The 72089-nt window shown below is 39.5% G+C and overlaps 1 protein-coding gene across 3 annotated transcripts; it reads left to right on the forward strand.

Annotated features, from left to right (window-relative positions):
* The first annotated feature begins 3165 nt into the window (after nt 1–3165).
* Nucleotides 3166–52623, forward strand: LRIG3 (leucine rich repeats and immunoglobulin like domains 3). 3 transcript variants are annotated; one of them, XM_032288930.1, is made up of 19 exons: nt 3166–3718; nt 9362–9433; nt 9631–9705; nt 31266–31397; nt 31918–32061; nt 33083–33226; nt 33589–33732; nt 34121–34264; nt 35171–35251; nt 36154–36225; nt 38442–38513; nt 38999–39162; nt 41117–41437; nt 42873–43154; nt 44402–44854; nt 45622–45780; nt 47682–47828; nt 47928–48203; nt 49455–52623. In XM_032288930.1, exons 1-19 carry the CDS (start codon nt 3483–3485, stop codon nt 49697–49699), a joined length of 3363 nt encoding a protein of 1120 aa, XP_032144821.1. In that variant the 5' UTR covers nt 3166–3482; the 3' UTR covers nt 49700–52623. The 3 variants fall into 3 exon arrangements, with proteins under 3 accessions (XP_032144821.1, XP_032144831.1, XP_032144839.1); XM_032288940.1 differs by having other exon boundaries at nt 45622–45744; XM_032288948.1 differs by lacking the exon at nt 3166–3718 and adding an exon at nt 3788–3956.
* The last annotated feature ends 19466 nt before the right edge of the window (nt 52624–72089 follow it).

Raw genomic sequence — 72089 nt, forward strand, 5'->3', positions numbered from 1 at the left:
ATAAACAAGTCTGGAACTACTGTGGATCAGCACCTGACAGGTCGTAGCAGACATGTAAAGGCTGTTCTAGGGAGAGGCTGTTAGTTTCTAGATTTCAGCTGGTCACAGGATCAGTCAGTAGGTTGTACAGAGAGAACAGAGTGACTGCTAATCCAGTGAGCTGATAAAATGGAAGCTAGCCAAACAAGATAGTTTTTTTAATTGCATTCCCAATTTACAGACTGAGAAACTGGGATACTGAAAACTTAAATAATTTAACTTCACAATAGCTGGTAAAAACCTTAAAGGCGATAAGGGATTTGTGGTTATGGGAAAATTCTAAGTATTATCTAGGGATTGGAGTGAAAATGGTCTATTATATTCCAGCCAATATTGATGTGCTGGGAGTACACTGGAGAGTTAGATAGTTAAACAGGACTCAGGAAAGTGTTTGCCAAAGGAGGAACGCCTAAATTAAAGGGCAGATCAACCAGGCAGAAGAGCAGAGAATGATTTGGACAGAAGAAACATTTGCAAGAGGGTTGAAGGCAAGAGCACAGCTGGGAAGAGAAATGCAAGTAGCTCCCAGAGTAGGAGGAAAATGATGAAAGACAATGAATTCAAGAGGTAAGTAGAGGCTCAACACCAAAAACAAATAAAAAAAAATGCTGTAAAGAATTTGAACTTTAAAGACTTTGAACTGTATTCTCAAGACAGTAGGAACCCATGAAGAGAATTGGTCAGTTGAGTCACAGGCTCAGATCTGACCTTCAGAGATGTCACTTGACTGTATTGCGGAGAAAGGAGTAGAATGCTGGGTAGGTGGCAAGAGCTGCTGGTGGTCTGGATCTGCCTAATTTCTATGGAGAGAAGATAAATTTAGGAGCTAGTTTCAACAGGACTTGCTAATTAACTGAATTCGTGGGGTGGGGTTGGGGAGAATGAAGTAACGTTAAGATGACTTTCAGGTTTCTGGGGCAGTCATCTGGATGGAGGGAGGTATTCATTCTTTAAGACAGTGAATTCAGGAGGAAATGAGTCAGTTTCAAGGGTGGTGAAATTTAATTCTAGGCATGTTACATTTGAACCTCCAATTTTTAATGACCTGTGGTTAATCACACACATGGATTTCAAATTTAGGAAAAAGACCTGGGCTGGAAATACGGATGTTGTATATGTCAGCATGTAAATGTAAAAGGAATTCATGGAAAAAGATGAAGTGATACAAGGAGACTAAAGGATGAGAAAAGGAAATAAGCCCAAACTCCCCAAAATGGTAGCACATTTATATCCCTGTCATGTGCCTCATGTCTCAAGAGCAAGTGCCATACTGATGCCACCATGCTTATGCATGACAGCATGTATATAATGGAATCTTTCTTCTTTTTAAAAACTTCAATGAACTATACCTGATTTTCCTTGTATGAAATAGATGGGAGGGCCGGGCACAGTGGTTCATGCCTGTAATCCCAACATTTTGGGAGGCCAAGGCAGGTGGATCGCCTGAGGTCAGGAGTTTGAGACCAGCTGGCCAACATGGTGAAACACTGTCTCTACTAAAAATACAAAAAAAAAAAATTAGCAGGCGTGGTTGTGGGCACCTGTAATCCTGGCTACTTGGGAGGTTGAGGCAGCATAATCGCTACAATCCAGAAGGTGGAGGTTGCAGTGAGCCGAGATCTCGTCACTGCACTCCATCCCAGCCTAGGCAACACAGGGAAACTCCTTCTCAAAAAAAAAAAAAAAAAAAAAATGGATTGGGGATACTGAGCTGGGAAATCCTTACCATGACTGTAGTGTTTCTCGTCCACTCCCAAGCAGGCAAAATCATAAATTCAGAATCAAGGTGCCATCATTATAGATATTTTCTAATTAGACATCATCCAAAAAGGTAATGGGGTTGATGCTAATGTTAGCTGGAAATAAAATGGGGTACCATATCTAAAATAGGGCGTGTCAACTTCAAAGTGAGTCTTTTTCCTACCCCACAAATGGGAGTGATTAGCTACAGTGAAAATCAATGGGGATTAGAGTCAGGCTTAAAGTCTCAACTCCACAAGCTATCTCCACTCCCCAGTCATAAGCAGTTTATGTAACTCCAAGGACAGATATGCTTGGGCAGATAGCATGCAATAAACAACGTACAGAAGTGAAAACTTACTTTAAGCTTCCAGGGTTTGTTTTTTGGTTGGTTTGTTTTTTTCGTTTTGCTTTGTTTTTCCTTTTTATATTACTTTATTTTTTGCAACACACACATTAGTTACCTTCTCTAGGACTATTTCCCTACCCAGAAGAGGAAGGTCCCTTAGTACATAATCTCTGGGGTCTCCATCAGTTTCAACATCCTGTGGCCCTGATCACCTGTAAGTTAAGGAACAAACTTCACTGCGAAGTCCTGTATCCTGAATCCAGCCCCAAACATCCACTCCCCCAGTTGAGGAGGCAGGGAAGTACTTTTACCCTGGTAGCATTCTCAATCAAGATGTATCATTATTCAAAGCGCAAGTAGACCAAGGTGCATATACTAATTTTTTCCTCCAAGGTCTTAGTTTTCATTTTACTTTGAAATGTCACTGTGACTACTTTTATTATTCCCATTACCTGGAATCTTTGACTGCCAGCGCGGTCTATTAGAAGGTCATTCCCCATCCCCCACCGCGCCCAGCTTTATCCAGTGCACGAAGCCTGGCTATTTGTAACTCAATATACACTTTCCAAAACTACGAGTTTTACGTTTTATTATTGTTTTACTTTGGAAGCCAGCATTAACGTTAAAAGAACTGTTTTCATTTAAACCACCGTTTCAACTGTGGATGGTAGGATAATTTATCAGTTTCTTTAATTTGGAATTGAAAGGCTTCCTGAAAACACTGCTAATTAAACTTTACTTCCCTGAAGTTCTCCTAAATATCTCCAACTACAAGAGCTAGCCTAGTATTTGCTCACTCCCCTTTGCCTTACAACTCCATTTGATATATGTTTCCCACGACGTAGTGGAGACTTCTGACTGGAGAGAGTGGAAAATAAAACTCCAAATTTCCTACAATCTCAGCTCCACTTTCTCCCGCGCGCCGGCCCGGGGTTGGAGCCGTGTTATTGTCACGTGGCCACGGGGCCGCCCGCAGCCGGCTGGCCAATGGGCGCGCGCCGGCCTCTCCCAGCCCCGCCTCGGTACTCCGCCGCGCAGGGACTTCGCGCTGCCCTGCGGCGTGGAGGCGAAAAAGTTTCTTTTGCTGGCTAGAAGGGGCTTCGGCGAGCCGACGCTGCTCAGGCTGCAACTCTGTCGCAGTTGGCAGTTCTTTTCAGTTTCCCTCCTGCTTCCTGGAGGCATGAAAGGGCTTCGCCGCCGGGAGTAAAAGGAATTGACCCGCCAGCGCGAGGGCGGAGCGCGCACGCGGCCGGGAGGGCGGGCGTGCACCCGCGGCTGGAAGTTTGTGCGGGGCCCCGAGCGTGCGCGGCTGGGAGCAGCGGGCCGAGACCGAGACCAAGGCCGCTGAACCGCGATGAGCGCGCCGAACCTTGTTGCGCGCGCGGCGGCGTTGGGGCTGCTGTTCTGCGCGGTACTGGGGCGCGCGGGCCGGGCGGACAGCGGCGGCCGCGGGGCACTCGGGCACCCCTCCGGGATAGCCACCGAGCGCCAGTGCCCCGCTCCCTGCCGCTGCCTTGGGGACCTGCTGGACTGCAGTCGCCAGCGGCTGGCGCGTCTTCCTGAGCCGCTCCCGCCCTGGGTAGCTCGACTGTAAGTATTCGTTCCGCGGGCGGAGGGGGCCGGGCCGCTGGAGATTCTGGAAAACTGGATCTGGAGAGGGCCTGGTTGCTCGGGGTTCGGCGTGCATAGCCCTTTTTTTTTTTTTCCGGGTAGCTCCTTCTGGCCCAGACTGTGATCGGCGCCCGTGGGAGTGGTAAAACAACTGTCCGGGCCTCAGTTTCCCTCCCACGTGCTTTGCGTGCTCTTGGCGCGTCCTAACTGGCTGCAGGTAGGCTAGGGGAGGGGGTAACTGACTACGCCAGAGGCCGGGGATGAAGTCCTGCGCCCTAAGCTAGCCAGGTGGTTCAAATGCGCGCTCCTGTTAGGCCTGGGCGAGGTAAGTGGCAACCTGCGCACAACAGGAGTTTGCAGTTCTCCCAAAGTTCAGCTTTAGTTTCTAGCTCTGTGGTTCAGTTTTAGTTTCTAGCTGCGTCAGACTCCTTTTTCTGTTTCCATCCTGTAACTAAAGTCAGGTTTTTCATTTGGGAAGCCCCCTCAACAGAATTCGGTCACTATTCAAGTTACGGTGGAGGTACTTTTGTTGCTCTCCCTCTGCTTGCTTTCACCTTAGGAGTTCGTAAGTTCCCACTCCTCAACCAGATTGTAAAGAATGGTCGGTAGCTCTGTAAAGGGAGGAACCCGATTATCCAAATCAAGGGCATGATTTCTGTAGCTCCTCAGCACGCCCAGACGGTTTAGGGGAGAGCGCAGAGTGCTGTTATGCAAGTTTTTGGATTGTAGCTGAAGTCTGAAAACCTGAAATCACTGCCAACTGCGTGGAATAACAAGGAAGAAAATGTAATTTAGTTGGAAATGCTGATCTTTTCCAATGTCATCTGTCTATTCTTCCTCAGTCCCCAGCTTTAAAATTGGTGTAGTGCTGTATAAACAATCAAAACTTGTATTTTTTTTTAAAGTAGTTCTGTTGAAAATAAAGTGCAGTTCACACGTAATCTTAGTTTTGCAATGAAAGTTCTAAGTTCTTAAAACAATTCTAGTGAACTGTACTAGTGCCCTAATCGTGGTTGGCGGTTTGGTCAGGTGCTTAAGTTATATTTTAAAATTATTGTGCTAATCTAAATAACTTTTGTGAATGTAGAATTGTTGGCCATCAGAAAGTGTATTCTTTGTGTTTTTAATGTCTTAGTTTAATAGAGTATCAGATTGATATTTAATTTCTTATGATGGGACGTTTTATTTAGTAGTTTTTATTACAATTGGAGGAGGAGATAAGGGCTTTAACCGAAAGCAGGAAGACTTTCAATTAGTTGTGGCTAATTCTGTTCAATTGCCTCTTCTTGAGGCCATGCTGCCTTATTCATGAAATGTGAATGGCTCTATTGACAACATATGGAACTGAACATTGAATGACTGGAGGTGAACACTTAGGAATAATAGAGGGATGAGAAAGAGAAAATGAATACAGTGCTTCCTGTAGTGTGTTTAGAAATGCTTAGCTTATTCACGGAATCGAACTGGTATTCAATAGTTTTTCCATGTCAAGTTGTCTATTGTGGTCATGCTAGTGTGCAATACTGTTTTTTTTTTTTTCCGTGGATTTAGATGTCTAGAAAAAAAATCCGTTGTCCTTGATTAGAAGTTGGGTTGAACCAAAAGGGGTTCGATACCTACTTAAACATTGTCTTAAAAGTAGCTGACCTAATTAGGATTTTGTTTTGCAGATAATTTGGTGGCACACTAAAAACAAATTAGAGTTTATTTGGTTAGCACAGTCTTTAATTACATTTCCACCAGCAGTAAATTGTCTCAATACTAGTCCACATTCCTTATTTATGTATGTGAAAATAAGTTCCACTTGTGTAAATAAGCACTCAGTCTGTTGTCAGGAACCCCGCTGTGGTCACTCATTGGACAGCTCTGTCATTCTTGTACTTCTGTGACTTTTAACCATCTTTGTAGGTGTCACCAAACCATGTGGTCTGAATTCTTTATTGTAAATATTTCTTTTGTTTGTACCTAAAGCTCTAGGGGTCTCCTCTCTCCACTTTTGAAAGGAGGAGAAAAACATGTGGAATTGAGTTTTACTTACTCTTTTATTTGGTATTTTAAAATGGGAAGCCGAAAAGTTTTTCATAATTAGAAAACCATCTTAAGGAGATGATTTCCGAGTTCAGATATAAGTAGAAAAATGCATGTTTTTCTTCCCCATATCTTACCTTCCCTTTCCTTAGGTAATCAAAATAGTGAAAGTTTGTCTTTGGACTAGTTTATGAAAGAGCTTTTCAGACAAAGTTCAGTGTCTTTTTTTCATTTGTTGAATTTGCAAGTTTAAGAAAAATCTCTACGTGTGTATTTTCCCACTTTATTTGGTTGTGATTTATTGCTATAGAGTCCCATGTGTGAAAAGTTGAATAGTTTGAGCTGTAAAATAATCTGTATCAGTACTCCTTTTAGAAAATAACCTCTAATACTTTAATGAAAGTGGCTCTTAAAAAAGTATGTGGGCGAGACTCTGTCTTTAAAAAAAAAAAACTAAGCAAAACCGTAACTATGCGAAGCCCTGCTCACAACTACCATTAAAGGCAAGCTAGAGTTTATGTCTAGAGTTTGTGCTTATAACCGTTCTCAACCTAAAGAGGAATGCTTGTTAGAATGTTATTTAGCTCAGAGACGGAAAAGTTGCTAAATTGCCAATGAGAACTTCCAGTATTATTCAATTCTCACTGGCATTTCAGAATTATTTGTCTTTTGTAGAAATGTTTGGGTTCTCAACAGGACTCAGGCGAAAGTCCCAAAGGTAGTTTCTGCTGGTGTGACTTCTTTAGTGTTGACCTCCTATAAATCTTCTGGTCTGTACCAGAATTGGGGGTGGGGTGGGGGTAATAGTCCTTATGGTTTTCACAGCTGTTTTTCTATATTTTCCAGACTAAAACTTGAATATAGCAGAGTGATTTATGAGTCACTTTGGATCAGTGTCTTAAAACAACTACAGCCTGGCTTTTTGTTTTTCAGCTTTCCAGATTTCTGCTGAATTAGCAACTCTGTAGGCCCCAGTGGGATTGATTAAGAAGCTGTGCTGGATTTGCATTTAAAATTTGACTTGGAAGTCAGATTTCCAAATGCCAAAAGGAAGAAAATGATAGCATGAACCAAATGTTGCAAATTGATTATTTTCGTATATATTTATTCATTTGCTAATATGTGGGAAGAGAGATGTCTGTCTAACCACGTAGAAAGAGATTGATTTTCAAGTTTTGGCCAACTGAGTTCTGGGTACATGGTTAACACTTCTGTACCTTACTACCTTTCCCATTCATTAACCCCACTGCAAAAAGTTTTTGTAAAGGTTTTGTGGGGAAGATGTTCATTAATGGAACTCTAAACATGAAGAATCTGCCTTTCATATTGAATGTTTTATGTTCTGGGTTTAAGAAAACATCGACATTGTACAACTTGAGTCTGTTTTTAATGGTGTAGCAATGAAAACAATATAAGGAAGATTTAGGAAAATGTGACATCCCTTAACTGGAAAGTAATCATTTCTCAAATGTAAACTATATAAAATCTAAATTTAGGTATCCTAAAAGTTTCATAGCTGTAAGTATTTAGCAGTAAAAGTAATTTAAGGGGTATTTTTTTTCCTCCTACATATAGTGTAGTTTTAACAGTACACAAAGCTCAGGAGTGGAAGTGTGTTGCAATAACTGAAATATTTAGAGTTGCCAGCTCTTGCTTCTGGATCAGAAATGAGGGGTCTCCAACACGTGCAGTGGTCTCTGAAGACAGTTTCTTATTTTTTGCAGGTCTTTTGTAGGGGGAATCTTATCCAATTACTAGTTGAAAAAAATTTAAGCATTGCATCTCCTTTTTCCACAGTATTGCCCTGTGAAATAATCCTTAAAATGAGTGGAGAGCTGAGTTTTAGTTTTTTTTTTAATTCTTAATTAAAAAGAAAATCACCTGTGTTAGATATTAATGCCAGATTGCTTCCCCCTTTCTTTTTAAGACCTGAAACAATAGGGGATGCAGTTTTATGCTGGTTCAATGCTCTTTAGTTAAGTGGGTCCAAATGAGACTTTCTGTTGACTCAGGCTCCCTCCCAGGTGAAAGACTCTTTTCCTTGGTTGTTTTTTGAACCGTGTGGGAAATCTGACTGTCTGGGGTGCTAAAAGCACACAGGTTTTGTTTGAATCCTAACGTGAGTTGTTGGGCTCACGGCTTCCTTGATGAACTCCAGATGGACTTGAGCTGGGCTGTGAGGGAAAGTGTCTGGCTCCAGCGTGCATGGTGAGCAGGCACAGCAGTGGTTGTAATTGCAGGATTTTTATAGTTTAAAGACTGTGCCAGATTTTTTTCATGTTATAACTCTACCAGAACAAATCTACTCATGTCTGTCACTGTCTGGTAGGTCTTTGGGCAAACATATTTCAAATAAAACCTTGCAGATTGTTTTTTTTAGGTGAGAAAGAGAATCCAGGTTTATACTCAAAACACAAACTGAAAGACTGAAAGGATCTCTGATTTCTAATTGTTAACTAAGCAACCCTGTGCTTCTCTGGAGGTGATTTCTCTTGATTTTTTAGGAGGGGTATACTTATGCATATAACAATTTATGCTTTTCTTTAATCAACTTTAGTTATTTAAAACTTTAGTTATTTACAAAACTCCATTTTAACACTGAAAAAATTAGTAAGCGTTGAGTAACCTCTTTCAGTGGCAAGCTTTAAGCCACTATTCGTTAGCCTGGTTTTTCATCACTCTTGAGCCATTTCATTTTTATTACACTGTTTTGAAGGCACATAGTCAATATGTTAACACATATTGGGAGTATAACCAAGAATATTTGCTAGAATTTATTCCATATTTTGAATCTTAAATGAGATGACTTTCTAGTGTCGAGTATTGTGTATGTATGAGTTTATTGTTTTTAACAGTGATGATGCTCTATGGAAATTGTTACTAAGTTAAATTGAGTTATTGAGTAAGAAGCACATTTATCTTAATGACTGAAATCTGTTCAGAAGTTTCCAGTGCAATCTGCTGAACTTTGTTAGATGTCGATGTGGTTTAAATGATATGTTATATTACCAGCTACTGAGATTTGGGGAATTTAAGAAAGCAGAGAGTTCAGATTGTTTTCTATTCTCTCAACACTCACACACAAAATAATAATTTAAATTATTTGGTGCTTTAAGGCAGAGAAATAAATATGTATGCAAAGCAATTTCTGTTTTTCTTGACTGCAATAAGGACATCGATGCTTACATTTAGGACAATAAAAGGATTTCTATAGAGGCTTTAGTTTCAGCAACCTGCCTAATTAGCTCCTTTTCATAAACAATGATGTCATCGTATCAAGTTGGGAGTGGGGAGATGGGAGGGCGAAGCAGACCTGCCCGTTCACAAAAGATCTGTTCACCATGTGCCAAAAAACATCTCTTAAAACGTTTGTGGGCTTCAAGTATTTGAATCTGCCAGTCTCCTTAAACTAATTTTGTCCTTGGAGTTTGTATTTTTGCGTTTGGCATTTTGGTTACCATCTAGTTTGTGGACAGAATAGACCAGTTATTTTTCCTCCTCTCCCTAGAGTTTATAGAGATAGCTCATAAGCCCATTTAGCACTATTTGTGATTTTTAGAAATGACTAATAATTTTCTTTTTGTTTTCTCATAGGGACTTAAGTCACAACAGATTATCTGTCATCAAGGCCAGTTCCCTGAGCCGCCTTCAAAGCCTTCGAGAAGTGTGAGTCTTCATTATTTCGTTTTTTAAGGTTTGAGTAAAATACATTACCCCTTATGTTATTTAACTGTAAAGATTACTTGGATTATAGTAAGTTATTCAAAACTTTTAACTTAGGAGGTATCTTGAAATAATATATAACGTTTCACCTCTATGAATTACAGATTACTTAATCAGCTTTCCTTTTTTGGCATTTATAGGAAACTGAACAACAATGAATTGGCAGCCATTCCAAATCTGGGACCAGTCACAGCAAATATTACACTACTGTCCTTGTAAGTGAATGTTAGCAGAATTCCTCATGTATGTTTGCAGGAATCTTGAGTAGGAGTTCCATAGGGACTAGCATAGGATCTTAGAAGAAAAATTTGGATATTTTATTTAGGGTGTAATAAAGATAGGCTCTTTAAATTGGTTAACTTGTTTTCTAGCCTCTAACTCTGCCATCTCTAAATTTCGTGTGTTCTTATAACAACACACTGTACACTTTGCTGTCGGTGCCAAAATGGTCTTCAAGATTCAAAGAGACCAGCTTCACCCCATAGAAATGTGTGTCTGATCATATTCTGTAGACTAGGACTTTAATTCCGGTATTGCTCAATGGTTGGCTTGGGAATCTGTGGATTACGTATTACGTACTTCCTAGTGGAGAATGATCAGAGTTGTTTTGTGAGGAGAAATTGGAGTTGAGAATAAGCCATTGGCATAACCTGTTTAAGTGTGGTACCTGCAGTGGAAATCAGAGTTCAAAGACAGCAACTCAAAATACCAGCCTATACAGTAAAAATTAAATATGTGACTGAAGACAACTTTGCAGGTTATTTTGCAAATGCAAGTTTTCAAATGCAATTAAGGTTGTACCAAGTTCTCTGTATTTTTAGTGTAGGTAATACGTATATACATGCACTTATGTAGGCTTTGGAGTAATTTTGACTTTCATCATTTAAAGGTAGCATTTAGAATACCTGTGATTTAATAGCTAAAATTTAAGTAGCTTACCACCTTAATCTTAAATAATTAAACAACATATTTAAGCTACTAATGTTAAAAATTTTTTTTTTCTTTAAGCAACTTAAGAAAAAAAAAAATCACCATTGTTAGTTGCTTCTGGGAAAGGTGTTGGGAGGGTTGAAGTTATACAGTAAATTTCAGGAAAGCTGTTCAATTAATAGAGTGATCAGTACCCAATTGCTTGCATCTGTTGATTTATAGAGGTTTGTTTTTACTGAGGGCCCAGGTCAGCTAAGTCACGAGTGTAGCCGCTGTGTCTGCTTTCCTCTGTTTGAATAAGAGCTAAGTGACATTTGATACTGATGTGGTTTTTCCTAAGATCAGAAACAGAAAGGAATGAAAGAAAAAGCAGTTGGTATTTGACAAATAAACACTGTATTTAAAAAACATTTTTTATGCTAGCATAAATACCTTTTTTCTTTGTCTTTTACAATTGCTTAACAAATCTAAATGGCATACTTACTGGCTTTGGTATCATAAACATCTTCAGCTACTCTTGTTTGACCAAGGTGGGCTTTTTAAATTCCACTTTGCTCTTGCTGTCCTCGCACTGCCTGTTGGCAGATTCTGTCAGTATGTTTAAGAGAGCTTGAGGGTCATGGTATACTTCATGGCAGAGAGGATTTGCAGTGCAGTTTTGAAATCCAGGCGGGATGGGACAAGCAGTCTACTCTTTGGCATGGTATAGCGTTGAGAGCATTAAGAACTTGCAAGGAAGTGAGAAATTGTAAGTAACCTAGTGCTTTACACTTTAAGGTTATAACCTGTAATTAGAAAGCTTGCTAGAATGACCTCTCAAAAGTTAGACATTTGTGCTCCTTCAACATTTGTCCTTATCTCCATATTGCTTTTGTGTTTCATTTTAGCAAGTGCTGGGTGTGAAATCACCCTGAGTAATCTCACTTTGTTTCTCCTTAATGTGTTACAGTACCTCTGGCCAGTGATTGCTTTGTTCATCTCATGTAATGATACATCCAAAGTGTTACCTAGATTACATAGACTCTGGGAAGAGTAATTTATATCGTGGGTCTGATAATTCAATGTGGAGAGTAAAAACGTGTTTTTATGCCTAAGAAATATCCTGACAAATTTACCTCTCTGGTTGTTTTTATCTACATATGTTTTGGTTCTGCCTGAGGTTTCAATGGATACCGTAATACACAGTCATTGTTTCTCAAGCACTTTAAATTTCTGTGTTGTTTAGAGTAAAACATTTTCTTTTATGTAGAAGCATGTGAAAATAATCAAAGCTAAAAATCAGTTCTGAAATACTTTTTGAGATTAAAAAAAATCTGTTGAATTGTGTAACATGATACAGATTGAAAACTTGCTGTATACCACAATTAAATCTCGTATCTTTCAAAGTAGTTTTTAGAATGATTGGACTTTCTTCTCTTTCGTCTTCTTATTATTATTTTGAGATGGAGTCTCGCTTTTTCACCAGGCTGGAGTGCAGTGGCGTGGCGATCTTGGCCCACTGCCACCTCTGCCTCGTGGGTTCAGGCGATCCTCCTGCCTCAGCCTCCCAAGTAACTGGGACTACAGGCACACACCACTACGTGCAGCTAATTTTTCTATTTTTAGTAGAGACAGGGTTTCACCATGTTGGCCAGGATGGTCTCCATCTTTTGACCTCGTGATCCGCCCTCCTTAGCCTCCCAAAGTGCTGGGATTATAGGCGTGAGCCACTGTGCCTGGCTGACTTTCATATTACTAAGAGTTTTTTGTGGTTTTTTGTTTGTGTCTTTTACATTTTGCAGAGGAAAACATTTTTATGAGTTATTTGCACAGGTTAAATAGTTTGAAAACTTGTGTTTAAATAAAATGAGTAATTAGTTGAAGTGTTAACCATAGGATTTAATTTTACTGCTCCATACTGTTTCTATTCTGTGCCATGAAGACGCCTCCCAGCTGGAGGGGCTGCGTGCGGAGAAGACTGTCCTGGTGAGACCTTTGTCTTCTCATAGTTACAGGAGCCAGGAGATGATAATTAGATCAAAGGGTACCCCATGTCTAGAGATGAATTCATTTAGGGTCCTGAATTCATAATATCAGGGAATCTGGGATGATGGCAATCTGGGATAATGCTCCATTAACAAAACTCATCTCTAACCTTTTTAGGAATCTTTTAGCATGTACAAGACCTGAATAGACATGCTTTCCTTTGAATCTCACACAGACCTAGCTGAGAAGTCAACCCGTGTGCTAGGGGCAAGGCATGACTTGTGTTTTTTAAATTTTTCTCTCACAATATGCTAGCTATAGCAGGGTGACATATTTTTTCAAAAGTGGAATAATCTTTGGAATGAACATATCTTAAGAGTAAAACTCTATTGACCTAGCTTACATAAGGGAGTTGATTTTTATGAATATACAGATTCTGGCTTTGTGTGATGTGGAATGACCTGCTCAAGCATTGGACGTGATTGAAACCTGTGCTATGGGTTAGGGAAGTTTGAATCCGTGAGTTCTACAACATTGTTGAAGAAAAGAGCCTTGCTGGTTATGATGAAATAGAGCTAGTTGTGATGCTAATGGTTTATATAGTGTTTCCTAGCATGCAGGTGCTTGCCTGGTGTCGCAGAGTTGAAGAGTCTTAGGTTAGTTGTTGTCAAAGAGGCACCTACGGTACTTGTTAAAAATGTAGATTCTCAGACACTATCCCTACAGATTCTAAATTAGTAGATTTGGGTGGGACTCAAGAGTATCCCTTTTAACATATGCAATATTCTAATCAGATATTCCATAAATATTTCTAGAATTACTGATAAGGGCCAATCTCATAATCAAGTAAGCCTTTTCTCTTTATTTCTTATCTCAAAAGTAGAGCATTTTTTCTTAGTCCATCATTATCTTTCCAGAGGTGACGTTGTCGTCATTCCAGAGAAGTTATTATAAATACTGGTTACCTTTGCTGGTAGGACACCAAAACATGGACTTACCACTGGAAAGCCATTCAAGATGTGTAAAGCAGAGTGACCTGATCAGATATGCTGTTTGAAAATGTCACACTGGCTTTAGTGTGGCAAATCACCTGGGGGTAGCAGGAGGATGGTTTAGAGGGGCAGATAATTTGATCATGTGATAATTGAGAAGCCACGGTGGCCTGTTCTCCAGTGAAGTCACCTCATTAGAATAGTGATTAAAAGTAAAGCTCAGGTCAGGTGGCCTGAAGTTAACTGCTGGTTTGTAACCTTGGGCAAGTTACTGACTGACTGTGTTTCCTCGTCTTTAAAATGAGAATAATATTGGTGTCTATCTCACAGAATTACTGTGAAGATGTAGAGAATACAGGTAAAGCTGTCTTACATGTACTGAGTGGTCAGTGAATGTGAGCTATGATAAGGATGACCATTCATTCACCTGCATTTATTGAGTATCTACTATGTATCAAGCCCTCCTTTAAGTGCTAGGACACCCCAGTGAAAAAGCATACAAACTCGCTCTTATCCTGAGGCTTCCATTCTAGTGAGGACAGAAAAATAAATAGGTAAATTCACATCAAAAGAAAAGATAACATTAGTTCATGATCAATGCTATAAAGGAAAAGAAAGGAGGATGAGGGGATTAGAGAGCTCTGGCAGTTGTTCTTTAACATGGTCAAGAAAAGCTCATATTTACCAAATCCTGCTATATGCCGGATGCTGTTCTAAGGTTAGGATTCAGAAAGCAGACAGGAATCCCTGCCCTCATAGAGCTGACCTTCTCGTGGAAGGAGAAACACAAAAAATAAATAAGAGATGTGGTCAGGAGGGGATATGTGCTGGGGAGAAGCAGTAGGGAAGAGGTGTCAGGACAGTGTGGGCAAAGAGGGGTTTCACAGTTTTAAATGGGGTTGTAGGGAAAGGGCCACAGGAGGAAGATACTGGAATCAGGGACTGAAGGTGAGGGAGGGAGTTGTGTGTGTGTCTGGGGATACTGGGTCATCTTGCTAAGCCTCCCCTGCCACATTCAGGCCCATCTTACCTTATATATCCAACTTACACATTAATGAAATAATTTTGTTCATATTTTTCTCCTCTGCTGAATTTTGAGGCCTCTATAGCTAACTCTTCTTTACCCTAGTGTTTAATGCAGGTATATGGCATAAGTTAGGGTTTAATTAATGTGTGAAGTAAGGAATATTCATGGAGTAACCACATGCTGTACTAAGCATAATTCAGACAGATCTCCTTCTAACCATTTAGGTTAAACCAGTGGCTAAAGATTTACATTGGCAATAGCATACATGTGTTTTACTTAACTTGTGTTCAATTATGCACACTTGAGAAAATAATAAATTCTGACAATAGCAATAATAATTAAAAGGAAAAAAAGGACAAGAGAAGTAATTTAACACAAGGATTCAGGTCGCCACTCTAGACAGTGAGTGCATGCCCTAGAGTATGTATGAGGTGGAAAATAAAAGCCCCCTTTCCCATATGCCTTTTTTTTTTTTTTTTTTTTGAGACAGACTCTTGCACTGTCTCTAGGCTGTGATGCAATGGCATGATTTTTGCTCACTGCAACTCTGCCTCCTGGGTTCCAGCAGTTATCTGCCTCAACCTCCTGAGTAGCTGGGATTACAGGCGCCCGCCACTGCACTTGGCTCATTTTTGTATTTTTAGTAGAGATGGGGTTTCACCACTTGGCCAGGCTGGTATTGAACTCCTGACCTCATGATCCACCGCCTTGGCCTCCCAAAGTGCTGGGATTATAGGCATTAGCCACTGTGCCTGGCCTCCCATATGCCTTTCTGAGTGTGAATATCTCAGCCCACTGAGGGTGACTTTGGTGTTCAGGGATACAGTTTTTTTCATAGCCCCTGTGCCTTTGACACTTCTGAACTACTTTAACAGATCCTGAACTAAAAATTTAAAATGCAAAACAATGACAAAACCCTCCTCTTCCCAGATCGATCTATTCCCACACTGAAGGAAAACTGCCCATGGTAGGTTCATTGAGAGAGGAAGACTGTCTACATAAAGTACCTTGCAGGTGTCATAAGAGATCTTCAAGGGTGTGATCATGATACATGGTTTTCCCCCATCTGCTGGCTTGGAACCTAATGCCGTGAGATGTGGTTCCATTGCATCAGAAATCCTTCTGTATTGGAGATACTTTGGGGGTGCTGGACAGTCATGCCCATTGCTGTGCTACAGAGATGAATACTGGGTGGTAGGGAGTATTGGCAATTTGTGTGGCATGAACTGTAGTTATTGTAGAATCTCAAGGATGTTGATTTTTCTTTTCCAGTTTTGAAGCTTCTACAAGCATAGCATGTGTAGTCTCTAATGGTGTGGTCACACATCTCCTTCCAGGGTCGGACTTGTATCTTAGTGAGCTCTCAGTCCCCTCAGCCCACTGCAGTCTCAGATACATAGAAAGTGCTTATTAAGAATCAGGTAGATTGGCTGGGCACGGTGGCTCATGCCTATAATCCTAGCACATTGGGAGGCCAGGGAGTCGGATCATGAGGTCAGGAGATCGAGACCATCCTGGCTAACATGGTGAAAACCCATCTCTACTAAAAATATAAAAAATTAGCCAGATGTGGTGGCACGCCCCTGTAATCCCAGCTACTCGGGAGGCTGAGGCAGGAGAATCTCTTGAACTTGGGAGGCGGAGGTTACAGTGAGCCGCGATCACCCCACTGCACTCCAGCCTGGGCGACAGAGTAAGACTCTGTCTCAAAAAAAAAAAAAAAAAAGTTGCGTAGACAAGAGAAATCATGGGCCCTTGAGCAGCGGAAGAGGGACCTGAGCTGGGAATTGGACTCACAGATGCACGGGTTTTTGTCTCGTCTCACACTACTAACCTGTCTGACCTTAGGCAGACTTAATTAACTTTTCTTTGTTTATCTGTGAAAACAGTCTAAGATGTCTGCCCATCTCTCTCCCAGGATTCCGGTAAAGGATCAAATGGCATAATGTACATGAAAGAGTTCTGAAAGTGTGAGCGGCAGCAGCTGCTGCTTTTGCATTGCGGTGGGCTTGGCAGAGGAGCAGAGACTGGAGGCAGTGGGCCAAAGTGGATTCTTGAGTGGGAGGGTCACGGGAGGAATGCAGGATTTAGAAACATTATCCTGCCAGCACGAGGTGAGGGAAGGAAAAAGCACTTTGCTTTGGGGGTGAATTTTAGGAAAACTTCTACTCTCTTCAAATAGTTCCTAAAATTTGATGGCTACTCAATTATAAATAATAACAATATTTGTACCCTGAGGGCTTGTGTCTGTATAAGGTGAATTTCAAGCTCATCAAAATGCCTAGCAACAATGCCTACTGTGTGCTAAGTGCTAGGGAACAAAAAAAAAAAAATAGGATTTGGCCTCCACTTTCAAGGTGCTCTGAACAAGAGAGAAGACAGACACTAAAGATACAGCACAAGTGGGGTGTGTCTGGGACAGTGGAGCATGCCTGTGCCTGAACATGGGTTTCAGGATGTGTGGAGCGTGAGGGAAAGTGAGGTGGAGAAGGAAGAAAACTTGTGTGAGTTGGTAAGGACCAGCTCAGGAAGCTTCTTCCATGCTTGGGTGGTTTGCATGTTTGGTGAGTCATTGAAGACTCTCTTTTTCTTTTTTTTTAAGCAGGGGAATAAAATAACTACAGTTTAGCACAGAATCTGCTTTTCTCTTTTTCTTTGATAGTCATTAAAGAAAAAGTCATTCATTTTCATTCATTAAAGTCATTTCATTTTCAAAATCAAGTGGATAAAAACAAATACGGCTTTGATAATAAATAATTATGATTTGCCAATTGCCTCTTATCCATTGACCCCTGGAGCTGTTAGTGATCTGAGCCCTCCTGTGTGTTAGGCCCACATCTCTTTCTCATAAAGGAAAACTGGCCATGAGGCGGGAGTCATAGGAGTGTTGGCTTATGAATGATGAATAGGGTAGAGTTGGCCCTAGTGATCACAAATCAGATCTGCAATATTCTGCTGTTTATGTACTGAACCCAGCACCATGATAAGTGAGAATTCATTCATAAGTATGCATTCCTCATTACATTCCAAAAATCGGACCATTAAGTAAACAAGTTTGGGAAACACTTATTCGAGAGACTGTTGCTTGGGTGCATGGCACAGAGTTTGTTTAATCCATCAAACTCAACTTATAACTTTAAAGTAATACTGATATTTTAATATGCTCTCAATGTAGAGGTAAAGTTGCAAAGAGGGAAGGCAAGCGTTAAATGTATCGGTGAACTTCTCATGGTAGGGTGGCCACTTGTCCACATCAAGTGATGATGTCTCTTAATAATGTGCAGTAGAGCTCAAATAGTTACTTTTTATAAAAAGCAAAACTTTTTTAACTCAGTATTTGAAAAGTGGTCATCAGTTTCTCTTATTAAGCATGGAAGTTGAGGAGAAGCTTTAGCCACAATTAGAACTTAAGTTTCTGGGGAAATTGGAGAGTTTTGCTTTGATTAAGTGGACAGAAACCATATCCCATCCTTACTCACATCTGAGTGTAGAGAAACCCATGGAATTTGACCGGCTTTACTGCCAAATTTATCCAGAGCGTGTGCTGTCCTGATGCAGATGAATGGGCTGTTTTCGTCATATGTAAAGGACCATCATTGTGTTAGAGGGTGTCCTAGTCCATTTTCTGTTGCTTATAACAGAAAACCTGAAACCTATGCAGAAACCTATACAGAATACCTGTAAATGTCTTTAATTTATAAAGAAAAGAAATTTCTTATTATTGTGGAGGTTGAGAAGTCCAAGGTTGATGGGCCTCATTTGGTGAGAGCTTTTTGCTGCTGAGGACTCTGTAGAGTCCCTAAGCTGTGTAGGGCATTATGTGTCAAGGGGGCCTGAGCATGCTAGCTCAGGTGTCTCTTCCTCTTATAAAGCTACCAGTCGCATTCCTGTGATAACTCATTAATCTGTTAACCCATGAATTCGTGGATGGACTAACTCATTCATGATGCAGACACCTCTTAAAGGCCCTATCAGTAGGACCACATGGAGCATTACATTTCAACATGAGTTTTGGAGAGGACAGATGTTAAAACCACAGCAGGGAACTGCAGCCTTCACCAGTACATGCAAACCAGATATGTGTAATGGAAATAAACTCATGAAGCTCAAGTCTTACAAAATAAACACATAAACATCTTAATATGATAAGTTGTAATCTTTTATTGGATTTTAAAATGTTTATAGATGACTTACACATAAAAGAGAGTTTACTATATACAGAGCTGTATTTGTAACAAACTAAGTTTATCTTCACGCTTAGCTATAAACTGGTCCCCAGAATTCATGGTTGCTAGGTTTTTGAATTCTCAATTTAGAATGACTGTATTTAACACATAAAATTGTGATTATTGCCTGGTTCTTTAAATCCTTCGGCAGTTCCCATTGCTCTTAGGTGAGGAGACAAATCTTTCTCAAGACGTGTAATGCTCTGCATGACCTACATCCTTTTGGCCCATTGAGCCGTCTCTGGATTCACTCCTCAGTTCTCCAGATGTGCTAGGTTGTTCCAGCCCTGGGTTCTTTTGCATATGCATTTCCCTACTGCCTACACTCACCCTCCCTACGTTCTGTTTAAATCGGACTCTTAGGTTTCCCCTTACACATTTTTATATCTCCTTTATTATAATGTCTGCTTTATCATATAAGAAATTGTATTTTTTACTCATCTGTTATTCTTTAAAATGTTTCACCCACCAAAATGAAATTTTGCAGCAGCTGAGATCATGTCTGTTCGTTTTGCCATTGCAGCCCTGGCATGTAGCACAGTGCCTGGCACGTGGTGGATTCTCAGTACATGTTTGTTGGATGAATGAATGCATGGCTTAGTCTAGGTTAATATATATGGGTAACTTTGCTCTTCCTGCCTTTCCATTGTGTTCCTTAATAAGACTTGGTTTTTCCAAGATTTGACAATGACTCATTTTGGGCAACCTTTCTGTGGTGTTTCTTGAAGCCCATAAAATCCATCCCCATGTACTTGACTTGACTTTTCACCATAGCTTGCCACAAAAACTCTTGGGTTACCAATTTTTAGCCTGAACCTACACCATTCTCATGCCCTTTCTCACCTTCACTCTGTTAATAGCCATTTCAGTTGGTGCTTTAAAGTATCAGGTACAACTTCTACCAAGAGACGTCTCTGTGCCAAAAGGAGACTTGTTCAAGCTACAGCCAGTTTCTTTTCATGATTAGGATGGCAAGATTCAACATGTGTCTCATGGCCTAGTTATTTTTCCGGGCTCTCTTCCTTTTTTAGTTTCTCAGTTGTCTTCTATAGGGCAGAGGTTCAGGGCCCTAGTTTGATAGAGAGACCAAAACAATGAAACAGAGCTCTAGTAGTACCACCTACTCTCTCTTTGGCTGAAAGTTGCTTAAGTACTAAATTTAAAACATGAAGAAAAGACAATTATAAATATAAAGACCTCCTTTCTAATACTTAAAATCACCTGCCCGCTGTCTCCCTGTCTCTCATATAGCTTTCTCCAGCAGCCGGAGCAGTCTGTAGAGTGAGGTGGAAGGCAAACTGAAATACTAAGGTAATATTCATGCTGCAGGTATCATACAGCATAGGATAAACATGGCATACTTCAACTGTCAGTTTTACCATGCATGAGCAATTTTAACCATTTTTAAAATATGAAATTATAAAATAGAATCAAAATGAGCATTTTTTTTTTTTAAAGAATAAAATACTTTGTGATCCCACACGAGGTATCAACCTAGGATAGAGGACAGTTCTTCGAAGATGAATGGATGTTTACAGACTCAGGGAAGTAGTCGATTAATTGTATAAATCTCTCTTTTTCTTATTCTCCTCTGGCCTTTCTTGTCTTAATTTCCCCAGTACAGTCCCCCTGTATATTTTAAAGAAAGGGTGAAAGGAGTTAGGAACAGCTAGCTATATTATATAACTGGTTATAACCCATTTGTTGATAGTTTAGTGTGCCGTTATATAATTCTAGTAACTTGGAATCGGAAGAGACATTTTTCTCTATGGAGAAATCCCTGGAAGGGAGGTTGTCTGACCTCCCTCTCCTTCATCACTTGTAAGAACAAAAGCTCATTCCTGGTGAACAGCCTTTCCATAGTGACTAATTCTAATTGCCAGGACTTTTTATACATTAAGCAGAGCTCTTAAGTTCTTCATTAAGAAGAACTTCCGCAGCTTCTACCTGTTGTCATAACTCTGTGTGCTGGAGAGAACAACTTATCTTTTCTGCATAATTCTTAATTATGCAGAATAATTACCTTAATTATAATTAATAATAATTATTCATAATTCTCTTTTCTGTATAAGTCTTAAAATATAAGATTTTCTTAAAGCCTTCCCTTCTCGTGGCTCATAATTCTCATTCCCATTTCTTGTATAGCATGGGTGTAGACAAGTTCTGTCCAGTGGGACTTTCTGCAATGATGGAAATGTTCTGTATCTGTGCTGTACATGGTGGTAGCCACTAGACAAGTGAATATTGAACACTTGAAATGTGGCTAGTGTGACCTAGGTTTTGAATTTTTAGTGTAAATTTAAATAGCCACTCATAACTAGTGGCTGTTATACTGGAAAATGCAGGTCTAGAGGCTTAAAGTCCTCCCCACCACGTACCTTTCTGTGCTGACAGAAGAAGCACAATGCCCAGAGCAAGATATCTGAGATGTGGTCTGACTTTTACAGAATATGGTGGGGCCATCTCTCAACCAGAATACTGGACATTAATGAAGCTTAAGATTATAGTAGCATTTTAAACACCGTGTTATCTTATTGACTCATACTGAGTTTGTGGTCAGCTGATGTCACTGAGCTTGTTGTCACTTCTCATAAGAATTGCTTTCAAACCGTCCTTGTAAAAATGCTTGATTAAAAATCCAAAATACTACCTTATCTCAGCTCAATTCTCTTCTTGCTTTTTGAGCATTATTTTAGTGCGTTGAGAGGTTTGGATCACGATTCATCTAATATATGAATTACCCTTTTGGTTCTGTGGCATTTGCACTTGATCATTCACGTCTCTGTGTTCATACAAATGTCGACAGCATAGGGTCACAGTAGCTGCCACTAGCTGTTTCCCTAAAGGTTAATGTCAGTCTGAATAAAGATAAGGGATGTGAACTCACCTGCCTGTATGATAATTGTCACCACATTTTCTATGTCTTATTCACATATTTGGGTGAAGTAAAGCTACTCTGTGTCTGCATTCTAGTCCATTGGTCTGTGAACCATACCGATCAGGTAATTTAACTGGATGTGTTTATATGGAATCGGTCATCTATATGATAACTGATGCAGTGTTTTCTAGTTTGTTCTATATCTGAAGTGAAAATTCTTTATGTAGGCTAATTTTAAAAATATACATATCTAAGCTGATTTTTTTTTCCTGTAAAACAGGCTACATTTTGTAACGGTTTTATTTTGGTGTTTAGAGAAAAACTGGTTTTAGTCATTGAATATCTGTTGAAGACTTGCTATTAAGCATGATGCACTGAGTGCGTTCATTTCACTCTGCTCCTTCCTACAGTCCCTTTAAAATAAAAGTAAAGGAGTAAAAAGTGTATACCAACAGGAGCAAAGAGAAAATAGAGAACACGATTACAGGATACAGTCCAAATGAAAGATGCCATACAAATTTTGCAAGCAAATGGATAAATTGTAACTGACTTAAAAGAGAGAAAAAGTGAAGTTGATCCTTAAAAAAAAAAAAAAATGGTGCTGCAGAACCTCAAAGTGGCTCAGGAACTCAGAAGCTATAAAGATGGGAGTGCAGAGCAGGACTGCAAGCAGTTTTGGTTAAAACTTTTGAATAGGAAATAGAACTAATCAGACCTCTCCAGATTTCTTCTCCAAAACTTAAAGCCCAGTAACTACCTTTCCCATGACACTGAGATCTGGAAATTTAATTTTGGGAGAGCTTAAATAGAAAGTCTCTGGCATTCAGGACACAAGCCCAGCTGTGAAGGGGGTGATGATTGAGGGCAAAGTCTTCTGAAATCAGGAAAATTAAGTCAAATGTGAATACTGAAGGCAACACCCTCTCCCCTCAGTCTATTTCCTGTTAGCCTTCCCAGATGGTGGCAGTCAAGCTGTACTCACCAGACTGGAGGTTGGAGAATTTGCGAGAAGCTGCACAGAAACTGACATGTGGCCATTTCATCCTAAAATAGGTCCCTCATTCACCTGTGCTGGCACTCACCATTCAGCAAGCCCATACCACACACAGCCCTCAGGAGGCTTTTAGTGCTGCTTTTTATTAAGTATGAATGAGTACCCAGTGATCGTCAGACTTTTGAAGAACATTCTAACAATGAAGTCACAGTCTGAAACAAATGAGGAATGAGAATCAGAGACAAATGGAAGAAGAAAGGAAGATCGAAACAAATGTAATACCTTTGGAGAGAAAAGAGAAGGTACTGTGTCCACAAAACTAGAAAAACATGGTGAAAAAAAAACTGTTAAAGGAATATTCAGAAAAGTTAAAAATACAATACCAGACACTTTAAAAAGGTAATAAAAATGTTGGGAGAAAGTTGAAAAAAACTCTCAGAAAAAAACCAGAAAACAAAGGACTGGAAATCAGGGCAGGAAAAAATGAGAAAATAGGAAGATGAACTAGAAAATCTAACACCTGTCTAGAATTTCACAGAGACGTCATTGGAAGTGGAAAGGAGGAAATTATGAAAGATACAACAGAATTTCCTGGAACTGAGGAATATACATTTCTAGATTGAACGGACCTACTGAGTGACATCTCAATGAAAAGAAGGCAAAGATGGTCCTATGAAGACTGTGCTTCCAGCTTGACACCATCAGCTGGGAACGCAGTAGAAATACCCACACCCGGTGAAACAGAAGCCCTGAAGATGTGGGCTTAACAGTTTGGGCTTCCAGAAGCCCCTGCCCACCAGTTCTGATGTGTGCTGAAGTTTGCAGAACACTGGCACAGAGAGTCAGAATGGCCTCTGGCTCCCCAAGCTGGCAACATCCATGAGCAGTGTCTTCAAAATCCTAAGAGAAAAAGATTAATAACTTGAGGTATACACATCCAAATTGTCAGTCCTGTAAAGATATTTCCAAACATGAAGTGATAGCTTTTACACATGGTTTCTTGCAAAACTAATGGAAGATAGACCCCAGGAAAATGAAGGAGTAAAACAAGAAAGAAGAAGACTAGGCATCCAGGTAATGGGGCTCCCAGGAGGAGAGAGGTGAAAAAAGCCCCCAGGAGGGCGGGTAGGTTCTACAAGAGGCTACACTGTTTACATGATGCAGTCGTATGACTTTTCTGCAGCAAATCTGGTCATTTGCAGTGTTTGTCATCCAGATCTAGAGTCACAACTCAGTAGAGCTAGAAGATCATTTTATTTCCCTCTGTTTACAGGTGAGAAAACTAAGGTTCATAAAATGCAGTAGATCAAGACACAGAACCAGGAATAGAATCAAAATCATCTCTCTGGGGAGCTGTAGTTTGATTTACTGTGTCAGATCTGATCAGTAGGTTGATTAATGTAAAGTATCACAGTTTTGTGTTTATACTTTCTGGCTGGCAGCAGTAATGGACATTCTCTTTTCTGATGTTATATGCATTTTGAGCAATTGCTAAGATAAATCCTTAATGGTGCATTCTATAGCTGATCTAGAGTGTCTGGACTCTAGTTTGTTCACTCTGGAGTCTTGAACTCATTCATTTTGTCCTGAGCTCTGGAGACCCAGAGATAAATTGGAGTCTTCTTACTTCTTTCCACTCAGAAGTAAATCACAAGCTAGTAGGGGAGACTCAAACCACATCAGTCGTCCGACATGTGACTGCCTCAAAAAAGAAGTAGGAACCTTTTTAAAATTTACTAAACCAAAGTAGAGTCAATTGTTATTGTACATAAATTACTTCAGATTAAAATAATTTATCAATGTCTTCTTTAGCCTGTTGTCTTCAAGGATTTGCTTTTTGAGTTTCCATTTACATAAAGGACTAGATTGAATTTATACTTGAGGATCAAAGCAGGGCTGTTTTGTATGTGGTGTGAATGGGCTTTGACTCCTATTTCTTATATTTCTTTTACTGATTTTGTTGTTGTTGTTGTTGTTGCTGTTAGGAGACAAGGTCTTGCTGTGTTGCTCAGGCTGGATTTGAACTCCTGGCCTTAAGTGATCCTCCCACCCCAGCCTTCCAAGTAGCTTGAATTATGTGCATGCACCATGGAGATTGGCTTATATTTCTATTTTCATTTTTAATGTGTTATGACTGGCACATGACTAGGACACTGATTATTGCAAGACCTCTATATTAAAATATTAACGTGTGGCCATATTTATTATGCTTGTGAACCAAAGGATAATTACATTTTAGGTTGTCCTGGCTTTTTGCTGAAAGAACTGACTCTTTGCTTCTTATACGAATGCTCGTTTGCTGGTTAGTGTCCTTAATTCTTCATCAAGAATCTGTCTCCTTGCAAAAGCTTCCTCAGTTGGCTTTGCTCTTTGATGCCACAGTACCAATGGACAAGTCTAAACATGTGTTCTTTTAATGAAACTTCTTAATTATCTTTTTAGAAAAGAGATGAGCAGGAACAGTTTATTTTTTTTTATCTGTGTGAGAGGAGCTCTTTGCTTGCCAGATTTCTGCTAAAAGTAGCCTGATGTTATGGAGCGCTAGTTATTCCAGCCAAGATAGCTTTGAAGGAAGCTTTTTGGAAGGGAGTGGGGGTTATTGTTGGAAATATGAGTGACCTGTAATGTGTTTGCAAAACGTAGTGTTTTCTTTAACAGTTTATAATTCCTTTATAAATGGTGCTAAGCTGGTTGTTTGCAAGTTATATATAGAAATTAGTATTTCCTTGGGGCCAGGCTTAACTGTACCGGTCAATACATTTAATCTGCTTGCTTGATAGTTGTTTGTATGGAATGACCACAGATTCAGCAATTTGTTAGTTGCAATCACTGAATTGGACTTACGGGATATGGTTAGAGTCATGCATTCTAAGAAAAGACGGCATTGCAAACATAAAAAATGGCTTCGCATTAAATTTCAGTGCACATATCCTCTTAAAGGAAAATGCTGCATGCAGATACCTTCCCTAAATTGCCTAGATTGCATGTCCTTACACATCACAGCTGCAAGGCCTTAAGCTGCCTGTTATCTTTTGTGCTAGGTAGGTGACAGCTACAACTATTGACAGATATCTCTTATTCAACAGGAAGCTACAGTTTGATTGGTTTAGGAATTCCAGTGTGAGAAAACCTGATATTCTGGTTCCTCACTAACAAAGAATATTTCACTCTGTGGTTCTCCTTTCAGACCCTGGAATTAAACTAACACCATTTATATCCACTTAAGAGAGCATGAAGGTTCTTCTGAGACACTTATGCTTTCTGGAGATTACAGTGAATCAAGAAGTAGAACCAATCATCACACTAAGTGGTCATATCACTAACCTCATAAGTTATAGTTTGCTGTTGTTAATTTGGTACAGATTTAGATTCAAGGCAGGTGTTAACAGTAGCAGAACAAACTAGCACAGTTCTTATGTGAGAATAATGCACTCATCCATTTTCTTAGTGATTGCAGACAAATTGCCAGTATTGGACTGTTCCGGGCAGTAGCATCTCATACCCGAACAAGGGGGAACCTTAGTCTGAACCCTGTGTCTTAGAAAACCTCCCATATCAGAAACACCAAATACAATGGTAATGAACAGTGAATGAGAACTCCAGTAGAGCTGAACTGGGTCCCTGTGGCCAGAGGCTGCAGAGCTGAAAGAGCTGAGCCTGTATGTCAGCGAAGGAGAAAACACAGTGTGTGCCCTGGAAACCAGAGGAAGTGTGAGGCCACCCCCCAACTGGGCATTGAGGTCGCCCATCGTAATGCTGTCATCTGTCCTGCATGGAGTAGGAGCCTTCTGCTGGTGCCCTTGCACCTGATCTTGCCCTCCTCCTCCCAGTCTTTCCACCCACAGCCATCACAGTAGCCATTCTACAATGTGCATGTGATATTGTCACCCCATCATTCGACATCCTCTGGCCCCCTCCCCACAGTTGATCTTGAGATAAAGGCCAAATACCTGATGTGGTTTCCAGGGCCCAACTTGACTGCTCTCATCTTCCAGTGACCTTACTCTTGAGCCTCTTTTTCCAGTCTCCACCCATGGACTGTGTACTCCACCATCAGGCATTCCTTCATTTCCTCAAAGGAAGCCTTGGTCTGCTCTCACTTGCCCAAGTCTTTGCCTCTGCTTGGAGCACTAGCTGCTTCTGTCCGTTGCTGAGCTAACTCATCCCGCAGATCTCAGTGTGGCTGTTTCTTCCCTTCCTTTGGGAAGTTTTGCTGACCCCCAACACTGTCCCTACTGCTATAGAGAAGTCTGTCCACTGCCTCCACTTCCCACTCTTCTTTCCTGTCGCTGCACTTACCACACTGTGGACAGCTCCCTGTATTGCCCACTGCTCTCCCCACTAGACTTTAAGCTCTGTGAGGTTGAGGGGCATGTCCATGTAGAACTCCAGCACTCTCAGAGTTAAATAACATCAGATGAAAATGGTAAGCCATGTTTGCCTCTGCATTTTAAGGTATTTGGCAAAGATGGCTGAAAAGTGAAATTGGCAACAAAATGAAACCATTATCGTTGGACCCAAGAAGTTGAGGCCGAAATACCTGGGACTCCTGTTTTTCCAGTGGCCTCTTAGAAGCCTGAGGGAACCATCTGGCGTTCCTGACCAGCCCAAGTCCCAGGTCTGTGTGTCCACAAGGAACTAATTATACTTCACTTCAGAAATTATTTAACTGTGGAACTCTCTGTACTATCAACAAACATAGAAGACCAGAATATTCCTAGTCTCTAAGATGGATTTGTATGAGGCCGAAACACCTTCCAATATTTTCAGTTCATTTTGTGATTTTTGAACAATGGAAAAGTGGCATTTCCGCATTAAGTAATGGAAAAAGGTATTCAGAGCTTTATTTTTGTTCAAGCGTTGCACATTTCCTGCCAAAAATATTAATTAACTACAGTGCCTTTTAATGTGTTGATCAAGTTTGGCATTTATTCCTGTTTGGAGAAAAATTAAAGATGGAGTTGAGTTGAATCTTTGTCTTCTGAAAGTGGATATTTTTGACCATTTGCATGAAATATGTTTTGTTTTTTTTTTTTTGAGAGTTTTAGATGATAAAAAAGATTTTTTAATTTAGTTTTTTAAGGTAGTTGTCTCCCATTTTCAGCCCTCTTCATGATACAAAGCAAGTTTTTGTTTGTTTTTTGTTTTGTTTTAAATTGGTATGGTATATATCAGGTGGTTATTTGCCAGTTAGTCTGAGAGCTAATAAGAAATGGGTATTTGGATTTAATTCAGTTCCATTAGGACAGATTTACATTTTTGTGATACAGGGACTATTATTCTGGCAGTTGTAAGGGATTTTTGTGCTAAGAAGCAGTGCTGACAAAGACAGCACTGTACACGCTCCATCTATAACTGAGCACTTTCACACTGCAATTTAGGAGGTGTGCAATTCAGGAAATTGCTGGCTTTGGCTGGAGCATACTTTTACTGCAAGGAAAATTTTATTCGTCACTCAAGTAATTGGCAGTTTTAATACCTTGTTCATAATTACCTTATAAACAAACGAATATATAAACCAAAGATTGTATGGTCTGTTATCTAACTTGTAGCCTTATTTGACCAACATGATAGACACCTGTGGGGCTCCCTAGCCCCCAAAACTAATTTGCTTTATTTATTGCACACATCCATAACTGAGTGTTTTGTTTTTGTTGTTGGTAAATACAAATGTAGCTGTACTTACCGCAGACAGCCTGGGGACCAAATCCAGATGCAGAGTTTGAAGGGAGATAGGGCTAGGGATGGGGGAGGGGATAGAGAGAGGGGCACTTTAGAGTGACTGCAGTGTTTGTAGGAGGACATCCTGCTAATGCAAACATTTGGATTATGCATTTAATAGAAAACTTTTGTCCCCTAGAGCAGTGTGGTTTTATTTAACCCACACACCCTGACCCTAAGGCCTTGTGGCTTGTCTCTTGGATGGAATCCATCTCCGGGACCTGGGAATTGACTAATTGTCTCACTTGCATTACCCTGTACCTCACAGCTAGATCAAGGAGTTTATACACAGGCAAATCCAGATGTGGGAAATGGTCAAAAGCAGAGGTCATGGCTGACTTGACTCTAAACAAAAGTCTGTAAGGCTCTGTGGGAATCTGAAGGGCTTGAGATTCATTTGTGACTTGTACATAGGACTGCTGAATTGTCTCTTGTTTTTAAACTTTATTATTATCATAAAGTTCGACTCTTAAGATATGCATTGTCTATGCTGGTTACCTGACATTAGATTTTCTGATGACTTGGACTTTAAAGTTGGAAAAAGACAGTCCACCCACAGTCCTTAAAAATACTGTGCAGAAGGGTTTTAACAGTATTTCGAGAAGCTTTCTTAAGTTGTTTAAAGATAAAATGTATAGCCCGTTTTCTCCCTTTGTTATTCTCTTGTGAAGAAGGTGGCACCTGACAGGAAGTCGGCCACCTTAACTCTGGTGGATGCTGAACTTGTGCAGGCCCTGGGCCCCCTCTCAGCTGCAAAGCAGGCGAGCACAGACTGGGAGGGGCTCCGTTTTGGGGCATTCTTAATGTTGGCATGATGATGGCTCAGTCAGCCAGAGTAGATTCCCAGATCAGTTTAAAACCAGAAGTTCAGCATTTTTGCAAGGTGGGAAGTAGCAGCCTTTTCAAGGGAGGTACCCATCTGTATGAGAAATTGAATGCCAGAATATCTTTCATATTCTGTATTCTATGAAAGAAGCCTTAAGGGATTGCTTTAGGAACAGACCAGGCTTATTCTTTGAGTTGGCTGGGGAATGCTTGAACTTGCTAGGTGAAAAGCCCTAGTTTTAAAATGTTTTGGGATGTCTGTACCAGAGAAATTTTATTATGATTAAAGGGCATACTATATGAAAAGTGTGGAGCATAGGGCTTGGCACTTAATCGATCCTCAACATTATTGGATTTTATACACATTCTAGGAGTGATAGAGAATTCTGCCTCTAAGAATATCTCAGGATGGCAGAGAAGACCAGTGGTGTAAGTGCTATGTCAGCAGGCAGCACAGGATTTTGTGAAAATATGAGAGGTACACCTCACTTGGGAACCTCCTGAGATAGTGAGAGACTGATGAGTTATAATAATGCAGAAGAGCTTAATACACTCAGAACACCATAGAAATCCAGTTTTTGGTACAAAAAATACACAAGTTATATTTTGTAAGTTTTCTTTTTAATTGAAGATTAACTTCAGATCCTGTATAAAGACCAGTGTGTCACTTGTATAAGACACAGAATTCTGTTTAGAGCATTCAGATTGTTTCATTATTCCTTGCATTGTAAAGAGGAGACCTTTCTATGATTTGTAGGTATGCTTTCTACCTTGCCGTTATTTTCCCCCGCCAAAAGATGGTCTAAAAAAGTCCAAACTACATGATCTACTTTGACAATTAAGATGGCTTGCACATCCATTTGATTGCTGTTTTCTAACAAAATTGTCATATAATGCTGTATTTTTCTTCGGTAGTTACTGTATTGATGACTTTTTAAGAGCTTTGGAATGGCCTCTCTTTTTTTTTATTTTTCCTGTTTTTGTTTCTTTCCATTTGTTCAGTATAACACCAACAGAACTTTACACAATTGGTGGAAGCATTCTGTGTGTGTGCTGTACCATTTGATAGCTACCAGGAGTATATGACTATTGAGCACTGGAAATGTGGCTACTGTGACTAAGGAGCTAAATTAGCATTTAATTTGAATTAATATAAATGCAAGGAGCCTCTTGTGGCTAGTGGCTGCCATACTGGACATCATGGTCTGATGTTTAAGACTTTTAATGTAACACTTGGTTTTCATCCAATTATCCCAAGGGATTATTCAAACTGGAGTGCTCTTATGTGATGCTTTTGTACTGTTGAAAGCCCTGGAGCACATTTACTGCTATTGAAGACTATAGCAGTTCCTTGATACTTGCTATTTCTTAAAGAAAAGGGGATCTCTCTCGCATGATTCAAAAAAAATCCCAATCTGACGAGTATTTTAAATTCAATGGCACCTGTAATATGGGCACTTTTCAAGAGAATAATTAGAAATAGATTAGGAATCAAGAAGAAGGAATAGGGAATTAACTCATCAGCGTCGGGTATGCCACATTGGTGTTACGCATTTCCTATACCATTTAATAAGGGGAGAAGGGGGACGAGCTGTTTAGAAAAATAGGGAGGTATGTGGCTCACAACTGTAATCCTAGCACTTCGGGAGGATGAGGCTGGAGCATTGCTTGAGGCCAGGAGTTGAGACCAGCCTAGACAACATAGTGAGACCCTCACTGTACAAAAAATCAGTGAGGTGAGGTGACACTCACCTGTAGCCTTAACTACTTGGAGGCTGAGGCCGGAGTATCCCTTGAGCCCAGGGGTTTGAGCTGCTGTGAGCTGTGAGTAAGCCACTGCACTCTAGCCTGGGTGCCACAGTGAGATCCTGCCTCCAAAACATAACAATAAATAAAAATAGATTTTTTTCAAAAGTGAAAAATAGCCTAAAGAAAATCAAACTGTTGTCTTTAAGTGCATAGCATTCAGACAACCACAGCTGCTAAACAGTACCCCAGATTTACACAGAAATGTTTTTCACATATTAGAATATTATGATTTATAATTTAGTGAGTAACTTAAAATGGCCATGGTATTGCCTTTCAACTTTTAAAAGTACTGTTTAGATTAGTCAGTTTCATATTTCCGAAGTACCCCAGTCAGGAATAGAAAGTATTTTTCTTCTTTCAGATGGTTGCACCATTAACCTTGCTAACTGTGCTTTCTTTTAATTCTAGGGCTGGAAACAGAATTGTTGAAATACTACCTGAACATCTGAAAGAGTTTCAATCCCTTGAAACTTTGGACCTTAGCAGCAACAATATTTCAGAGCTCAAAACTGCATTTCCACCCCTACAGCTCAAATATCTGTAAGTGAAGTTTTCTTTAGCAAAAACTTTCACCTGTAATGAAAATATTTTAATGAAAAAATAAGATATAACAAACTCCTCTTTACTACTGATGGATCCAAAGTATAATTTATTGACTTGGAATTTGCTGTAAGCTTGAACGACCACAATCTTCCATTTATTCTTACATTTTTAGGTTACAAAAAATTACACATTTTTTATTAGAAAACATAGGTAGTATGAAAAGTGCTCATTTTTAAAACAATCAAAATCAGACCATTGCTATGTTTTATTAATAAATGAATGTCATAAAAAGTGGATATTTATAAAAAAATTTTTGCAACCATCACGTATTTTAATCACTCTTTTCCCAGCAATATGTGTGAATCTTAACATCTGTCCTTGAGGACCTAAAGAGTAAATATTTTAAGTTTCTACTGATGGTTAGGTTCCCGGGAGACTCTTTAATAATACAGAGATGGCCTCCACTTTAACTTGCAAATAAATCAGAAAGAGAAGCTCATCTTTAAACTTTCAACAGGTATCTCAACAGCAACCGAGTCACATCAGTGGAACCTGGGTATTTTGACAATTTGGCCAACACACTCCTTGTGTTAAAGCTGAACAGGAACCGAATCTCAGCTATCCCACCCAAGATGTTTAAACTGCCCCAGCTGCAACACCTGTAAGTGAAATGTCCTCTTAGATACTGTTTCTCACCTCCTCCAAACCCTTGGTGTCTACTGCTTAAAATCTACAGTGTGGCAAAAGGAGTTTAGGGACAAGGATATAGCCACCTTTCCTTTGAGAGTTGGAGCTGTAAAATCTCCAAATTGGAAAGAGCCTTAAACATCACCTAGTGCCAGCTGCTGCTTGACAAGACACGTTAGATTCTTACTGAGAGAGCGAACAGCCTAATCATTGAACAACACCAGTACAAAAGTGCCATTGTGGCACTGAAGAAATCCGGGGTCTCTCAGCAGCTGTGGTTTATGAGAATAATACCAGCAATTCCAGGAGGCTCTGATAGCTTGAGTGGCTGTAAAGATCTGTCTCGTTAATAATAGTGGAACGATCTGTGAACAGACTCCTGCAATAGTGCAACCTTGGCTGCACATTACAAACACTTGGGGAGCTTTTAAAAGTCTTGCTGCCCAGGCCACACCCTAGATCAATTATATTAGGACCTCTGGGAATAAGATCCAGGCTTCAGAAATTTTTAAAACTCCCAGGTTGGGTCCAGTGTGCAACCAAGGCTGAGAACTACTGCCTTAAGGAGAAATAATTAAACCTAAAAAGAATGGTGAACAATAGTAACCAACTTGTAAACACATTGTACAGGATAAATTTGAGGCCCTGCTCCTTGGTAGACTTCATGTTTTAGTATAACATTTAATAATCTCATTCTGGATTGTTTAAAAACAAATTTTAGTTTGTGTCTATACTGAGCGGGCAAGACTTTAGAAATTAAAGTGCAGTCTAGTTTCAGTATTTTATTATTACAAAAACACGTGACACATTTTAGTAGGAAATTCACTTTCTGCTTAACAAATTGAAATTCTTTGCAATAAAAATGTTTAGAAACTGAAAACACCCTATGTAATTGAACACCGACTGGTTTAACTATATTGTAGTAATGACACATTTTAATACTACCTCCAGAATTTAATTGTCATATAAGCTAACTCTTATGATACTCAATGCAGTGAATTGAACCGAAACAAGATTAAAAACGTAGATGGACTGACATTCCAAGGGCTTGGTGCTCTGAAGTCTCTGAAAATGCAAAGAAATGGAGTCACGAAACTTATGGATGGAGCTTTTTGGGGGCTGAGCAACATGGAAATTTTGTAAGTGCTGGTTATCACAGTCCTTAGGTAGTGTGATCATAGAGTGCTAGTGTACATTCAGTAAGTCTTATTTGAAATCCTATGTTAAAATCTCATAATCCACAATCTTATTTATAATTTAGTATTCAGTTTTGATTCAGGTAATATCAAGAATTTGTAAGTACATAAACTTGTAAGCACCTAAATTAAAAGAATATATAGTTGTTTTTTTTGTGTGTTTTTTTTTGCTGGTGTCTTCATATAACAAAAGCTGAACATCTAATAACAATAGGAATATGTAATAGGTTATAATCATATGTCCCCTTTGAAGAGACTAGATAATGAAGCTTTGATCCTGCTTTTGATTCTTATTGTAAATGTAGGCAGCTGGACCATAACAACCTAACAGAGATTACCAAAGGCTGGCTTTACGGCTTGCTGATGCTGCAGGAACTTCATCTCAGCCAAAATGCCATCAACAGGATCAGCCCTGATGCCTGGGAGTTCTGCCAGAAGCTTAGTGAGCTGTGAGTTGCCTTTTATTCTCCTCAGGTTTGAGAGCAGGGATCATGCCAGGGCATGAGCTTCTTACCACTGATCTGTGAAATTTTCATAACAAAGTTTCCAAGGTGACAGCTTTTTTCACATGCAACCTAGTCTTATTTTTGTTGTGATAAGTTGAAGCCAGTTCTGCTGTTGCAGTCCTTTGTCACATTGGCAAAAGCAATGATGGTATTTTCAAGTACGGAGAATGTATTTTTTTAAATTACTGAGATTAGTAATATTTACTTGGGTATTAATAAAGCAGAATTTAAAAGTAAGGATTAGCGTAACTCACACAGTACCTGTCTTTTGGAAGACGACATTGTGTTGAATTGAAAAATAAAAGCTCTTGTTTTTCTCTTTTCTTTACAGGGACCTAACTTTCAATCACTTATCAAGGTTAGATGATTCAAGCTTCCTTGGCCTGAGCTTACTGAATACACTGCACATTGGGAACAACAAAGTCAGCTACATTGCTGATTGTGCCTTCCGAGGGCTTTCCAGTTTAAAGACTTTGTAAGTTACACATTTTGCTGTCAGTACATGAACCTAATTGGTTCCTAAATGTGCCCACTTTTCTCCTAGCAGATTTCCTTTGTTGTCAAGGAAATGTGTGTAGCCTCAGAGGCAGTGTTTTAATCTTTTCCAGATCAGTTTGATTAAAATGGATTCATTTCATCCATATCTGTTTTGTAAAGGGGCCTGAAAAGGAAAGTGATCAGTTTGTTTTGGTCATTACAGTTAGCCTTCCCAGGGTCTCCAAGAAGTTGGTAACTGCGTAAGAGGGAAACAAGTGTAAGCCCACTAATTTTTTTCTTTATAAAATGCAGATTAAAAACTACTTAGAGCAAAAAGATCTACAAAGGGCAGTGAAGGAAGATGCCGTTTATTGTGCCAGTTATACCCTCAACCTGATCTCTGTCCTCAGAGAAAGAAAAGGGAGTTGAATTAATTGACCTTTGAAAAATTTCTCAAATGGTAATTTAAGGTTGTGCAATAGGCTTTTTGATTTTTGCTCTGTCAGAAACTTTTGCCTTGTTCACTATTTGAAGCATTACATAATTGAAAGACATGCTGTATGCTTTGGCGAACTTCTGCATGTGTGGTTGGAACAGTGGTTTTAAAGTTTAATGTATTTTTCAGACGGTTCAGATCTTTCAGAATGTAGTCATCTTGATAGAGGAATTAATAGAGCCAGTGTCAACTTTTTCTGATTTTAGGTAAAAACTTAAAATGTCGTTGAAGGAATCAGACAGGGTATAAGAAATAAGTTGAAGAAATAAGAGTTTTCTATTATTTTGAAAGAGGTGGAGATAATGGGGGGAATTATGAGAAATGTTTTACAAATGATATGCCACACGGGTGGTGTTATTAGGCTTTCTGAGCATATCACTCTAAAGGGAATGTTTCTTTTAAAACCAGAGATCTGAAGAACAATGAAATTTCCTGGACTATTGAAGACATGAATGGTGCTTTCTCTGGGCTTGACAAACTGAGGCGGCTGTGAGTATGAATTGCCTCATAATTTAGCTCACTCGTTGATTTACAATTTTTTTCTTGACTGAAGTCAGCTATACAAGTTGATATCATGAAGAGATTTGAAATCGGTGCTTAATGTGGTTACTACCCTTTATCCTCTCCCCAGATGCGTGCTGTTATGCAAGATGTATGTTATTAGCTTTTTCTTCCTTAGGTGAAAGTGTTTTATTCAACACTTTAGTGTGTGTAATTTACTTTAATATCCACTTAATAATTTTCAACTCTGCTGAGGGCCTAGACTTGTGGAATTATCTTTGTGTAAAAGTTAGTGCATGCACTTCCACGTTTTAAAATCCTCAATGTTGTACTGTCCTCGCAGGAATTTTTTTAATGAAGTAATCTAGTAGCCACTGAATGCTATGGTAGGTTACAAGCAAAACAGGATGAAAACATCTTATAATTAACCATAAAATGGTCTTGCAGATGGTCAAATTACCTGCTTTCAGCCAGCAGTTTTCAAATTGAGCTCCCTATAGTCCTAAACTCCTGTAGATGAAGGTATCCACAGAGAAGAAGGGGAAGGAGAAAGCATTCACTATTAACTTAGTGCTCTGAGACAGTTTACTTGAGATAAAGTCTCTACCTATTCCTAAAAGGACTCTGAAAAATAATGATTTAACTTAATCAGCAGAGTAACTCTTTGAATGCCTACTTTTGTTGGGCTCTTTGTTGAATGCTTTGAAAACCATGTTGAACTGTATTATTGAAATAGATGACATGGACAGGTTTTTACAGGATATATTGTTTAATTGAAGAAAATGGAATTGTTTACCCATAATTTAAAAAGCAGTTGTGTTTATGAGAGTTCTACCCCCAAAATGGCTTTTTAAATTAACTGTTTCAATGTAATTTTTTTTTTTCCCTAGGATACTCCAGGGAAATCGGATTCGATCTATTACTAAAAAAGCCTTCACTGGTTTGGATGCATTGGAGCATCTGTGAGTAGCAGAATTTACCCTAAACAAAGTCTCTAAGGTGGTTATTTGTGTCATGAAAGATAAAACAAACTAGAATGTAATTTAGTTGGCATCCTTCCAGTTTCATAAAATGCATTTAAACATCTCCGTACCTTTCTGTCTCTTTCTCTGTCTGCCTCTTACCTACCTACTTACCTCCCTACCTATATAGAAGTGTACAGGTATATGCTTTCCTTCGTATTTAAGGACAAAAGCTATATCTCCTTAATGGGTTTTTAATTGTTTTTCTCAGATGGTGATTAATTAAAAAAAAAACCTACTAGATATTGTTCATCCCCTATGTGTTGGGTATTGTGCCACGTTTTCACATATATTGTCTCATTTAATTTTTAATCAGAATACAGTTCAATAGCTATTATTATCTTTATTGTTAAGCTAAGTGGAGGTTCTAAGAGTTTATTGATTCCATTTGGCAGTTAAGGGAGATGACTTGGATATTAAAGAACAAAGATAATGTTCCACAATCCTTAAGAGTGACGTAGGGTTTTAGCACTCCTTTGAGAATTGTTGGTCTCTTATTGTTGTTTAATTATAAAACATACAACCCTCTTACCATTGTTGTCTTTGTTGTTGTTGTTGTTGTTTTCTTTTGTTTCTTCTGGACCCATCAGTTAGTAACTGCCAGGAACAGTACTCAGCTCAGAGCTGTTCCTACTTCCACAGTGTCCCTGCATCCCACTAGCTCTTGCCTGTACAATCTCTGCCACTACTCCCAGTAACTCCTGGCACACGTTTCTGAAATGTCATTTAGGGGCTCAGGAATTTTTAGCCACTAAGGAAAGCTAGCTAACTTCGGTAGGAATCAAAATGTGCGTGTTTTAACTAAGGGAACCAACCACTCCTTAAAACCCGCGGATGAATGTTTTACCCTTGTAGAGTAAAAAGTAAAAGTACAACGCAATGTATAGTATCTACTCGGACCGTTAAGGAAGGCTTATAGCCAAAAGTTTTAATATCTGTTAACCAGGACAAAAGAAGTTACAATTTAAAATACATGTTTGGTTGTCCCATGTGTGCTATATATTGAGAGTGAAGATTTAGCTGTTATTTATAAACCACTTTTCTGACTGCACCAGTTAGTCTGAGGGAGATTGGGATTATGAGCCCTCGTGACAGTGAGTGCGGCAATTCACAGTATAGTAGAATGATTCTACAGAGCTGAGCTTTGGAAGGGCAGACCAAGATTGCAGTGTTTATTGAAACCGACTATTTTGAAAAGAAAACTAGCCAAAAGGGTTTGTCATTTGGCCCATTCCATTTCTGGGAAAGGGAATTAGTGGATTAGTAGAGTATTAATATCTGCTTCAGTTTTCGTAAATCTTCCTTGATTGCCCGAGCCTCTTTGTCTAGCCCCGTCTGGTCCCTTCTTTCTTTGTCTTCTCTTGCCACTTGTCTCACTCAATATTCCCTTTGTATATTCTGATCCCTGTAGAGAAAAACAGTGTGCTAATCATTGCGGTGAATACTTGAATGCAGACTGCTTATAAGTCTCTTTAAAAAGAGAATTAGCCCAGAATGTGCATTCATTATGAATTTCCTGCCTGAAGTATTTGTTTGTTTTAACAAGTATATCTTGTCTAAACATCTCTTACTGTGTTTATGTTAGTGAGTTGTCTGTGACAGAATTAGATTAATGGTTGAAAGCATAGGTTTTGGAATTGAAAATAATTGTTTCAACTCTTACCTTCCCCTTTTGTGCGGAGTAGTAATACCATCATATTTTGGGTTGTTGTAGGAATAAATGCAGTACCATATGTAAATCACTTAACTGAGTGCCTGTCTTCAAAACTACTGTATAAATGATGCTTTTTAAAAGCATAATTATGAGAAATTTTATTTGTATATTTAGAAGTTTCTAATAGTTACTAATTTGAATAAAGAGTCATAGAATAAAATAATAGAACAGCTTGGGCCCTAGTAAGTCAAATAACCTGTAAGTGATGACAGAAAATGAATCTTTTTCACTAAAACAGAACGTATCTCTGATACAAATCCCTTCATTCTTCATCACAAGCTTCGTAGTGGATTATTCTGGGGTTGCCCCAATCGTCTATTTCAACACATAGAGAGGAGTATTTGTTTGGCAAATGGGAGTGGGCAGTGCGGGCCCAAACTTTGTCCCACAGTGCAAAATGGTGGTGGTTTGCCCTGATGCATTTGATGTGGTGATTTTTCAGAGACCTGAGTGACAACGCAATCATGTCTTTACAAGGCAATGCATTTTCACAAATGAAGAAACTGCAGCAATTGTAAGCTTTTCTTTTCCTTCTAGGGGTCTGAAAGTATAGAGGGGAAAACTGTCGTACGATGTGTCACCCTAGATTATGTATCTGTAAAAAGTGCCTGGCACATTCTTAACATTACTTAATTTTTATACTAGACAACCAAAAAGGAGTTGATTTGTTCTTTTTGTTGAAATGTTTCTTTTTCTATTTTAAATTTGCAACTTTGTGGGACCACATACAGTACAGTGACTCAATATAGTAGTAATTTTTCAGTTATAAGGTACTTTTGATAAATTTAACATTTTTGTCTCAGTAGGGCAGTAAGAACAACAGAAAATCATGCCAGATAAGGTCCTCGTATTTTAAAAAGGAATGTAGAATACTTATTCCATGGGATGTGTGTATTCAGTTTCCAAATTCATTGCTTTGTTAATATTTACTTGGGTTTAGTTTACTTGTAGAAATCTGCATTTCATACAGAACAAATTGAATGTAATTACTCTCCTCAGGCATTTAAATACATCAAGCCTTTTGTGTGATTGCCAACTAAAATGGCTTCCACAGTGGGTGGCGGAAAACAACTTTCAGAGCTTTGTAAATGCCAGTTGTGCCCATCCTCAGCTGCTAAAAGGAAGGAGCATTTTTGCTGTTAGCCCAGATGGCTTTGTGTGTGGTGAGTATAAGTATTGCCCTGGCCTTTTATTTATTCTTTTTTCCCTCCCGTTTATCCAAATAATGGTTTTGAATAGATTTATGATCTCTTTATAAAGCTTTTATTTGTGCTGAGGTAGAGGAAAATGGGTCTGTAGCTTGCTGATTATTTTAATTTCACAGATGGGAAAGAGAATTTTCTAAAATTGCTTCATCTTTATTTTGGCATCAGGATGGTTTGGTGGAAACAATGAAATTGGATCTTGGGAGAATGGAAGGATAGTCCCAGCCCTTCTACTTAACTTAAATTCCTTAAATGTTAGTCTCTGCATCCATGAAATGGGGACTCTCCTCTTTTCTTCTCTTCCCAACTCTGAGGCTTGTTGGGAGGCTCACATGAAAGAGAAAGTTATTAGTGATTTATGGGCTGCTAAATAATTGGTAGGTAAAACATTTACAAGCATTAGGAAATGTGAATTTATTATAAACAATTTTAAGGTCCATTGTTTTAGCGTCCAAGAATCTCGGCATTAGAAATCTAGTTACCCAAACTTTACATAGCTAATTCGTAGCAGATCTGGATTTAAAAGAAAAGTTTTCATCTCTGATGCAGTTTTCTGTCTATTACACGGTACTGCTATTTACTAGTAGCTGCCATGGAGACCTCTGTAAAAATAAGTATGTTTATGAAACAAGAAATCAGAGTTTGCTTATATTTAAGCATGTGTGTTAAAATATTAACCTTCTTTTGCATTGGCATTTAATAATTTACTTAAAACTGCCTTGTCCATGATATATATTTTTAGGTTGCAGCATTAAGCAGTGCCAGTATTTTCTGGAAATAAAACTTCTGATGTAGCTTTTGGATCCGAATAAGCTTTTGGCATTCATCTGTAAGGGCCCGAACTGCTCCTTTCCCATGGTCCTTATTTCATAGTTTTTTAGTCCCAAAATAGGAACTCCCTATTACTTTGAAACACATATATGGTATCCATAGTTTTTTTTTTCACTTCCTTGTGAATCTGCACGTTGACTTATTAAATGAGAATTTCAGAATAATTTAGAAAATAAACCACTTCGGTTACAGTATGCAGATATGGCATTGAAAAATAGCAGCATTGGAGTTATCAAGGCATCCCCCGTAACCCATTCAACACACTTAAAAGTTGTTTTTTCAGAGCACCCCGATAGTACACTTTGGTAGATCCCAGATGTTTCCTTCTGGGTTTAGCTCATCTCTGAGAAACTGAAGTTCAAAAAGGTAACTTTTCCAAAAAGTAACAGGGAACTAAAAATAACTGCTTAGAATGAAAGAGTTGCTTAGCTCTAATTATAATGTAGCTTTGACAGGGATTGACCACTCCAAGCTCCAGGCCGAAGGCAATGTCTTACAATTTGTTTTAGAGATGCTTTATATTTTGCTATCAGCTTTTTTTCTTCTTTTTTTCTTATTGGCTCTACCTAAATTACTGCTGTTTAATAGTGGTTGTGTTTTGGTAAATGGGGTGTTAATGGCTATCTTTGTTGATTAGTCATGATTGGTGTTCGATTTCCTAATGTTGCTATTCCTTATTTGGGGAGAACATGGGAACAGTTGCAGTTTCTGGTAGAAGTAGCATTCAAAAATGATCCACGAGGCTGGAAGTTGTTAAACTGCTTTCTTCTACTTATGCAAAGCATAAGGGATCAGGAATAAACTGTGTGTTTTCTGATAGCTCCAAAATAACAGTCTCTTCTCAGGTAATAGTGATTGATAAATAGGAATCTGTCTCTATTTGAGATGAATGAGTTACTTTATAAACACTCTTCCCATGTATCATTTCAACACAGGGCCTGCTAGTCCATCTGTAAAACATACACAAAGGCTGAAACCTAAGCTGTTGTTTGTTTCTGCATTTCTTGGTGTTCAAATTTGAGTAGTATTCAGACTCTTGAGCCTTAACGTTGTTTTGTCTCCTCCTCTCCATTTTGAACAGATGATTTTCCCAAACCCCAGATCACGGTTCAGCCAGAAACACAGTCGGCAATAAAAGGCTCCAATTTGAGTTTCATCTGCTCAGCTGCCAGCAGCAGTGATTCCCCAATGACTTTTGCTTGGAAAAAAGACAATGAACTGCTGCATGACGCCGAAATGGAAAATTATGCACACCTCCGGGCCCAAGGTGGCGAGGTGATGGAGTATACCACCATCCTTCGGCTGCGCAAGGTGGAATTTGCCAGTGAGGGGAAATATCAGTGTGTCATCTCCAATCACTTTGGTTCATCCTACTCTGTCAAAGCCAAGCTTACAGTAAATAGTATGTGATCTGACTTTTCCTTTAGCATTTAAAGATACCTTTTAGAAATAGAAAGCACCTGTTTTTCTCCCTGAATCTTAACTCTGTCCTTTCTTCTCACAGTTCCCCACCTGACTCTTCCTTTCCCTACCTTTCTTTCTACAAAATTAAGATTCTTGGTTATTTGTATCTAAACCTGCAATTATCATGTTGATGATGACACCGTACTCAGTGTGGTGAGTAACACAGAAATGAACCAGACATATTTTGCTCTTTTTTTTTTTTTTAAGACAGATTCTTGCTCTGTCATCCAGGCTGGAGTGCAGTGGTGTGATCTCAGCTCACTGCAACCTCTGCTTCCCAGATTCAAGTGATTCTCTTGCCTCAGCCTCCTGAGTAGTTGGGATTACAGGCATGCATCAGCATGCCTTTCTAATTTTTTTGTATTTTTAGTAGAGACAGGGTTTCACCATGTTAGTCGGGCTGGTCTCGAACTCCTGACCTCGTGATCCATTCACTACAGCCTTCCAAAGTGCTGGGATTACAGGCGTGAGCCACCGCACCCGGCCAGGTTTTTCTCTTTGAGAGTTTACAGTGTACTGTATGATCTGGGAAGCTGCAAAGCACTGGATGCACACTGCCTTTAATTCAGAGATCTGTGTGTGAATCCTGTCACTCCTGCGTGTGGCTGCGTGATTCTCACAGGTTACTTCACGTCACAGCCTCTAGTTCCACCTCTTTCAATTAGGGAAAAATAGGTCCTTCCCCCAGAGGCTTTATGCTTATTCAGTAAAATAATGTGTGTAGAGGATGTAGCAACATGGCTGCAAGGTAGAATGCAGTGTTAGCTACTGTTAATAGAAGTCTATTCTTGTTTGTGTGGTAGGTATACAGTTTTACAGTAGGATCCTCGCCACTTTATCATTTAACTATCTGTGTCTGCCATGGTAGAAGATTTCGAATATGATTCTTTAATGTATTCACTCAACAAATGATGGCTGTGGCCTGCCACATGGAACAGTTTTGAGTTTAAATTGTAGAACAAAACATGTATCTTAAAAGTCACAATGTTAGAGCTACCAGCAGGTACTTTAAAAAAAAAAAAAGATGAAGCGAGTGGTCAGGGTACAAAGAGATTAATTGACATGCCCAAGATCTCACAATTCATTATTGAGGAAACTAAAAAGTGGCAGAATATAGCAGAAAGACCTTCATTCTGAGAATCAGTTGACCTGTGTTTTATCCTGACTTCGTTGTTTCTGTATCTGTAACCTTGAGAAAGCCTTTTAATCTTTCCATCTCAACTTTAGTTTCCTTGACTTGAAATTGGAATTAACCCTTGCCCAATCTATGTCAGGGACAATCTGTAAGCGTCAAACAAAAAAAATAAAAAGGAATGCAAGTGAACCTCTAAGACTCCATTGTGCCAATGCCTATATTGTTTCTCTGATTTCAGTGCTTCCCTCATTCACCAAGACCCCCATGGACCTCACCATACGAGCTGGGGCCATGGCACGCTTGGAGTGTGCTGCTGTGGGGCACCCAGCCCCACAGATAGCTTGGCAGAAGGATGGGGGCACAGACTTCCCAGCTGCACGGGAGAGACGCATGCATGTGATGCCCGAGGATGACGTATTCTTTATTGTGGATGTGAAGATCGAGGACATTGGGGTGTACAGCTGCACAGCTCAGAACAGTGCAGGAAGTATTTCTGCAAATGCAACTCTAACTGTCTTAGGTGGGTGAATTTGTTAAGATTCCATAGTCTAAATCAGTCTTGAAGATACCAGCTCCTCCAGGGTCCCTAAATGCCAGAAGTTGTGAGAATAAGAGATGAAGATCTATGGGGCATTGCCTTTGCTGGGAAGTATTAATGCAAATGGCCTCTTGAACACTTTGAAGTTAGGGAGTGCATGACATCCTTAAGTCTGGCCAGTGAGGTGAATCCTTGTCCCCTCCATTCCAAAGAGAGGGGCGAAGTAAAGGTTTTGATGTTTTCCCGTTTATGGGGGATCACCCTCTAATTTACCCACTGTGCTGTCCATGTCGGTACTGTTAGCATCATAAGGAACATATAAAAAAATGTAGGAGGCCGGGTGCGGTGGTCACACCTGTAATCCAACACTTTGGGAGGCCGAGGTGGGTGAATCACAAGGTCAGAGATCCTGGCCAACATGGTGAAACTCCATCTCTACTAAAAATACGAAAGTTAGCTGGGTGTGGTGGCACACACTGGTAGTCCTGGCTACTCTGGAGGCTGAGGCAGGAGAATCACTTGAACCTGGGAGGCGGAAGTTGCAGTGAGCTGAGATTGCCACTGCATTCCAGCCTGGGCGACAGATCGAGACTCCATCTCAAAAAAAAAAAAAATTGTAGGAACAACTTAGGAAGGCCTTATTCTTTTTTCTCAGCCTACCATACCTCTCTGGAAGTCAGAGTTCTTTTTCATCTTTTACCTAAACAAATGCTTTTTAAAAATGTAAACACAATTATTTATGTATCTTCAAAAGAGCTAATTAAAGTAGCCTATTAAGATACTAAATAAAGTAAATTATTGTCTGAGTTTTAGTGTAGGCCTAGGCATCTGGCCCTAAAGTATTTCACTTAAAAAACTTAAGCATTTTGATTTTTTTATTCATCAACATACCCTTGTGCTTGAAATTATTTTTATACTTTCTATGTTTAAAAAAGGTTTTGTTTCCCATTCTCCCCCCCGCCCCCCCGACCAGCTTCCCGACTTTTGCAAAAGTGAGGGAAGTTGAAATTTTAAAAATAGTAACTATTATAATTAACTGGTGTTACGAGTAAAAGCAGAATAGTGAAATACTGAATGTTGTGTATGTTTAGGCTCTTAAAAAAGCATGTCCAGTAAGTTGTGGGAGAATAAAATTTTAGGTTGCAATTTGAATAAATTTAAATGCTACATTTTATGATATGGAAACTAACTTTTATTTGGGAAATTAAAAGCATAACTTGTTATTTCAGAAACGCCATCATTTTTGCGGCCTCTGTTGGACCGAACTGTAACCAAGGGAGAAACGGCCGTCCTACAGTGCATTGCTGGGGGAAGCCCTCCACCCAGGCTGAACTGGACCAAAGATGATAGCCCTTTGCTGGTAACTGAGAGGCACTTTTTTGCAGCAGGCAATCAGCTTCTTATTATTGTGGACTCAGATGTCAGCGATGCTGGGAAATACACGTGTGAGATGTCCAATACCCTTGGCACGGAGAGAGGAAACATGCGCCTCAGTGTGATCCCCACTCCGACCTGCGACTCCCCTCAGATGACTGCCCCGTCGTTAGACGATGACGGATGGGCCACTGTGGGTGTCGTGATCATAGCCGTGGTTTGCTGTGTGGTGGGCACGTCACTCGTGTGGGTGGTCATCATATACCACACAAGGCGGAGGAATGAAGATTGCAGCATTACCAACACAGGTGTGTAAACAGAGGCTTGGCAACAGGTCACGGGAGTGTGTATTTGTGGTTCTGCAAATACTTCTAGAAGGTGTGTCTTGCAGTCTGAGTTCATCTCAGAAGGGTGACTCATTTGTTTCAAGCTGCAGAAATATGATTCGCTAAAAATAACACTCCAGCCCCAAATAAAGTTGATGTTTGAAGATTAATACTTTTTGTTAAAATGACATCAGAATATCTTGTGGCTGTAAGATAAAATCCAAGTCACTGACTAAAGTATTTCTAACTCCTTCATAAGGTAGTGATGGAGAACCAGGAACAGCCCCTTAATGATGAGGTTTACTCTCTGCAGTGGTTGTGTGTCTTGTTGTGTATGCGTATGTGCATGTAGGTAGGTGGGATTTTAGTTATCAGTGGAAGAGGAGCTGTGACTTGATTAGTATGTGCAAAATCAAATATTGATTAATAATATTAAGCAGGGAATATGTCAATAATCAAGCTTAATTTGAAAGCTTACATACTGTCCCATGAAAATTCTTAAGCCTTCATCTTTTAAAAAAACCTTTAAAAACATTTGTTGTTTTGAAATTTGGGAGGTGCATCCAGTGGGTGATAAAATAGAAAATCAGATTATACTTTCCAGGATACTGTACAATCAAGATGGTTTTGCCAGAATTGATCTCCCCTAATTTGATGTACACAGAAGCCAAAATAGTCTATGCTTATGGGATGCCTGTGGGACAATTATGATCATTCTGGGTTAATAAAATGCTACTGTTTTTTTACAGATGAGACCAACTTGCCAGCAGATATTCCTAGTTATTTGTCATCTCAGGGAACATTAGCTGACAGGCAGGATGGGTACATCTCTTCAGAAAGTGGAAGCCACCACCAGTTTGTCACATCTTCAGGTGCTGGATTTTTCTTACCACAACATGACAGTAGTGGTATGTATTTAAAATGAATGTGGGCTGTAATTGTTTTGTAGTCTTATAATGGAAGGCTCAGATATGACACTCATTTTCACAAGGCATGGAGTACACTGACATTTAGGACCTGGCCCAAGATCACTAGCAACGCTGAAATTGTATAGTTCTAGACCCTTCTCTTAAATACTAGGAAAAAAAAAAATCTTTGTTTCTGACAATTAAAAAAAGACCAGTAGGTTTAGAGAAATTTGATTATTCCATGCAATCTAGTATTTCCGTTACGTTATAAATGTTCTTTGGCCCTGAGTGTTCTCCTTCCTTAAGTGATATTAACTGATTACATGAATGGGCTTTAAAGTCAAATGGTTTGCATTATTTTCTTTGAGAAGCCTATTTTTAAAATTTATTTTTATTTTATTTATTTATTATTATTTTTTGAGATGAAGTCTCGCTCTGTCTCCCAGGCTGGAGTGCAGTGGTGCGGTCTTAGCTCACTGCAACCTCTGCTTCCTGGGTTCAAGCCATTCTCCTGCCTCAGCCTCCCGAGCAACTGGGATTGCAGCCTCGTGCCACCATGCCTGGCTAATTTTTTTTTAATTTTTATTTTTTATTTTTAGTAGAGATGGTGTTTGGCCATGTTGGCCAGGCTCATCTTGAACCCCTGACCTCAGGTGATCTGCCCACCTTGGCCTCCCAAAGTGCTGGGATTACAGGCGTGAGCCACCGCACCCAGCCTCTTTCAGAGGTCTAATTCTGACCCTTGCTTTAAATGCTGCATGATTTTGAGAATAATAATGGAGACAGCATCATACAAGAGCACAGGTTTGGTACAAGACCAACTCCTACTACTTACTCCGTGTGCTGTGGGGCATGTACAGGACTTTCCAATGAGGCAGTTGTACAAATGAAATGAAAATGGAAACCTACATGGTGCTAGGCACATACTAAGGGCTCAGCAAGTGGAAGCTATTGATGCGATTCTAAAATATATGACCAACTTTTCCCTTAAGTATTTATTATATGCTCTGTGCCAGACATTGTAGTGGGAAGAGAAGTATATTTGTTTTCAATTTCACAGTTTAGTCAGCGGTGAGATCAACTAAAAGTGCTTGTCAAGGCAGTGATAGAGGGCGTAGAGTTAGAAGATCTGAGCATAGACGTGAGTATTCTGGTTAGAACCATTTACTGGCAAAGAGTAGAGACCCAAGCTCATTAAACTATAATGGGATTAACTGAAAAGACACTTAAGGAACACCTAAAAAGACAGAACTGGGTCATTATGGTGCCAGGCTGCCTAGATGAGGCTGCTCCCAGAGCAGCTCTGGGCCACCAGCGTTACTGCGTCACATTCTGCATATTTGCTTTTCTCTCAGACCACCACCTTTCACTGCCTAGTTCCTGCTTTCCAGGCATATGACCCGTCGTGACGTCTCTAACCCTGATGATCTCATTTATTCTTCACCTGCTGTGTCCAGAAGTAAATGGTGTATCATTTCTGTGTTGTTTGGTTCAAATACCCATGAGATGATAAGTTCAGCTGAGCTTATCCTTGAGATGGGCGTTAAGAGGTCACTGGCCAAGTGCCAATCCTGGTTCTGGTCATCTGGGACCTTTTGTAAGAAGGGGGCAGTGCTGATGGTATGTGATTCAGACCATGGCTGCTTTGGCTGGAGCATCCACACACATTCGATTCCCTTAGAAACCAAGTGAGCAATAAGGCCGGCACACCTAGCACAGTGGGTAATTGAGTCTTCTCATACATTTTTTAAAACCTTACTGTAAATTTCTGCACTTTTTTTTTTGTCTATATAATGTTCTAGTCATACTTTCATCTATACATATAAAAAATGCCAAAACTGGGGAGAATGTTGAATGGCACTTGAATACTTGGATCAGTGACTAAGATTTTTGTTTTAAAGGGACCTGCCATATTGACAATAGCAGTGAAGCTGACGTGGAAGCTGCCACCACAGATCCGTTCCTTTGTCCCTTTTTGGGATCCACAGGCCCCGTGTATTTGAAGGGAAATGTGTATGGCTCAGATCCTTTTGAAATGTATTATACAGGTAGGTGGTTTTCTTGCCTGAGTATGGTTCTCTTTCATAGAGAGACTTCTAGATGTGCCAACTGTCATCTCCTTCTGTTATTACCCCCAAATTAAAAAGGTTGCAGTCCTGACCCAAGAACAGCTTTAATGGACCACTGTGAGCCCAGTTATGTAAAGAAAAAGGAGTGCTACCCATGTTCTCATCCTTCAGAAGAGTCCTGCGAACGGAGCTTCAGTAATGTTGCATGGCCTTCACATGTGAGGAAGCTACTTAACGCTAGTTACTCACAAAACGAAGGACCCGGAATGAAAAATCTGTGTCTAAACAAGTCCTCTTTAGATTTTAGTGCAAATCCAGAGCCCGCGTCGATTGCCTTGAGTAATTCTTTCATGGGTAAGTTTATTAGGTTATCAGGTACCTCATCTGAGGATCCATACTCTATAAGTTGTATGTGAGACATCAATGAGAGCTTTGAATGTCAAACTGGTAAAAAATGGTTTCTTGCATGGTGCTGCCATGACATCCTACTAGTTAGTGTAAAGGCTTCCAAAAGCAAAGTCTAAGATGGGATTTTACTTGATGATGTGTTTAATTTATAACTAAGCCTCAGGAGCTTTCTGGGTAGCACTGTGTGTGGCATCTACTTCAAGACAAGAGTTTGGGGATGACTTAGGAGCTCAGCTTGTCAGCCATGTGGAAAAAGTGGTTTCAGACTCCCACGGCCTTTGGGGTGGAGTTGTGTGCTCTGCATGATTGTGGTTTGGTATGTCTGGTGGCTTCCAACTGAACCCGCAGCCGAAGCGTGGAAAACAGCATCCTACCTAGCAACAACTGCTAGTTTGACAAGCTAGACTACCTTTGGCAAAGAAAACCAGCCTTAAGGTCCAAGTCAGTGGTGTTAGATGCTGGCTGGCACCGAGATTAGGTTGTGGATTTTTGGTCTGATGCATGGGTACAATGGGATGGAAGAGCTGAGATCATCTTTTCACTGAGCAGAGAGAGATGGGAAGATCAGCTACGACTTGCCATGTGGACAAAAAAAAAATGGAGAATTTTCAAATATTTTATCTAGCTTCTAAGAAATGTTTTATCACAGTATAATTATTTATATTCCTTTTTTTAAAAAAAAAAAGAAAATAATATGATTTGTATGACTGAGGCAAGAATTTGATTCAATTGAGTAATATTTTGCTACAATTAATAAAGAAAGGTCAAGACATAGGTTTATTTTGAAAGAAAATTTCTATATTCAGGCCCAGTTAGCTTGGATCGTACTGTCCAGTGTACCGTACCCTTCACCAAAGTCTGTGGGCTTTCAGCTAGCATATGGGGAAGCTTATATTGGGGAACTTAGGGAACTTTATTGCATGACCACTAACATTACTACACGTCATAAGATATGGTAAAGAATAGATGCATTTATTCAGGAAATGTAAATATGAGGGAGGGCAAATGTCTTTTGCCCCATTCTGGAAGTGATCTATCTGTAACACAGATGTACATGTATGTGAGTACCATAATGTGGACTTGTAGAAAACATTTATTCATATTCATAGGGTAAGATGTTTCTTCATTTGCAGTTGGTTTTATTGATTCACATGCTAGCAAAGGGACCCATGTGCTCAGGGTGTTTCTTTCTTTCAGGTACATTTGGAAAAGCTCTTAGGAGACCTCACCTAGATGCCTATTCAAGCTTTGCACAGCCATCAGATTGTCAGCCAAGAGCCTCTTATTTGAAAGCTCATTCTTCCCCAGACTTGGACTCTGGGTCAGAGGAAGATGGGAAAGAAAGGACAGATTTTCAAGAAGAAAATCACATTTGTACCTTTAAACAGACTTTAGAAAACTACAGGACTCCAAATTTTCAGTCTTACGACTTGGACACATAGACTGAATGAGACCAAAGGAAAACCTTAACATACTACCTCAAGTGAACTTTTATTTAAAAGAGAGAGAATCTTATGTTTTTAAAATGGAGTTGTGAATTTTAAAAGGTTAAAAATGCTTTATTTATACAGATGAACCAAAATTACAAAAAGTTATGAAAATTTTTGTACTGAGAATAATGCTCATATAAGAATACCTTTTAAAACTATTTTATAACTGTTTTATGCAAAAAAGTATCTTATGTAAATTAATGATATAAATCATGATTATTTTATGTATTTTTATAATGCCAGATTTCTTTTTATTGAAAATGAGTTACTAAAGCATTTGAAATAATACCTGCCTTGTACTGTTTTTGAATAGAGGTTATTTCATTATATTTTGCACATTATATTTAATAAAATGTGTCAATTTTATGCCAAGCCCCATTTATACAAAAACAATTTTATTTTTCACACATTTTAGGCTTAATTAGTTCACACTATCATGTCTCAAATTGATGGGAATTATATTTAGCCCATTAAAGTATGAACAAAAATGACCATTCTTTCTACTTCCTAGGATTGTTATAGATTCAAATCAGATTGTGCATGTGAAAGCACAATTGTAAACAAGAAGGAGCTACAAAGATTTAAGCTACCTTAATTCATTTCTAAATCTATGAACAAAAAAAGATTTGTGGTTATGATCTGGTATAATATAGTACAACTGCCATTCCTTAAATCACTGCTCAATTCATGTTTCTTTAATTATAATAATGCCTTATGGTCTAATGCCTTACGCTTATCCAAGTAGTTTCACATTTGCCGTCTCTTTTCTTACAAGAAGCAAATGTTTTATTGTACATGTCTATAGCTAAAGTGGCTATAGCAGAGGTGGACTTTCATGCACTGTTTCAGGTTATAATGAGATGCTGCTGGAATTCCTTTCTGTTTTTATTGATTTTCTACTGAAGAGTAGTTTGTATATAAATGGTACTCAAGCTATTTTTCAACATTCTTTAACAATTACCAAAATATTTTCTTTGATCGTTAAGGTTTGGTTAAAAACTAAGTAGCAAATCTGTTACTTACGCATGTAAAACTATTTAAAACATTTGTTTTAAAACAGTACTAGTTAAACATGTAATTTATATGACAGACATATCTACATAGAAAAATGAATATAACCATATTTTCAAAACTAGATGACACAGTTCAAAGTAACTGAATGGAAAAAAAATTCAGTTTAATCAGATCATGAAACTGTTTTTTCTTCTTCAGTAAATTCTAGTTCGTATGTGTAGTTTAAAGAAAAACCCCTTGCTCAAGATAAATTGGCACAAAAGGAGTTAATATAGCACAATAAGATTTAAAAATTAACTGACCTCGAAGGTGTGAATTTATGCCATTGTCTTGTCTTTGAACTAAACTGAAAGCAGCTATTCAAAAAGCAGATTCTTCTTAGAGAATATGTTGGGGGTAAAGTCTTTCTGCTTTTAGTGAGTTTAGAGCTTTGTTGTTTGTAAGCCAGAGCCTGGAATCCAGATTGCAGTCGATTTTCCTGCTTTAATTTAGATGCCAGAGTCCAAGACAGGACGCTGATCCTTCCTTGGACCACCAGTGACTAAGTACAGAGGAGTAATTTCGTGGGCTTTGGCTTGATCATATTGCCAGACTTTCAAAATTTTATTGTTAGTTTGTCTTCATTATTGCCAGATGGGGCCTTTTCAGTGACTATGAACTAATTTTAAAAGATTTAATTTCTCCATGCTGAGCACAAAGGTTTAAATCATTAACACTTGAAATTCAAAAATTAGATTCACTCTACATCAGTATGATTTTACCCTTTTACTGTGGCATGTGCTGCACCTTGTGGATTAGGTGTAATCTTAACTATCTGGAGAAAGAGTAGGAACTTGATTTCTCTTTGACACTTGCAGGAAAAGAGTATATATGATTTTGAGACTCCATATTGAATTGACAAAATTAATCTAGTAGGTGGTAAGAGATCCTAAAATAACATAGACTCAAGGTTGAAAGCCTAATGTAGATAAATGTCACATTGCTTGAAGGAATCCTTAAAAATTCCAGCTTAATCATCCTATGCTTTTTGATATGAGTTCATGTATAACATATCTTAATAGATGTTCACAAAATTTCTGTATTATTTTAATGTTAATTCCACTATTGGCACTATTAAGATAGTTACTATGTATAATCTTACCTGTTTTGTAGGTTATTGGGAAAGAAGTACTCCTTAGTTCTGGCAAAATTTTATGAAAGTTAAATATCTGTGGAATATATATAATTTATTTTCACAGCCTTGCTACAGAAGGAAACCAAAAGTTATTTCTTACAATAGAGCCATACTACTTTTTAAAGATTGACAGAAGAAAGGAAAGTGGTTTGGTGTTTGTACACTTGGGAGGCTCTATTTATTTCAATTCAGTGTGATAGGAAGTAATTTATAATCAATATTATGACAGATGTGCTACACTGGTATTCTTCAAGAGAATGGGAACCAAATGTCATTGCAAAATGCCTGAGCTGTCCTTCTCACCCTTGCAATCTGAAATGATCAGATTTATGTAATAGGATAATTTAGAATTCATTGTTTAAGACAGCATTCTATTAACACATTGGATAACACAATACCCTGCCAAGAAAACAATTAGGCCTCAAAGAGAGGTACAGTGTCTTCATGAACTGAATAATTTTCATACTCCAGAAATATCTAGGTGCCAGAACTTACCATTTTCATGGGACATTTCTTAAACTAATGTGTAATAGGAAAGCACTGAAATAATTATCTTGCTTCATCCCAAATGTGACCTAAAATGGCACAGAAATATTTTCACTGGTATTTTATTTTAATAGAGAAGAGATTATGCCCACATATTTTCTGAATTATCCCAATATCTTGGGCCATTTGGTTTTTGTTGTTGTTGAAAAAATCTGTTAACGGGATGTCTTTTGACAAACATGTTTTATTTTATTCAAGGTACATTATTATGAAATTAAACATATGAAAGTCTATATTGTAGATTAAGCTGTGCACAATTTATCAAGTTTATTCTTACTATTGTAAAAATTGCAAGTTCATTTTTCATTTCTGTTTTTTTTTAGTGTCAGACCTGGATTCCATATCTGTCTATATGATGGTTGATACCCATGAATACCAGAAAAGTTAAACCAACATTCACAGGGAGCTTTTAATTAAAATTACATGTTTTAATTAAAGACATTTTAAGAATACATTTAAAGAATATGACAAGGGAATTAACAACTGTATAATTCTTCTATAATTTTTTATATACCTTTGTTGGGTTTCATGTTGAACTTTGGCTTCTATTTTACAGGTTTAACTTTTTTTCTTAACTCATTTTTTCTTCAGTAGTACTTTCATGAGGTTATTGTAGTTGTTTTGGTGGTTATTTTGAGATTACTTCCTGTGGCTTTATTTTGATCTAAGTACAGCGCAGAGTTGAAATTTGGAAACGATACACTTGACTTTTAAACATTTCTTATGCTCTGGTGATGTGAAAAATGAATAAAATCTTATTATCAGTGGGACAGGAAGCAGAGTCATGAATAAATCCTTATTATCAATGTGTTAAATGCTGTAGCTCAGTAGGCCCCTGTACCTGGCAGTGACTCTCTGAATGTTTGCTTTCTAACTGTACTACCTGGCAGTGGTACGTGCACCTCACCAGCATGTCCCTGGCTAAGCTAATTATCTCTTTTCTTCACCTGCATTCCACAGCCGTTCCAGTTCTGGTACTCTCTTTCTGGTTTAATCATCAGTAATCACCATTCCTGTTGGTTTTGCTCCTGGGTTTTCTCAAGGCAGATGATACCTTGCCTCTTATCCCATTGCCACAGCTGCAGTTCGGCCCCTTATCTCTCTTTTGTAGCAGTGTTTTAACCTGTCTTCTCCTCCCTTGTTTTATCCAATCCATTGTCTTTGCTGTCACCAGAATTACTTTTCTAAAGTAAATCTGAATGGGTCACCTCCCTGTTTAAAAACTTTTGATGACCGATTTTAAATCCTAGTTATGGAGTATAAGACCTTTTGTACACTTCCAAGCACACCCTTCAAGCCATGCTCTCATCACCCCCAAATGTTTTGACCATACAGTCCTCCTTATCCGCCCCTCTGCACTGTGTCCTTTTAGAAACTAAAAATCATTGTATGAATTATCTCATCTTTAGTTCTGCAAACATTTGAGTGGCTACTGTGCTAGGTGCTATCTTACTTGCTGTGGATATGATAATATTACTAAGACAAATATTCTCTCAAGAAAGTCCTAGATGACAGACTCTTTGTCCTGAAATGTTTTTTTCTTCTTTCTCACCTGGCAGAATCCAGTTCTTTTGCTTTTAGCCGAAGCATGATATCTGTTTTCCCATAGAACTCTGTGAACCATCTGAGAAAATCACAGGGAAGCAGGTAGTTACTAAGTCAGCTGTTACGTCATTGTATAAGAAATACTAAAAACAGTTAACCTCTGTGTTAATCAGTTACTTTCTATGAAGAAGTGAAGTAAAAAGTTGTATATTTTTTGCCAATCATGGTCTAGCACTTAGCAGTGTGATCACATGATGAATTAGATGATGTGTGGGCACTTAGCCGAAAATCAACTTGTGCAGTTTACTAAAGGTAAACAGATGGCCAGGTGTGTCGAGATTTTTTTTTCCCCTGTAGGAACTGAGTGGCTCCAAGTTAAAAAGTATGGGGTTTATTTGGGAACTATAGTGATGGACCTGAGTGAGAAGTTGCTGTCTCTCTGTCTTAACTTTGTCCTCAAACTATAAATATGATTGTGAGAATCCTGTAATCCAACATCCATCTTCCCTTAACCTTGCCTCTAGATTATTCACTCTCTTATTTTTCTCATCCAACTTCTCAAAATCTTAGTTCCTCTTCAACCTAGGAAGATCAAACTTTGTTCATATTCAATTGAAATTGTTTTGCCAAGATTGCCAGGTCTCCTAATTTCCAAACTCGCCCGTGTGTTTACAGTTTTCATTTTCCTGGATTAATACCTCGTCATAGCACCTTTCTGAATCTCTACATTTTTCTAGTCCTACTTGTCTTGCTGGTCATTTTTCTTGGTCTCTTTCATTAATGCATCTCCCATGGCCCACTTCTTAAAAATCAATGTTACTCAAGTTTTAACTTGCTTGGAGTGTCTGATAATGTGTCAATCCTTTACCAAGTTAATTTTTTATTTGCTTGGTATATTTTTCCCAATTCTGTCATTGCCATTCTCACTGTCCCATTTTTGAAGTCTGATTCCATTTACATGAAGTATCAGAAGCAGGCAAAGAAGCCAAGTAGAATAGTAGTTACCTGGGGCTGGCGGTGGGGGGGGAAATGGGAGTTGTTGCTTAATGCGTACAGATTTTCAGATTTGCAAGATGGAAAAGTTCTGGAAATCTGTTCCTGAACAATGTGAATAAGCTTAACATTACTGAGCCATACACTTAAATTTTAAGTAAGTTTATGTTGTGGTGTTTTAATCACAATAAAAAAAATGTGTCTGTTAAAATATAGTTAAACTTTTCCCAACCTGGTCTTTGGTTTTTAATAGGCATATGTATTAGGCTTCTCCAGAAAAACAGAACCAATAGGACATATATAGATATATGGGAGGATTTTATATGGGAATTGGTCTCTGTGAGTATGGAGGCTGTGAAGTCCCACAACATGCTGTCTGCAAGCTGGAGAGCCAGGAAAGCAGTGGTGTGATGCGGCCTGAGCCAAAGACCTGAGAACCAGAAGAGATTTTCAGTTCAACACTGAAGGCCTGGGAACCTGGAGCTCTGATGCCAAAGGGCAAGGATAAGATAGATTTCCCAGCTCTACGACAGAGTGATTTCACTTTTCTTCCAGTTTCTTGTTCTATCTGGGCCCTCAATGGATTGGATGCTGCCTGTCCATACTGGTGTGGAGGGACCTTCTTTACCCAGTCCACTGATTCAAATGCTAATTTCTAATGGAAACACCCTAAAAAACAAATTGACATGTAAAATTAACCATCACAGTGAGTTCATGCTATTATCATTTGAAAATTATGAATACATTCGGAACTGTTTCTTCTTTTTCTTTTTTCTTTTTTTTTTTTTCTTTGAGACTGAGTCTTGCTCTGTTGGCCCAGGCTGGAATGCAAAGGCACCATCTCAGCTCACGGCAACCTTTTCCTCCTGGGTTCAAGCGATTCTCCTACCTCAGCCTCCCAAGTAGCTGGGATTATAGGCGTCAGGCACTATGCCTGGCTAATACTGATATTTTTAGTAGAAACAGGGCTTCTTCATCTTGGCCAGGCTGGTCTTGAACTCCTGATTTCATAATCCACCCACCTCAGCTTTCCAAAGTGCTGGAATTATAGGCGTGAGCCACCGTGCCCAGCAGAACTATTTATGCTATTTTACTTTGTTCTGTTACTCATCATTTTTCTTCTTTTCTTGACTTGAATTTTTTCTTGTTTGTTTTGCTAGTTTGGAACTTATACGTTAGTTATATTTTTATTCTTAGGAAATTTATCACTAAAATTTTTAAATGATTTTTTCTCTCTCTCTCCTCTTGTTTTTTCTTTACAAATAATGAGTTAAGCTTCATTGTCTTCCCAGAAAAGATAGTGATTTAACAAACTTTTCCTGCTTGCCATCACTGTCTTCACGAATTTTTCTAGAAATCTTTCCACATGTTCATTAGAATGACCAACATACTTTACCATTCCTTCAATCACTTTACTTTCATTACTCTTGGTTAATTTTTCTTCTTGATAAACCACAGTTGTCCCTCAGTGTACTCCAAGGACTCATTCCAGGAGCACTTACCTATACCAAAATCCACACATGCTCATGTCCTGCAGTTGGCCCTGTGAAACCCAGGCATTTGAAGTCAACCTTCCCTATATGCAGGTTTGGCATACCTTGAATACTATACTTTTGGTCCAGGTTTAGTGGGTTTTGTTTTTCGTTTCTTTTATTGTTGTTTTGTTTTTAATCTCTGTAATTGGACCCATGCAGTGCAAATTCCGATTGTTCAGGGGCCAGCTGTGTATTCCTTTGGAATTACTTTAACCTGTTAAAAAATATGTTCTCATGGCTTTTGTGGGTCTAAAGATATCCTCATCTTGCCCTAACTTGAATTATGGTTTCGTGAATAAAAATTATTAAATTGGTAGTCGTTTTACTTGATTATCTTTCAGAATCATTTGCTGAAATCTGTTTTCACTCTATTGTCAGCCTTCTGCTACTGATAGATCTTTTCTGTCTGGTAGCTATTAAGTCTTTTCACTTTATCTATCATGCTTTTCAGTTTTATTGTGATGGTTCTAAATGTGAGTTTATTTAACATACCTGACCTGATGCATATTTAATCTGAAAATTCGTCATAATTCTGGAAAAAGTTTGACCTTTTAGAAAACTGTTTACCTGTTTTTCCATTTACTTTTAAATTCTCAAATTCCTTTAAGATATGTTTTAGAGCTTCAGAAAATCTCTTATGTTTCTCATTTACTCTCACGTGTTCTTTTTCCGTGAATAATTATCTTAATAAGATTATGTTACTCTATTTTTTAACTGCATTCTAAAAAGTCATTTTTTTAATGACAAGGACTGTTATCTTTACATATGTCAGAATTTGCAATGTTTCTGTTTTTAGTCATTTCTTATTAAGCTATATCAGCCTGCTTGTGTTACACAAAATTATGTGGGTGTTACTTTCTTGTGTCTCTGATAATCTTAAACAAAACTATTTCAAAATCACAGAAATTGTATTTTTATTTTTTAAAAACTGACACAATCTCTGTCTTGTTTACCATCTCTCTCAGTGTTAGTTTAGTTGTGTGCTTTGGAATTTTTTTTTCAGGTTTATCTTTTTCCTTTTCTTCCTTTTAGAGCTGCCTCTCTCCCTTTTTAGTGGTTTTATGATTGCCTTGTGGTACCACGGGACCCTTGGTCCAGAGCCAGCTTTTGTATCAAAAGCTACAGATTATGTAGGTACTTGTCATGGTCAGTCATAGAGCTGGCCGGCATTGGCTCAAGTGCAGTCTACCTCCTTAAAGCACTGTGAGTTCACAGGTTGACATATACCTTTGTCTTCGTCAGTGGTCACTGCTGTTTTTATGGGTTTCCATAGGTGGAGAGTCCTGCTCCTATGTCCAGTTTGAGCCTCCATTCCTTGCAACATCAAGGGAAATTTTGGCTCTTGGTGAAGCTTTTGACTCTGCCAGTTTTCTGACTTCGACCTTTATCCAGCACTGACTTTAGTCTCTGTCACTGTTGTGTGTATTGTTTTTTGTTGCTTGAGTCTGGTCCATAGAGACATTCTCTAATTCTATGTTTTCTATGTAGTCATGTGTATATACCATATACATGACACATACACCTGTATATATGTTTATATTTGCTGAGTGAAGATTAAAACATAGTGCCATTCTGGCCTTAAAGGGATTTCCTAACTGAGGAAGATACTGAGGCTCTAGCTTTTGTGATTAGGTGGATTGTAACACCACTAAGCAAGACATGGAACATGGTAAGTTTGGAGAGAGAACATAATACATTTTATTGTATACAATTTGAAGGATTTATTAGAAAATGAAAATGAAATTCCAATAGGCCGTTTGAAAGTGGGTATACTGTGAAAATGTTCGAGATTGAAGAGGTAAGAATCACTTGTACTCAGAGTCTAGGTTCTGAGAGATTACAAGATGAAGAGAGTTTGTTGAGTGTGTAGATAAGAGACAAAAGTATAGGGTACAAACAGATGAAGTGGAATGAAAAGGAAACCTGAAAAGAGTTTTCAGAAAAGTAAAAGAAAAATGAAGAGCAACAAAGAGTTTTACAATGTATTCTTGCCTACTATTCATTCAACACACATGCATTGAACACTTTTATCGTTTGTGTTCACCTGCAGAAGAGACAGTGACAAAAGATGCTAGTCTCATTGAGCTTATAGAGAAGGAGAGATGATTATACAAAATAAATGCTAGATGGCACGTTACATAGTGACAAGTGCTAGAAAGAAAAAGCAAGGAAATGAGTTTACTAGTACCTGGGGTGGGGTACATCTCAATGGAACTGTCAAGTTGGCAGCTGAATATAAATCTCGGATGAATGTATAAACTCAGGAGTCATTAACATAGAGATGATATTTAAAGTCTTTGAACTCAATTAGTTCACCTTGGGTGTGAGCATAGTCAGAAGCAGACAAGTTCCAAGACTGAGTGCTGGGCCTCTCCAACAGTAAGAGGTGTGAAAGATGAGGAGTGCTCATCTAAGCTGATTGAGAAGGAGCCACTAGTTACATAGAAGGAAATGAAACCAAGGCAGTGAAAGCCACTTGAAAAAAGTGTGTCAAGGAGAGGGGAATGACTGATGGACATGGTTTGGCTGTGTCCCCATAATATCTCATGTTGAATTGTAGTTCTCATAATCTCCACATATCATGAGGGGGACCTAATGGGAGGCAATTCTATCATGGGGGCACTTACCCCTATGCTGTTCTTATAGTAGTGAGTTCTCATGAGATCTGATGGTTTTATAAGGAGCTTTTCCCCCTTCACTTGGCACTTCTTCCTTTTGCCATGTGAAGAAAAATGTGTTTGCTTCTCTTTCTGCCATGATTGTAAATTTCCTGAGACCTCCCAGCCTTGTGGAACTATGAGTCAACTAAACCTCTTTCCTTTGTAAATTACCCAGTCTAGAATATGTCCTTGCAGCAGCATGAGAATTGACTAATACAGTAAATTGGTACTGGGAGTGGGGGCACTGCTATAACGGTACCCAAAAATGCGGAGGTGACTTTGGAACTGGGTAACAGGAAGAGGTTGGAACAGTTTGCAGGACTCAGAAAAAGACAGGAAAATGTGGGAAAGTTTGGAACTTCCTAGAGACTGCTGAATGGCTTTGCCCAAAATGCTGATAGTGATATGGACAATAAAGTCCAGGCTGAGGTGATCTCAGATGGAAATAAGGAACTTGTTGGGAACTGGAATAAAGATGATTCTTGCTGTTCTTTAGCAAGGAGACTGGCAGCATTTTGCCCCTGCCTTACAGATCTGTGAAACTTTAAACTTGAGAGAGATAATTTGGAGTGTCTGGCAGATGAAATTTCTAAGTGGCAGAGCATTCCAGAGGAAGCAGAGCATACAATTTTGGAAAATTTGCAGACTGACAATGCAGTAGAAAAGAAAAACCCATTTTCTGGGGATAAATTAAAGCCAACTGCAGAAATTTGCTTAAGTAATGAGGAGCCAAAGGCTAATTGCCAAGACAATGAGGAATTCAGAGGACATGTCAGAGACCTTCACAGCAGCCCCTCCCATCATAGGCCTCAGAGGCCTAGGAAGGAAAAATGATTTTCCAAATGGGGTCCAAGGCCCCTCTGCTGTGTGCAGCATCAGGACTTGGTGCCCTGCATTCCAGCTGCTCCAACTGTGGCTAAAATGGGCCAACTTACAGCTCAGGCTGTTCCTTCAGAGGGTGCAAGCCCCAAACATTGGCAGTTTACACACGGCATTGGGCCTGCAGGTACACAGAAGTCAAGAATTGAGGTTTGGGAACCTCCACCTAGATTTCAGAGAATGTGTAGAAATGTGTAGATTTGCAGACAGAAGTTTGCTGCCAGTGTGCAACCCTAATGGAGATCCCCTGCTAGGGTAGTGCAGAGGGAAATGTGGGGTTGGAGTCCCCACACAGAGCTCCCACTGGGTCACCACCTCGTGGAGCTGCAAGAAGAGGGCCACTGTCCTCTAGTCCCCAGAAGCGTAGATCCACTGACAACTTGCACCATGTGCCTGGAAAAGCAACAGACACTCAATGGCAGCTATGAAAGCAGCCCTGTGGGAGGTGGTACCCTGCAAAGTCACAAGGCTGGAGCTGCCCAAGGCCATGGGAATCTACCTTTTGCCTCAGTGTGACCTAGATGTAAGACACGGAGTCAAAACATCATTTTGGAGCTTTAAGATTTTAATGACTGCCCTAGTGGATTTTGGACTTGCATGAGGCCTGTAGCCCTTTGGTTTTGGCCAATTTCTTCCATTTGGAAAGGGTGAATTTACCCAATGCTTGCACTTACATTATATCTAGGAAGTAACTACCTTGCTTTCGATTTTACAGGCTCCTAGGTGGAAGGGACTTGCCTTGTCTCAGATGAGACTTTGAACTTGGACTTTTGGGTTAATGCTGAAACGAGCTAAGACTTTTGGGGAAATATTGGAAAGGCATGATTGGTTTTTAAATGTGAGGGCATGAGATTTGGGAGCGGCCAGGGGTGGAATGATATGATTTGGCTGTGTCCCTACCCAAATCTTGTCTTGAATTTTGGTTCCCATAAACCCCACGTGTTGTGGGAGGGACACACAGAATTGAATCACACATGATTCAGTTACCTACATGGGAGGCAATTGAATCATGCAGACAGTTATCCCCATGCTGTTCTTGTGATAGTGAGTGAATTCTCATGAGATCTGATGGTTTCATAAGGGGCCTTTCCACCTTTGCTTGGCACTTCTTCCTGCCCTCATGTGAAGAGGATATGTTCGCTTCCCCTTTAACCATGATTGTAAGTTTTCTGAGGCCTTCCCAGCCCTACAGAACTGTGAGTCAATTAAACCAATTTCCTTTATTAATTACCCAGTGTTGGATATGTCCTCATAGCAGCATGAGAACAGACTAATACACTGACAATATCAAGTCTGCTAACAAGAAAGATGAGGACTGAGAATTTATCAGTAAACTTAATCATGTGGGGATCATTTGTGACCATGATAGTCATTGTTTTGATGGATCATGTGTACAATACTTGATTACAATGGGTTCATGAGAGAGTGGGAGAGAAAAAGATTAGATACAAAAAGTATAAACAATCCTTTCAAGATATTCTACTGTAAGAGGAACAAGAAATAAAACAGCCACTGCAAAAGAAAAACTAGATAAAAAGAGGTTTGTTTGGTTTGTTTTGTAAGGTGATAAGTAAAAGCCCATCATATTTATATGCCAATTAGAAAGATCTGATAGATAATTACAAATTAATGATACAACAGACAGAGGGAGACAGAGAGACAGAGAATTTCAGGACCTGAGCCTAGGAATGTACCTACATGTTCTTTCTATGTCAATTCTATGGAAAGCGCCAATAGAAGGCATATCAGGAGTGGTCTTTATTTTTGAGTATTCCTATGATTCTGTCAAATAAATATCAGAAGAGCAGTGGTGGTAGAACCTCGGGGAGTTGAATAGTGGTTCTGAGATGAAGACAAGTGTAAAAAGTTACCAAGGAGTGTGTCAGTCAAAGGAGGTTGAAAGATGCGTGTGTACCTTGAAGGAAGGGCAGGCTTAAAAGGAGTTATTCTTAGGGTGAGGAAACCTTAAGTCAGTTTATAGGCTTGGAAGACTGAGCCAATAAAAATTGTTCTTAAAATATGGAGTCGTCTTGGCTAATTGAGAACCAACCACAGCTTCTCAGATAGATTTCACAAGTGAGTGAAACGAAAGGCCATTTAAGAGATTAGATCATGATAAGTATTTTGTGTGTGACTGGAAACTGTAGTTCTTAATCCTCAATTGTGTAATTGTGTTTCAGCTTGTGAACTCTAATGTCATTTTCTTTAGCCATTAGGTCTTCGCCCTGTGGCCAGATGTAAGTGACCATGCCTGCTCACCAATGCGGTGCTTTCTAAGAATACAACAAGAGGGCTCATAAACTCTGGACAGCTATTGATCACATTGTAAAGATTAATGTATGAGAGAATAAGCTGAGTCTAATGATGTGTTGTATGATTAAATTACTACTTTGTGATCAGTTAGATATCTACTGGCAAAAGCAGGCATTTTATGTATCTACCTTTTCACAATCAAGAAGGCTCACCAACTTTCTGAGGGCTGGGTTGGAAAAATATATATGAACTAAAACTATTTTATGTGTTAATATTTACAATTGAGTTTATTTTCAGGGAGGTCATATTATAAGAAATGTCTGGGTATTTACTATTGCATGAAGAGAGAACTATGTCAAGACGACGAGAGTAAGAGAGAAACTTGCCGATGTAAAAAATAATTATATCAAACCTCATCAATGCTTTTTAACTACTATGAAGCAACCATTGAGAATGTTATACAAACAAAGCAAATGTTTATAACTTCATATGGCACAGTAGTTTAATAACAAGATTCCAGATTTAGGAGTCAGGCGTATCTAGATCCCAATCTCTATTCCAACCCCATATTTAATATATGAATTATTAATATCTCTAAGGCTCAATTTTATGTGTAAACTGGAAATAACACCTACTTTTCAGGGTTATTATGGCTGTTATATGTAAGACTGCATGGTTCCCAGCACCCAGATTTAATAAAGATAGCTACTACCATTATTACTTTTTTTTTTTTTTTACTCTTACTATTGAGTAACGTGGGGCAAATAGGAAACCTGGTTTTATTTCTTCCACTAAAAATCTAGAGCAAATTCTATATTTGCTATGCAACAATAAGACATGCTCCTACACTTACCTCACTTATCTCACTCTGATATGATAGATTTAAAGTAAAAGCTATACTTATGGTCACACATTAGAGATCAAAGAGTTGGGTCTATCTTGAAACTACACTTCGAGTGCTTCAGGAAATTATTTTTTATTTTCTCACTTATGAAATGTGGTTATTGAAATAAGTATAGTCTTTGTCATGGGAAAGTTGTGGAGATCAAGGAAAATGACATACCAAAGCACTCAGAAAAGTGTGCAGTGCTCTATAAAGGAAAGGTACAAGCACCCAGGATCCCACAGGGGAAACTGGATTCCCATGTTCTCATTGTGGTTGAGGTGGTATTTTTTTTAACGATCCTAGGACAAGTCCCCTAACTATTCTTGGGATCAGCAATGAGTCTCTACTGAAGAAAGAGCACCCAAATTTGGCTACAAAGAGAAGCTTTATTCAACTGTAAGTGACCACATCATTGGTTCCTTACAGCTGAATAAAGCTTCTCTTCATAGCCTCCAGAGGCTCTTCAGAATAGGTAATGTAACCTACTCTCTGGAACACTGTAGTTACATTTCAACATAGAGGCCAAGAAAAATGAGAAAATATTTCTAGAGAGTTTGTTTTCTAGGGATTTATGGAATTGCTACAGAGTGGCGCTGGCTACAGATTATTCAACAAAGGTTCATTGAGTATTTTATGCATAGAAATGTACTGTCATATTCTGTTGGGGATGGAAAAGTAGGCTTTTAAAGAGGCAAAGATGAGTAGATTGAAGGATAGGTTCCTGCAGAGCTTCTAGCTTGCAGTGAGCACCAAGAACAAAGTATCCAGATAGTTCCAGCTGGGTGGGGCTAGCGGGTAGCTCTTCCAAGAGCATCTGTCCACCAAGTATTTATTGAAAGGGCTTGTATTAACTACACACATCCACTAGATGGTCATTTGAGGTGGGTTGCTGAGGCACCTGTGACCTTGTGCACACTCAAACTGCATCCTCAGGAGGCTGTTTTCGGCATTCCTTATCACACCACACACTCTTCCTGTTTTCAGGGTCGAGAAGTTTCATTCCCAGGCACAAATAACATACAGAGTGCATCAGTAATTTTCTATATCCCAACCTCAAATGCCATGTACATAAGCTTGAATATGTTGCCATGCACCCCCTACATCTCCCCCTTCTTTAATTCTTAACGCATGCTGGTCATCCAATGCAAGGTAAGCTTCTATTGTTCTTCTCTGGTTGTAGATGCTTTGGGTGGCAGCACAGGGTCATTTGCAGATGGCCTAGCAAACAGATACAAAAAAGAATGAGTGGCCATCACCCAAATGCGTATGTTTAACCCAGACAACCAAGCATTTGGGTTTAACCATTGAAAGCCTTTCTGTAATTGCTGAAGTGTACTTGTTTGTAATCGCTGTGACCATTCTTCGGGTTGTTTCTTTAATTCACACTCAGGATTGGAAATTTGAGAAGAAAAATGGTTGTGATAAGCCCCTTGCAGATGTGCTTTTCTAAATAACTGCAAGGGGAATTTCCTTCCCAATTCTGGGTTAAATTTACAAGAAGCCACAATTCTGTTCACCATATTAAGATCAGGACATAGGTTATATTTAACTGTGTAACGTTTTGACGAGACAAGCATGTAGCACACCAGCTACTAGAAGAGGCTTTAATACTATAAAAGGATTGATTCTGCTCTATGTGAGGAACACCTTGCCCAAACAAAAGTATATAGTGTGCATAGAACGAATCAGGACTGTATCAGTAACATTATTGTGCAGAAAGAGGGTATAGTTGCCACCACTAGTAATGTGCTCATCGCGTGAAAGAACCTTTACAAAAAAGGAAGACGTAGTCTGCAAATGTGGATATGAGCAGGGCTTAAAGCTTGCTTCCCTTTTAATTGTAATATTGGTTCTGAAAGCCCATACTCGGACCAGGTGATAAAACTATTGGAGGGACTCCCAAATCCAATAGTCTGATTTGCAGACATAAGATTACCATGGGGGCCTCCACGAAGTAAGGTGCCATTATCAAAAAGAGGCCGTCAATGCACTGCAGTTTGTCTGCATGGAGACCACTGGACTGCCTCTAACACATGGCCAGTCCCTACTCAGACAGCATACAGGCAGATCAGGCACTTGTGTAGCTTCCTTAGAGACCTCAGCAAGATTAGTGGTAACAGTGGATATAAAGGTCAAATTTGCAAGCTTAGCAACCCTTTTGGGCTGATAGTAGAGATACTCCTGAGGAATGAGAGTAACACACTTCTCATGTGCTACTGTGAAAAATCAAAGAGGGGGAATACTAGACAATAAAGCCAAAGAGTCATTAAGTTTAATCCATCTGAAATTTTCAGTTAACGGGTAAGACAGAGGCATCCATCGACCTCCTGTCCAAGAAGTATCATTAGATGACAAAGGCAGGTCAGCATCCTACCATGTAATAACATTAATAACAGGGGGACTCAGAACATGACTCCAATAAACATGTTCTTGAGCAGATCCCACTGACAAAGGACAAGAATTACCAGCCACCCTAACATCCATGCCTGTCTTCCTTTCTCAGATGTTTCCCCAGTTACCACCAGATACATAAGAAACTGGTTCTCTGCAATTGCAGGGCATCCCCCGCGGCAAGCTGGGTAGTTGCTTTTGGATCCAATTTCTTTAACTGTCCTCAGGTAATGTTAGGGGCCTTCTGAGTCATCACTGTCATTGCTGGTCGATTCTCCAACAACAGGTCCTGTTCTCAAGGAGAGAGCCCCATATTCCCCCTTTTTTGTTTATTAAGATATACTTTAAGAGTTTGATGAGTTTATTCAATAATGGCCTAACCGGTGGAGTTATAGGGGATTGCCAGTGTTGTGTTGTAGGTGTTAAAGTTGCAACATGTATGTAAATCGAGCACTAAGACATTAAGGTCCATCATCAGTTTTTATAGTTTGTGAAAGGCCTAAAGTCGTAATAGATTTAAACAAATAAGCAATTGCATTTTTAGTTTTTTCTCTGGTCCAGGGGTAGCATGTATTAAACTTGTATAAGTGTCCACGTAACGTGTAGAAATTTAAAAAATCCAAAGGGTGGATACTGAATAACATCGGTTTGCCAGATAGCATTAGGCACCAGACCTCATGGATTGGCTCCAAGCCCTAAGGAAGAAGGAGAGAGAGAATGCCGTTGGCAATCAGGACAAGTTTTAATAATCATATGAGCTTGAGCAAGTGTGAAATAAAACTGTTAAGACTGCGAGCATTCTCATGAAAGCATGATCAGCTCAAACTTGCAAAAAAACAGGAAAATCTGTAAACCACATTTGTGGTTGTACCAGAGCATCAGCTTAAGCGTTCCGTTTTGATAAGGGACCAGGCAACCTAGAATGAGAGTGAATTTGTGTGATGTAAAGAGGATGATGATGGTCACAGAGGAGCTCTTGCACTGCAAGAAACAAAGCTAGTAGAGGTTCATTAGTAATGCCTTTCACATGTGCAAGGTTTAAATGAGTAATGCTATACAGCACATCAGCAGAATCACTAACTACATTTATGTCTTGGTGAGGAAAAGTTTGAAAGGCTGATAATAGGGAACCTAACTCTGCCTGTTGCGTAGTTTTGAAATGCTCCTGGATTTTGTGCTGCCAGTTTTGCATGGCATCTTGCCACACTGTAGCTGTCTTACTTGTGTTTTCTGAACCATCTGTAAAGACAGTAAGGGCGTGAAGCAAGGACTCAGAGACAACAATAGATACAAATCCAACAGGGACAGTTTGTAAAAGGTTTAGAAGCTTAGAGGCTGGTAAATGGAAACTAATATTACCAATAAAGTCAGCCATTGCTACTTGCCAATGAAGATCACAAGCTAAGAGAGTTTGAAATTGTTCTTTGCTTAACGGTAGGAAAAGAGTAGCAGGGTTGTATCCTGATTAACTGAATGCAACATTGGTGCTCCTTTATAATAAGAAAAGTTATTAAATCTTTAATCTTTTGTACATGTTTAGAGGGGTTATGCGACAGGTCCACAGCACATAAAATACAAAAATGACAAAAACGAAGCCTATCTGTTAAACTAAGGCATGGAAGGGATGGATATTTTAAGTGTTTTTACCATATTTTCTGGCCTTAGTAGGTTATTAGAATGTGACTGCAAGTCACCAGGATAAGAAACCTGCATTGAGTTAGCTAAAGTGTATAAAGAAAGAAAAAAACAAAAAACTTTTAAAAATGTGCTTTGGTGTTGGCCATTCTCCTGCATTAGCCTTTAGCTGAAATGTTTTAGAAGTGAGCTTGGGAAAGCAAAGCTGTGGCCAGTTTCTTCCCATCTGCTTCGGGCTCTTTAGGCGGCCCCTCTCTCTAACAGCTGCCACCTGTGGCTACTCTTGCCCTGAGAGGAAGGAAGGAAGACTACACGTGGCAGGAAGAGGCCAGAAAATGACCAGGTGGGAAAGTGCGTGTGTGTAAGCACGGAGACTGGAGGCAGGAGAAGACCGCTTCCCTCGTCCTGCAGACCACCTACGCTCGGAGCCAAGCCTGTTAGATAAGGTACTGAAAATATACTGGGCTTTTATTATTTTTACTACCCGCAAGCAGAGAGGCTGTGGGGGGAGCGGGGAGCAGACATGCGGCACAGGGTCTGCTTTGAAGTTTTCCAGCCACAGTGTTTTAAACATTTTATAAAAGCGTGAAACAAACATTCCTTACTTCTCCGTCTATCTTCTGAAGATGACAGCAGCTGGCAGAGCTTGTCCACCTCGGCCTAGTTAGCATTTAACATATGGCTACGGGAGAGCACCCCATATTACTGGGCTTCTCCCCCAGAGCTCTGCCCACCTTAGGCTAATAAGGTCGGGATGCAAGTGGACTGTGTCTTAGCCCTTTCCCCAGGGGGCCAGGGAAGACAAGGATTTGCTTGTCAGCTGAGACATGCGAGGGGTGGCAGGGAAGGGCAGAAGTAGGAAAAGCAGCAGCACAGCAAGCAGCAGGCCACTTTCTGGGCGCAGTTACTACGGCGCGTGACCGTGGTGGGGAGGAGTCTCGGCACCGGCTGGAGCTGCCTGCAGCCACCCGGGGACTGGGTCTGTGCCTCTTGGCCTCCCCTCCGTCACTGCAAACCCAGAAAGGGGCAACTTGCCTAGACTACCAGTGACTAAATGGGCACTCCGTGGCATCATAGCAACTCTCCTGCCCCAGGCCTCTGCGGGCAGCAAGAAAGCCAGAGGTATCTGGGATAAAACCCAGGAGGCAGCGTGCAACGTTCCCTTATGCTCCAGAGAAACAAAAAAGACAAGTCAGGAAAGCCGATGCTGGAGGTAGGAAGTGAGAACTTGCATATGAGAAAGACGATCACAATTAGCCACTTTCCTTCCCCCCTGGAGGCACCCCTCCAGCAGGGAATTTTGTCAAGGAGATGCGGCCACTCTATCATGTAGATGTTTGCTGACGGGGGGTCTTATCCAAGAACTGTCCCTTGGGCAGCCTCCAATCTCCTCAAGGGGGATGGGAGGCGCTGTTGGTGAACGCTGCAAATGAATTCAGGTACAATTAAGGGTGGAGGAAAAGAAGGCAATAGCTTTTCTATAGGGGGAGGAAAAGGCTTGGGTCCGTCTTTATCCTCACTAGAAAAAAATCTCTTCCTTATTCCCCATAGAAGGGAATAAAGTGGGGAGAGGAGTCTTCCCTGTTGTTCGGGTTTTTCCTTCTCCTTTAAATTTCCTGAATTTCCTTCAGGTGGGGAAGATGGGTGGCCTGACTCACCACAATCTGGCAGATAAAGAGGAGACAGTGCAGAGCATACCAGCACCCAGGTGGTGAAATAGTAACATTAGTAAATTGGCCTTGCTCCTATCCTCTTTTAAGGCAGCAACCTACCTGCTCCCATAACTCTAAATCTAAGGTTCCTTGATCAGGAAATCAAGGAAGGGCATTCCTGCCGAATTGAGCATAAGCTTGTGCAGAGCTCCGGGCTCTACAGTGCACTGGATAGCCTTAAGTCGCTGTTGCACTGTTTTTTATTTTATTTAAAAAACAAACACTTTCTGCTCTTTGGTCATTTTTTGACCCATGATAACTTAGTCCCTGATATTTTATGCATGCATCCCATCATCCTAAAGGGAGCCAGGACTGTCCCTTACCAGGATTCCTCAAAAGATGATGAGGTCTCCTCCTTCACGCATAAATTCAAGGCGGTCACATCAGGGGTACCAGTTGCAGAGCTTCTAGCTTGCAGTGAACGCCAAGAAGGAAGTAGTCAGTCCAGCTGAGCAGGGCTAGAGAGCTGCTCTTCCGCGAGAGCCCCTCCCACCCCAGCATCTGTCCACCAAGTATTTATTGAAAGGGTTTGTATTGGCCGGGCGCGGTGGCTCACGCCTGTAATCCCAGCACTTTGGGAGGCCGAGGCAGGTGGATCACGAGGTCAAGAGATCGAGACCATCCTGGTCAACATGGTGAAACCCCGTCTCTACTAAAAAAAAAACTACAAAAAAATTAGCTGGGCATGGTGGTGTGTGCCTGTAATCCCAGCTACTCAGGAGGCTGAGGCAGGAGAATTGCCTGAACCCAGGAGGCGGAGGTTGCGGTGAGCCGAGATCGCGCCATTGCACTCCAGCCTGGGTAACAAGAGCGAAACTCCGTCTCAAAAAAAAAAAAAAAAGAAAAAAAAGAAAGGGTTTGTATTAACTACAAACATCCACTAGATGGTCATTTGAGGTGGCTTGCTGAGGCACCTGTGACCTTGTACACGCTCGAACTGTATCTTCAGGAGGCTGTTTTCAGTGTTCCTTATCTCCACTGAACACCACACACTCCACTCCCTGTCCTGTTTTCAGGGTCAAGGAGCTTCATTCTCATGCACAAATAACATACACAGAGTGCCTCAGTATTTTTCCACATCCGACCTCTTGAATATGTTGTCATGCTCCCCGTACAGATTCCTGCTCATCCCTACCGTTACCTCAATGTGTCCCACAGGGTAGCAGAGTGTCCAGAGGCCAGAAGTGAGTGGTTCTGACCAGCAAACGTCTGGCAAGGCCAGATACATTAGGAAGTGGCAGGGATCATGGTGTTCACCAAGGATGCCAATAGGTAAAATCATGATTGCCAAGACGTTCTGGGAGTTTCACTGCTAGTTTGGGAGCTCTTGTGTATAACCGTTTGTACCAAGAACCAAAATTATAATGAATGCGTCTCCTGTGCATTCTCACCATGAACCCCCTTTTGCAGATTTCTTCAGCTCCTCAGCTTGGACTTAACCTCAGCCAGGTGTTTCTAAATATGTAATGTATGTTTCTAATGCAGGAGGAGTGAGGCCTAAATGAAAAAAGCTATTAAAACTAACTACTTTTTTTTGTGAGTAAAGGTAGTGAGAAGAAAAAATTTTGAAGGTTTTTTTAAATGCTCCCCTCAAAGGAAAAATGAAGCCCACCTTTTAGAGCCAGGTGTTCTTTATAGTTAAGTGATAATGGTAGGGAGCAAGCTAAGCTCACTGGGCTTTTCACAAAGTAATAAAAGTTTACACTGGCTTTATTAACATGTATAATCTTAAACACATTGCATAAAAATAGAAAAATATGCTGTCTATGTTCAATTCTTTTGCAAATCTCTCATGTCCACAGGTAACTGGGCAATTTGGTAGTCTAAAGAGGGCCCAGGCTCACCTCCTCCCTCACCCCACTTCATTCCTACAGATGCTAATATAAATCAATTAGGGGCTGACACAGCAATTGGCTGCCTGACAAACGTTCCACAATAATGCAGCTCAAGAGAATGTGGAATTTCTGAGATGCTGGTTATAACGCTTTCAGTAATAGCTGTAAATTCCATGCCATGTCAGCACAGGTGGAAAGCTGAGTCGTAAATAAAATGTTTCCCCAATTCCTAAAGAGCTCCCTGGATGACTGAACAAAGTAAGTTGTGATTTAATTCAACCACTTAAACTTTCAGGAAGTAAAAACCAGACCTTCATCAAATTTAGACCAAAAAAAGGGGAGGGAGGAAAGGGGCAGAATGCGCATGGAGAACAGAGGGAGGAAGAAGGGAACGAACACTGGCTGCCAAGTACTAGAATGATCACGGGCTGCTCCAGTGGAAGCCTTTAGAGTATTCATTATCTGGAAAATAGTAAAAGACCCTGGCTCGACATGTGCTCAGTTCCATGGGAATAGTTAATGGAGGCACACCACCCTCACTTCAGCCCCCTTCAGGGGGCACAGCATGTCATGCATGCGGTGACTTAAATTTTCCATTGTATTTTAAAGGCTTATGATGGGAACACTCTGCCAGAACCCCCTTCCAGTTTGAGAAGCCTAGACAATTACCTTATTTGAATGGGGGGGGATGAAGAAAAAGCTGAGGTTCTCACAAGCGTTTTCTGAGAATCTCCTCAAGGGTGAGTACTCTGCGCTTTTTGTATTCTCTGTAGCTTTAACGATAGCCCTAAAGACATAGTAGGCACACTGAAACGACATTGAAAAATGAATAAAGAATTGTCATCAGATATATTTTAGGACATGTGAGATAAATATGGAAATATTAGCAAGTTTGTATGAAAAACTAAAACATAGATCCCATGTTATCTTTTTTCAATATTTATTACTGTCAAAATTGCCCTTAATTCTCCATAGTTTTAGATGCCATTATGTCCAAGTATATTTTGAGTATTGATGAGAAGAATAAAAACCTCCTAGAGATGTAAATGTTGAAACATATTACTATCTGAATTGATGCTAATGCATACTCTTATTTTCAGAGAGATGCCTAAGTAGAGAGAACGAACTCTTATTGCCAAGATAGTAATTGGTTTTATTTTTATGTTCTTCCTTTTCACATTTTATCTAGCTTCTTTGCAAAATTATGAATATGTGTTTTTCTATAGATGTGTGTTTGTGCAATTCTGAGTATGGTCTTAGTATGCTTCTACTAAAGATACTAAA

The sequence above is a fragment of the Sapajus apella genome, unplaced genomic scaffold (genome assembly GCF_009761245.1).
Source record: "Sapajus apella isolate SASKATOON/1434 unplaced genomic scaffold, GSC_monkey_1.0 scaffold2, whole genome shotgun sequence".
NCBI lineage: Eukaryota > Metazoa > Chordata > Mammalia > Primates > Cebidae > Sapajus > Sapajus apella.

Excerpts from the sequence above, each read along its gene's own strand:
- LRIG3 (XM_032288930.1), top strand. The coding sequence starts at position 3,483 with ATGAGCGCGCCGAACCTTGTTGCGCGCGCGGCGGCGTTGGGGCTGCTG. Across the intron at positions 41,438-42,872 it reads AGCCAAGCTTACAGTAAATA|TGCTTCCCTCATTCACCAAG; the intron begins GTATGTGATCTG and ends CTCTGATTTCAG. Across the intron at positions 45,781-47,681 it reads ACCACAACATGACAGTAGTG|GGACCTGCCATATTGACAAT; the intron begins GTATGTATTTAA and ends TTTGTTTTAAAG.